General features: G+C 40.5%; 1 protein-coding gene across 1 annotated transcript; it reads left to right on the forward strand.

Annotated features, from left to right (window-relative positions):
• Positions 1–2,877: 2,877 nt before the first annotated feature.
• COL1A2 (collagen type I alpha 2 chain) lies at positions 2,878–38,726 on the forward strand. Its single transcript, XM_044246046.1, has 52 exons — positions 2,878–3,278; positions 5,790–5,800; positions 6,599–6,613; positions 7,239–7,274; positions 8,418–8,510; positions 9,789–9,845; positions 12,845–12,889; positions 12,976–13,029; positions 13,125–13,178; positions 13,495–13,548; positions 13,961–14,014; positions 14,515–14,568; positions 16,334–16,378; positions 16,671–16,724; positions 16,823–16,867; positions 17,228–17,281; positions 17,801–17,899; positions 18,019–18,063; positions 18,171–18,269; positions 18,687–18,740; positions 18,899–19,006; positions 19,366–19,419; positions 19,521–19,619; positions 20,595–20,648; positions 21,114–21,212; positions 21,582–21,635; positions 22,097–22,150; positions 22,302–22,355; positions 22,638–22,691; positions 23,685–23,729; positions 24,999–25,097; positions 26,269–26,376; positions 27,074–27,127; positions 28,054–28,107; positions 28,794–28,847; positions 28,947–29,000; positions 29,097–29,204; positions 29,595–29,648; positions 30,517–30,570; positions 31,548–31,709; positions 32,305–32,412; positions 33,063–33,170; positions 33,529–33,582; positions 33,670–33,777; positions 33,936–33,989; positions 34,373–34,480; positions 34,938–34,991; positions 35,115–35,222; positions 35,533–35,791; positions 36,407–36,591; positions 37,279–37,521; positions 38,251–38,726. Exons 1-52 carry the CDS (start codon positions 3,209–3,211, stop codon positions 38,395–38,397), a joined length of 4,104 nt encoding a protein of 1,367 aa, XP_044101981.1. The 5' UTR covers positions 2,878–3,208; the 3' UTR covers positions 38,398–38,726.
• Positions 38,727–72,089: the final 33,363 nt, after the last annotated feature.

Genomic DNA, 72,089 nt, shown 5'->3' on the forward strand with positions numbered 1-72,089 from the left:
CGTCTTAATTATGAGCTCATCCCTTCGTGGCAATTCTTTGACAGCAACTCAACTCAAACTCAAACTAGAATGAGAGAGGATGGTATTGGGCTTTCCACAGGGTGGAGCCTCAAAAATGTTCAAAAGCAGACATCATTCCAATGCTTGCTTTGATCCAAGAAAAGAAAGGAATAAAAGTGTAAGACAACAAGGCATTATCAGACTGTTCGCATCCCTTTAGCAGGCAGACTCTCATGTCCTCCTTTAAGGTGTGGCCCCTTTTGAAATCTGTGGGGTGTAGGGAGCTGAAGAGACCATCTGTTTTCAACAGAGAATACTTTAGGAATAGGAGTGCAGGTGTTAACTGTCAGGCAGCTGAAGACTGATCTCTGCCTCCCTTCCTTCACCCCTCCACTCCTCAGCCCTCAGTGGCTCCCCCTTCTACTCCTTCACTCCTTTCTCCTCCTGCTCAACAGCCAACCACCACACCAGGCCCCCTACACTCAAACACCAGACATCCATCACCAGGACCATCCTCCATGCTTTGGGATCAGCTCCCTTCCCAGTCCCTCCCCTATCCACACAAAAAGCTTCTCTCTGAGGCACAAAATATTTAACAGAGATCTAACTGTAAACACTCACTTCCCCAATGAGTGGTGAGTAAGGAGGAGTCAAAATAATGTATAAAAATGACTGGGATGGCAATCAGTCTTCTGCTTAAAAAAAAAAAAATTCCCCTTTGGTTTTCACCATCTCCATTGTTCTGTCTAGTCCCAGGGCCTCCCACCAAACGCTGATGACTGCCTGCTTCAAACCCTGCCACATCAGCAGGGAAGGAGCCTGGCAGCATTTGGTATTTGCATCAGTTTCCAGGAATGTGTTTCAAGTTATCAGTTTACTCTGCAGAGTTGTTTTTCCTTTAAGTTTATAAATGTGTGCTTGAACTGATACTTCACTAGTTTTCAAAAACTAGCTGAGCATTTTTTATACTAAAAAAGAAATGACAGTCATGCTTCCACAAAATGTTCTCCCATTTAAAAGATCAGATTTGACTGTGGATTCCTCCTTGTAAAAACCCTCCTAGAACTGACCAGATACACTTTCAAATTCCTTCCCTCCCAGTTACTTCAAAAAGTCTTTCTGAGTTATCCCCCAAGTCAGTGCCCTTAAGTAGAATAAAAGAAGGGTTTATTATAGTTCTGTTTTCTCCCTTTTATTTCCATTTACCTGTTTTTAAGTTTAGAGAAAGCAACCACTTTAAGAATATTCAATCCCTTTGGTTTATAGCAGCTGCTGATGGAGTTAACTTAGGCAGAAATTTTTCCTTAAAGCACAGCCAAAAAAAAAAAAAAAAAAAAAGGAAGAAAGGAAAAAAAAAAAGAAAAGAAAGGGGAAAAAAAACAAGGAAGGGAGAGATGGGGAAAAAAGAAAAGGGGGTTGGGGAAAGGAGGAATTGCAGCCCACTCACTTCTGTTTGGCACAGAGGGAATTGACCTAAAGATGTCCCTTTTACGTTGACTTCTGGGAGCCCTTGGCATTCTGAGTAGCACATGACTGCCTCACTGGGGGTGCAGAGCAGGCAGAAGTGCAGCCCCAGCCTTATGGGCCTGGAATGACATCTCAAGAGAGTTGGAAAAAGGGCCGTCCACTGAAGTTGACTGCACCCAGTATTTCACAATTCTCAGGAGCTCTTACTGAGGGCTTTCACCCTCAGTCCTGAGCTCAGGGTGAAGATCTCAGTTTCTCCTCTGCGTGGTGGGGAGCTAAGAATGGGATGGGTCTGAAAGGGGAGAAGGAAGTTGGGTGTTCGGGAGGGAGTTAATATCCACACTGATGAGGACACTGCTTGGGGTGTGACCAGAGAAGATTGCCCCATCTCAGAATCGAATTGGAAGCCCCTCCAGGTGGGCTAGGTGTTTTCCCCAAGGTGCAGAGGGGAGCCATGAAGAAGCCAAGAACTTGCTTGGGCGTTACCTGTAAGAGTGGGTTCAGTGAATACACGGGGAGCTCGGGGCACTGGGGGTCTTGTTGGAGAGTTATCTGAGTCCAGGCTCCTCATGAAGCTGATGAATCTGGACAAGGCATCAGTGGAGAAGAGAGGGTGGAGGGTGGAAACCTGAAGGGGGAGAGGATGGATTCTCCACTGCAATCTCAGAAAGGAGAGACCCCGTAAGAGAGGCGTCCAGGTGGTCACTTGCAGTCTTTTTGCAGGGCCCGATAATCTCCAAAGCCGAAGCCGAGAGTGGCCTCAGTATAGGTCGAATGAAGGACTTCCCGAATGGCTGGGGCCAGTCTGGTGTGCGCAAAGCATATCCTCCCCAGTGCTCAGTGCCACGCTACCCTTCACGTGTTCCCCCCTCCTCCCCAATGGCAGGCGTCCTCGGACTCCAACCCAACCCTGCACAGACAGAACTCCCCTCTCACCCTCTCCTGGAGCCAGGAGAGAGCGTTACAGCTGAAAAAGTGGGGGCACACACGCCCCAAAGCTGGAAAAAGCTGGGCGCGGGTGGGGAGGGGTCGGGGGCGGGGGGGGGGGCGGCCTCCGGCTGCGCCACGCTGTCGAGCCCCCACTCCTCCTCCCTTGCTTGCTCTGCGCCCGCCGCGCGCCCTCCACCCTGTGGGTGGCCTGCAGGGCACAAGGTGAGACAGGGCTGGACAGCTCCTGCTTTGATCTCCGGGGTCCCGTCCTTTCTACAGCTGCCTGGCAGCCCAGAGATCTGCAAAGTGTGCCCACGTTGGTGTCTGCAGAGCGCTCCGACGTGTCCAAAAGTGTTTCCAAACTTGGAAAGGGCGGGGAAGGGCGGGGGGATGGGGAGGGCGGAGGTATGCAGACAGCGAGTCAGAGTTTCCCCTTGAAAGCCTCAAAAGTGTCCACGTCCTCAAAAAGAATGGAACCAATTTAAGAAGCCGGCCCCGTGGCCACGTCCCTCCCCCCTTCACTCCCTCCTCTGCGCCCCCGCAGTCTCCTCCCAGCTGTGGCTGCCCGGGCCCCCAGCCCCAGCCTTCCGATTGGTGGAGGCGCTTTTGGAGGCACCCTCCGGCCAGAGAAACTTTGGCCGTATAAATAGGGCAGATCCGGGCTTTATTATTTTAGCACCAAGGCGGCAGGAGGTTTCGGCTAAGTTGGAGGTACCGGCCACGACTGCATGCCTGCGCCCGCCAGGTGATACCTCCGCCGGTGACCCAGGGGCTCTGCGACACAAGGAGTCTGCATGTCTAAGTGGTAGACATGCTCAGCTTTGTGGATACGCGGACTTTGTTGCTGCTTGCAGTAACGTCGTGCCTAGCAACATGCCAATGTAAGTGCCTTGAGCTTGTTTGGGGCTGCCCGAGGCGGGGAGAAAGTTTAGATGGGTGGGCACCCTGGTCTGAAAGATGAAATCCTACAGTCACGTCTAGGTCTAGCTTGGAGGGAAGGCTCCCTGGCATGTGGAGAAAGGCAGGCATGTATGAGAAACGTGGAAATTATTTTAGAAATGAAAACAGAAAAGACTTAACCCTCCCCCAAAGTTAGGGAACTTTTCTCTCAACTCGAAGTGAGTCTTAATTTTATCTGGATCCTCTGATCCCTGGGGCTCAAAAGAGAACAGGAAGTCTTTTTCCTAAGGGTGAGATATTGACAACTATCGGGTCCATGGCCGCACTGATGCCCACCTTGGAAAACTTGAGGCCTGCTTTAGAAAGCCCTTGAATTTAGTCATGTAGAACTCACCCCCTAAGGGCTTTGCTCCTCTGGGCGGTTTGGGCTTGCCTGGATGATGATGATAACTACGAGGCGCCCTCTGGAGGGAGGACAGTGAAAGCACAGGGGACCGGGCCTTATGCGGATGGACTCCCCATGAGAGAGACCCCTACAGGTTTACAAAGGGAGTTGACCTGCGTTTCTGATGAAAGCCATTCCTGGTGGCTAGTGAGTGTGTCCTGGGAAGGAAAATGATGTTACTTGGAATGGATACAATCTGAAGAGTAGAATTAGCTTCTCCATTTATTATCTGGTCATGGACATGATGACATTATTTAATTAAAATCTGTTTTGCCTTTTGTTGAGCCTGCAAGTTACCTCTTTAACATGTTCTTAATGACAATCAGACCTTCTGAACACAGCAAGTTGGAAAATATCAACACGGATCTGAAACTCAAGAGACCTGGGGTTTTCCAATGACTTGGCCACTAATTTACCATGTGACCTCGGGCAAGTCCTACTGAGCCTTTTCTAAAATGCAGAATGCAGATTAGATGGACTCAGAGGCTACTTTCAGACAAAGGTTTCATGACCAGGCTTCTGTGTCAAGATAGAAAGAAGAAAATTGGTCCTTCTTGAAAATGGCTGCCTAATTACCAAAGATACTGACTTGATAGGGTCAGAGGGGTGTCTGGCCACACCCAGCACTCCGAAAAGTTTGCTCCACCCACATGCCACGGTGTCTACCATTGCATCATTGTCGATGCATTTATGTGTGTGTGTGTGTGTGTGTTTCTCCCTTTGTCCACTTTCAGTATTCACACTGTGGATACTAATGAGTGATTGTACGGAACAAATTCACATTACCAATTTTGTTTTTATGAGATCTGAGGATGGGGGGAAAAAGTTGGCTCCTAAAGGAAAGATGAAAACAGACCTAGGGAAGTCTGAAGGTACAAAAAGGCAACTCACCTTCTGACCAACAGCCAACGTCAGTCTGGAATAAAAGTTACCAAACACACGTTTCTTCAAAATGGCTCAGTCTGAGTAATGAAAAGGCAAATTTCCAAAATCATAAGGAGTTCCGTTAATCAGGACTGGGCATAATTATTCTTCCTACTGATGGACACAATGAAGTAAACATATCATTTTCCTTATTTAAAAGTAATTCTCATAAATTGCCCTTAAATATCAGTGCTGGATGTGGTCCACCCTCCTGAATTGTGACTCTTGCAACAGATGTTCTCACTCCAAATGACACACTTCTTGGCCACCTAATTAAAGCAATTTTTAGGGGTGATTCATCTCGTTGCCAGCTTGGCCACCCTCATATCCTGTGTTAACCTATAATTTTTCTACCGTAGGAGAGGAATTCAGTCTTTAAGGTCTTAGAGCAATTATGGCAAAGGGGGGGATATTACTTCAGTGTGTTTTTCCCATTACTTCTCAAGATCCTTCGTTTTTCCATTTATACAGAGCAATTCTTTCTCAGGGACAAAAGAGATATATATTGGTAAAATGACCTTACCTAATTTAAGTGAACCAATGTAAAGCAAAATTTCGGATGTCTAAATGGCTCCATTTTCATAGTGACTAATTCGCAAATTAGACCTTTTGAAAAAGGACTTTAAGAATGGTATAAACTCAATGAAGCACTAGGTAACTTTTATGAAAAATGAAATATTTAGGTAACAAAGTTCCCGAAGTTTTCCCTTTTTTAAATTTTTAGGTATCAAAAACTATCTACACCATAAATTATTTCCTCATCAGCGTACTGGTCTTACATTCAGCGACCCACCCATTCAGTTTATCAGCTTAATTACTATGCATTGGAAATATCCTTTGGACACATTAATATTTCACAGCATTTATAAAATAGTAAATAATTAACAATTTAATTCCAAATATATTTACATATTAATATTGCAAACAAATCAGCCTGCTGATCCCTGCCATACTTTTGACCTGCATAATTTCAAGTCATTAGAATATTCTTAATAAAAAATACACTTGATCCTTTAATTAGGTAAGTCAATTTTATAGGCTAATATGTCTATTTGTTAATTGCTGCTACGAATCAATGAAATGATGCTAATGATTATTTACCTCTTTTCCCTTTCCTCTACAGCTTTACAAGAGGTGAGTAAAATTACTTTTAGAATTTGTTTTTTTATACTGGGAATGTTTTTGGCTGCACTTATGCCTTCTCTGGGCAAGGAAGAGAAGGTTACAGTGGTGTGGAACAATTTGGATTTCCAAGAAAATCCTCAAGAGTTATGGTAGTCAGGGGCACCCGGGTGGCTCAGTGGGTTAAAGCCTCTGCCTTCGGCTCGGGTCATGATCCCAGGGTCCTGGGATCGAGCCCCGCATCGGGCTCTCTGCTCTGCGGGGAGCCTGCTTCCTCCTCTCTCTCTGCCTGCCTCTCTGCCTACTTATGATCTCTGTGTAATAAATAAATAAAATCTTAAAAAAAAAAAAGTTATGGTAGTCAAACTTTGCTGGCTGCCTAGAAAGTACCCACCCCAATTTCCAAAATGGGCGGTGCTATTGAATGAGACCACCCTTACAAGAATGCTCATAAGAAACAGAATAAATAATCCAGTGGAAGTTTGGGTTTTAAGGATCCACTACCACGAAGCAGAAGACTTCACAGAGCTAGAGAATCTTGTTACTCCCTTCGAATCATTTGCAAGAGTATTAGGAACAAATTCTTAGCTCATGAATTGAATTTGAGGCATAATTAGAGATAAGTATGCATTTTGGTTCTGAACATGTTATTTAATTTGTGGGTAAAATTTAAAATCATACTTTGACATTTTAAAATAATGGTATGCATGATGTATGTACTCTGTAGATCTATTTGTACACTATACAGAAATGGGAGCCATTTAAAAAAATATACAATTTTTCTCATAATTATTTCTGATTCTTTTCTAGGAAACTGCAAGAAAGGTAAGAGTCTAATACTTTTCCATAATATCTGAAATGATCAGAAATATCTTCTAATTTAACTAAATTTATAGTAAACTACAGAAGGAAAATACTTTGTCAAGATTTTGCTCACATGGATATGCATTAAGTAAACCATAAAATAAAGCAGCTTTGATTTTTAAGATAACCAAGTTTCATTATCTTCCAGAATTATGTATAATTATATTATACAAACTGGTGATTTACATACTAAAGAAAAAAAGACTTAATTCTGGAGATGGAAGGAGTATTATGTTAATTATAGGTAGTAAATGAACGTTTATTTTGAAGGCCTTTTTAAATATACTGTTAACATTGTAACAAAATGATAACTTTATCCACAGAAATCATATTTCTAAAAATAGTAGTTATATATTGGCCTAATGACTGGAGACTGCAGCCTCTAGTCTCCCAGGTTAAAAACATTACATGTAATTATAATAAAAACAATGTATTTTTTCTATTGTATTATGTCACTTTTACAGCTACTTTCTAATAATACAGTGTTTAGATCAGTCTTACCAACTAATTATTGTCAAGACTGCTTTCTCATTCACTGGAAATCGCTTAGACATTTATTATTCTGCTGTTTGTATCTTCCTCACAGGGCCCAGCTGGAGATAGAGGACCACGTGGAGAAAGGGTGCGTGATTTTTGAACTGTTAAAAAGCTTTGGACCATATTTGAATAACTACTGGTTAGACGGTTCATAGGATTATTATGTATTGAGATATTTGCACCAACTTTTAAGCAGATAATACCCTGCAGAAGAGGAGAATGAGAATTATCATATATAATCACTATTTTTCTAGATCAAGATTATCTTTTTAGAAAGCCAAGATGTTAAAACCAGCCATGTTCTTTGCATTGGTTTGTCTTCGTTTTCAGTAGACTTGTCCAACTTATGCATACCATTATGCATAAGTAGGTAGATGGACATGCATCTACCTACCCCCACAGTCCTCTCTTTGCACATGTTTTGTTTGCTTTTCAAGCAAGATCTCTTACAAAGCCCAGGAACAGTAGTAAAACAGCAGTCAACAACATGCTTCTGCCTAAATTCATAAATGTGCAAGTTAGGTTTGCGATTTATTCATGGTATTCTTCGATCTCTCTGCTCTGCTTATTTGGCATGTACAGCTACATTTTATGACACTTTTGCCAATATATAAATACCTATATCTAATATCTATTGGGAAGCACAGTCTAAAATGTATTCCACTCCCATCAGTCTAGTAGAGGTCACATTATGTCAGTAAATTACTGTAACGGCATGAATAGTGTTAACGATAGGAAGTCTGCAGGATTTTCTACCTTGTGATAAAGTGACTTTATTATCCTATCAATTAATCTACCATTCATACATAGTATACCAAAACAGTTGAGTAAGTTCATCAGTCTGAAACTGACAATCAATATACAGAGAACACCACTGTGTACTGATCTCCATGTGAAATTTATAGAATTATAAATGGTAGCTATAATTCTATCTTTATTTGAATCCTGGAGCTGCAGTTTGAATTAATATTCAAAGGCTGAGCTATCCCTCTTCCAGCGGAACTAGTCTGCCCGGTGTCGTCTTTGTGTATCAGTCACTAAACCTCCTTCTAAGAAAGACCCATGTCATAAGTGAAGTTCAATTGATGACAAATTAAATTTCCTTACCCCTTGCACATTGAAAGGTCTGAACCACTGATCTTACCACATGTATTAGGTCTCCTTTTATATGTATAGGTTTCTATGGGGGTCTGTCTAACCATGACCGAATTTGCTTTTTACAAAACAGGGTCCACCAGGCCCACCAGGCAGAGATGGTGACAATGGTATTCCAGGCCCTCCTGGTCCACCTGGACCTCCTGGCCCCCCTGGTCTTGGCGGGGTAAGGCGTCTTAAGTACTGCTAACTTTTAGCTCACTTCAGTGTCTGCTACCTCTATTGAAAGAAGGCTCATTGTGGAGCTTATTTTTAACAGTTAAGGGAGAATCTGCTATTTGGGTATTAGTACATTTTATTTCATTTCTTTGGTTTCTTCATTCAAGATTTTGCTTTGCCTGGTTTCTTTGTGAGCCCTTGTCAGTTACAGAACTGGTCTTTGTGTTCACTGAAGGTAGCTGCAGCCCTCACGACTATTATTTAATTTGGGGATTTAATATCTTTCATCAGTAGGGCACAAATAAGAGGTGTTGCATTATTAAAGAGTTTGATTAGATTGAATTATAAGTGAAATCCCTGGTCTTCAGCAATTTCACAAACATCCTACTCTTTTTATTCTCCTTGGCTTGAAGTCTGCTGAACCAACATTCAAAGTAGTTTTAGGTTTAATTTGCTTGAAACTAATTTGAGAAAAGTACATTTCCCTTTTTCATTAATATCTTCTTTTAGCTTTATGTCTTTAACAATGGTATGAGTGCCAAATGGCCTCACTGCAGGAAGGAAAACATATTTGCTTAATTGGTTAGCACTATGAATCAGGAGCCTGATTCTAATATCCAACTGTATGCCAGTAAAATAAGACCTTTCTCCCCCAGAAGATCTTATTATGATTGCTTATCTACTGAGTGCATTAAAAAGCACCTCCTTTAATAGATCTACTACTATAAGAGAGATCTTTAACAGTAAAGTTATTACTGTGAACTATTTTTTAAAAGTTTAATCTTCCAAGGGGCATTTTAATTTAATTTTCCTCCAAACTTAAAAACTCTTTATATCCTTTTTTGAAACTCCAGCAAGAAAAAGGCTTCTCAGTCACTTTTGTGTAGTTCTGGAGGAGCAGGACAACAGGTGGAAATGCAAAGGTGACCTCTCGTTCTCTGCTCAATTTCTCAGGAGTCTCCAAGGACTTAAAGTTTAGAAAGCTCCCCTTTCTCAGTGTAGAACTAGAGGGTGCAAGAGGGGAGAGGTGATTGGCAGAGCGGAAAGGGTTTGAAAAAATGAGGTAAGGAAGCTTCCCACTTCAAACCAGGTGGGGACTCCATTTTAAACTTACATTCTCTTCCTGACTTTTTAGGAACTTAGCTCAATATGGAATTATAAACTAATAAGTTTATAAAAATATCACTCCCTTTTTAAAATAACAACATAAAAATCTGTACAAGTAAGATGAGAAAATGAACTACAGAGCTGGTAATTTTTATATAATGTGTTTTTTCCTCTCTAGAACTTTGCGGCTCAGTATGATCCTGGAAAAGGAGTTGGCCTTGGCCCTGGACCAATGGTATGCTTCCCTCTTTTTAATCTCAGCTAAAAAGATTACTGAATAGAGAATTTGTTTCTTTGTAAAAAATTTCACATTGCCATTTCCTTAACTACCCTGGGTTAACACTCAATACTTAGATCAGATAAAGGCAACAAGTCCTTTTGTATTCAGATCTACAAGACTCTAGATCTAGGGGTTGAATTTTCTCTACAAATATGTGACCAGTGTGTAAATAATCTCTGGACATAGTAACTATAACTTAGATAAGTCAATTTAATTTGAAAGAGTGATCACTCTGATTAATTTTTTTATATCCTTTAACATTGCTCAGAATTTTAAGCAACCTGTAGAGAGGCAGAGCTATTAAGTTCTATAAACTTGCTGGAAAGGAATAGCAAGTTCTAGTCCAGCCCATTTTTTTAAAAAAATTGATTTCTTTCTTTATATATGTATTTGAGTGGGTAACGGAAGAGCAGAGGGAGAAGGACAAGCAGATTCTGTGCTGAGTAAGGAGCCCAATGCGGGGCTCAGTCCCAGGACCTTGAGGTCTTGACCTGAACTGAAACCAAGAGTCGGATGCTTAACCGACTGAATCAGCCAGATGCCCCCACCCATTTGTCCTATATGAGAGAGTTTAAACTTTTCTAGGGCCATGGAAGTGGTTAATGACAAAACTGGGACTTGCCTTCAGGCAGGATATCTGATAATCAATGACATCATGTTTCACGTATCTAGTACTTGAATAAAACATCAATTTATTCAGCAACTATTTATCAGACGCCTTCAGTGAGCTCTTCAGAATAGCACTGGTACTAGGGTGTTGGGATGTAGCCATGAATATGGCAGAATATGGCAGAATCTCACCCTCCCTCAAGGAGTTAACAGTACTGGAAATGTTTCTTCTAATACCTTTTGATTAATACCTTTTTAGTCTATTATAAATCCATACAGAAGAGAATAAGAGTATAATTTAGCATTCATATCACTCAGCACAAATAGTCAGCAACATATCCTATAATTTGAGTAATAGCTAGAAAAGCTCCCTGCATGATTACGATGATGATGGTGTATCTTTAATAAGCATTAATAAGATGTGTTAGAAAAAAAAATAATATGAGCATGCACAATATATACTAGTATGTATAAAATAAAGGCAAAAATGGCTGGAACTAAAAATATTAAGTTAATTAAACACTGCAATGTAATGTTAACATGGTCTATAAAGTATAAATTTCACCTGGACAGTGCATTCAGTGCTCTGTCTTCAAAAGAAGATGTTCGGCTGGACCTAATGGTCCACAGTAAGCTAATCCACTGTAAGGGCAAGATAATATTTTGTGTAAATTAAAACTCTCACTTGAGAAGTAATGTGCCTTTAATTGATGATTTCCAATTTCCTGATTTTTCTGGTAATTTTCAAACATCCATATCTAAAATGAAGAAGTAGAGATTTTCTTTGACTTTGTTTGTATTGGGTATTTGAAATTAGCCATTTCAGCTAATGCTGAACATTAGTCAGCTTTAAAGCAGTACCTATGTCTCAGGAAGAAGCTAAAGGGGAAAAAAAAGTAAAACGCTAATAAAATAGCCTACATAAGCCCAGAAAATTAATATGGATTTCAGATTCCCCTGACTTTGGAACATTTTCTGGGGGGCACAAAACAGAGTGTTTTACTTTTAAATATCAGTGAAATATAATTTAAGCTTGCACCATCCCCACACAGTCACAGATATATGTAATCAACAGATATGTGGTTCACAAATAAGAAAGATAGGCAGCAATAAAGTATTAAAATAATTTTCCATGTTGGAAAATCAATAACTCTAAAACCCCACAGGGTTCTTCTCTGAATTAATGAGTAATCATCGTCCGTCTCACAGCCTCCACAAAATAAACTACCTTTTATGTAAATGAAATTGTTGCAAATATGCGGAAAAATGAATAAATATAATTAAAAATTCATGGTGTCAAAGAAAATTATTTTTAATGTATACCTAAAAAATTATTTTGATTGAAAAGTGACAGTTTCTTTTAATGTGGAAGCAATTTCTAAAACCAAACAAATAATTCTTATAATTAAGATGAGCTGCTTTTTAATAAAATCCATATTATTTCACTCTAGGCATTAATACCGTGGGGCAGACTTGCCTGCAGGGTCCCCATGGTTGATGTGTCATGAACAAATTACCCTAGACTTGCCTATGCAATATTTTCAGCATGAAGGAGCTGGCCCCTACAAGAGATCTTGCACAGACCTGCTTACTGCAAAGGGGAGTCAAGAATGTGGATTTAACTCACAAACTAGTAACACTGTCTCGCTCTACTTGCCTGGGACAGAAGGAGAAACAAAAGGAAGAAGCATCTGCTGTGGGTGTGGGCCACATTTTCAGGAATAACATTAGAAACTTCTAGGAGGATATTTCAATAATGTTTCATTTTTCCTTCACCCCTCACTACCTCAGCTTTGGTCTGACATTTTCATCAGTCCCCAACAGCCCTAAAAGGAGCTATAAGGTTACATAACAAACCTCCCTCTAATCATTAAGAAGGACTGTTGATCCTTTTCAATTGATGCCCCTTGCGGCAAGAAAAATATCAATTTCTTCGCTAAATATGACAGGGGGAGATGACCTATGATCGAGGCACTCCGAATGGAAATGCTTCACCCACGGCCCAGAAGGCGGTTGTATATTCCATACTGTGCACACGGCTCCAATTCATTGCTTTAGAACAATCTCGATCAGCCCAGTTGTGTGCAAATTTAAGGAACCTGTGTCCACCCACCCAATTGGGTTCTGCTGATTTGGGTAGGAGAAAAGGCAGAAGCAAAGACAGAGAAATAGTAGAGGAAATGTTGGTCTGTAAGAGTCTCCCTGGCAGAAGCAAAAACTGAAATAAAACCAGGACAGTCCTGTTTGTCTATCACAAAACGTCGGTGGCGCTACTCTGCCTGTGCTCTCCAACTCAAACCAAAGCCTCGATAACTTCTCAGTGCTAAGACTTGTCCTCTTTCCAGGGCTTGATGGGACCGCGAGGGCCACCTGGTGCGTCTGGCGCTCCTGTGAGTACCCACAGCTGGTAACCCTTCTTATGGAAAAAGCCAGAATTAAAGAGATGTGTGGAGTATGACATACTGGTTTCTTTTAGGGACCCCAAGGTTTCCAAGGACCTGCTGGTGAGCCCGGTGAACCTGGTCAGACTGTGAGTACATTTTCGCCCATTGTGGTAGATTATGTTTCTTCAAGATGTTTATTAATACAACCTCAACGAAATGATTGGTCTCCTGTTTTCTTCAGGGTCCTGCGGGTGCTCGAGGTCCACCTGGGCCTCCTGGCAAGGCTGGGGAGGATGTGAGTATATTCACTCATAAGCATTTCCAAAATGCCATTTAAACACTCCCTCCTCGACAAGACTTTCTGGATTCAAATGAAGTATTCTGCCAAAAGCTGGATATGCCCAACATAACTCACCCCCATGTGGAAGATGTTATTTTAATGAAATCTTAGTTTGTTTGTATTTTGGGAAATTCATTGTCCATTAAGTATGTATTCGGACCCACATCTTTGTAGAATGCCTTTTCCCCTCATCTTTAAAACCAAGATGTTCCAACTTTGATCTGGCGGCTTAGCAAGAAAAGGCTGACCCTACAATGTTTTCATGTTTTAGGGTCACCCTGGAAAACCTGGACGACCTGGTGAGAGAGGAGTTGTTGGACCACAGGTAAGCTTTTTATCCCAGGGGCTCCAGCCCAGATGTCAGAGGCATCTCCAGTGCCAGGTGGATGGTAAAACCGGTATCCGTCTAAACGGTCACCTAGATGTTGGATTGCTTGTACCACTCACTGAAAGCATCTGACCAAGCAGGGAGCCCAGTCAAGAATGCATACAGTGTTTGTTAGTGCGAGGGATGTCGTTTTAATGACGGCAAGCTTGCCCTAAGCTAAAAACCCTGTTTTGTTCAAACAGCCTAGCGTGACTCGAGTGAGAGCAAGTGGATGGGCTTAAAATATCTTAGTCTTGAACCTAGTCCAAGTTTGAACTTCAATGGGAAGAAATACTTTGGAGGGAAGAAATCATTGTTTGCTAATTTAGAATGAAAACATGACTTGTCCTCTTCTGTGTTTCCTTTTAAGGGTGCTCGTGGTTTCCCTGGGACCCCTGGACTTCCTGGCTTCAAGGGCATTCGGGTGAGCACATTCTTTACCCAGAGAGTACATGCTTTTAGGAAAAGCCTCGACTATATTTAAACTCCTGGGTGACACATACTTGCTTCCAAATTCCTGGAATTCGCCAGAGAAAAGAGACTTAGAGAAGAGTTCCGATGGCTGAAAAGTGTGGTGGGATGCACTTTTCTCAGTGTGCCCCCAGCTTCCAAGAAATGAGGGTCCCTACAGAGAAAATTGTATAAAAGGCGTACGACTTGAAGAGGTACTTAAAACCATCTGAAAATGGTAAAAATTATTTAAGAGGGAGAGGCTGTGAGAGAGCATCTAATTCTATTTCCTTCCCATCCAAGTGCAGAGAGGAAGCTTACCTGGGGCAATGGAGCAAGTCTGCCCCTTGCAGCCGCCTGGCCTGGCCGGCTGGACCCTCCCTTGCATAGAAGGGGTCATCCCCGGGTGAGGGCAGGATTTGACCAAGCACTGTGATGGAATGGCATTCTAATAATAAGAGATTTGCATTTCAGGGACACAATGGTCTGGATGGATTGAAGGGACAGCCCGGCGCTCCAGGTGTGAAGGTAAATACTAAGCCAGAACATTGTTGTTGTGGTTGTTTTAAATTGACTGTAATTCCCCATGACCATCAGAAGGGATATTTTTAGTGAAGACTACTCATATTCCAAAGAATATCTTATTTCCTCTTCAGTACTTCAGAGCCTCAGTGGTGAGGCTATGGGATTCTGTGACAAAAGTCCAATTATTAATGCCATTTCTTTAATTCAATAGCTGTTAAACAGTTGAGATAAAAATAATGTCAATAGTTTCTTCCTTCATTTCCTATCCTCCAATTTCAGCTGATCTCTGTAGCCAAAATAAAAGTAAATAAACATATAATCAGATACTGGAACGCTATGTTATTTTAAACTGTAAATTCTCCTTTGCCATGCACTAATTAGATAGGTACATTCATGTCACAATACACTTTTCAACCTCTTTCCTGTGATTTATCTGTGCACACTCAAAAAATTTTTAATTAGGTAATTAAAGTCTCAGAAGTGTGTTATCTCTTGGCTAGGCTCTTCTCTGACAGCGTTTTCAACTATAAAATGTTCTCTCTCCTATTAAGGAGATAATGTGATATTAAAGTGAATACCAACGTAATTACAAATTAATGAGTAACGAATACTAGCGGGACTAGAAATGAACATGAATATGGAGAATCTGTTCTAACTTTCCAGCTGCCACACAAATGGATAAGGTCAAACTCATTCTCCCTAGAGCCTAATGTAATAGCTCAGCCTACTAGTCCCAGCATCATAAAATGTTAACATCGAAAGGAGCTCATTTTGCAAATGAGGGAAACTGAGGCACAGAGAGAATGAGTGACTTGTCCAGAGTCACACATCTAGCAGTTAGGAGGACAGAGGCTAGAAGTTCTGACTCTCAAAGAACAACTTTGTGCTTATTCCCAAAGAATACACTTGACATAGAAGCCTAGAAATGAATGGTTCCTAAAGGGTCTGTGAAATCTGTTTCTTCCAGATCCTAATCAGATTCCTTAGTAGCAAAGTTCCTTCACATGTGCCATTTTATTAAATGACTGCTCCCCCTCCCCTGCCGGTACCATGGTTTTCACTCAAGATAAGAATATGGGTTGGGAATAAATAAGACAGCTTTGAAAAATATTACAAAGCTTTAAATTTCCATGCATATTTTATAAAAATGAAAATACTGAGTGTTAAGAATAACTTTAAAGAGGGTAAATACGGTTCTTTTGAAAGCAATTTATTCTCTGCCATCTCTTTTTATGATATCATTCCTGATACATAAGCCTAGTCAAAATGATACCCAAAATCTAAGGGGAAATATTAGAGCTGGGTTACATAATCCTCAAATGACCACATCTCCCTAGTACTCTGGTATCTACTATTATCTATATTAAAAATGGATATTTTAGAAATTAAAAATTTTATGGATTGGCGTAATTGAGAAAGTCTATCTGTGTAAGAAATGTTACAAAATATATAAATGGTTCAAATTAAAATAATAGGGTAGGTGTGCCTGGGTGGCTCAGTGGGTTAAGTCTCTGCCTTCGGCTCAGGTCATGATCTCAGAGTCCTGGGATTGAGCCCTGCATCGGGCTCTCTGCTTAGCGGGGAGCCTGCTTCCACCTCTCTCTCTGCCTGCCTCCCTGCCTACTTGTGATCTCTGTCAAATAAATTAAAAATTTAAAAAATAATAATAAAAAAATAATACGGTAAAAATGACCCAATCAGAAAAAAAAAAAAAAAAAAAACTGATACCCCGAAATGAACAAAACCTCAATCCTTCTTTTCCACATAGGGTGAACCCGGTGCCCCTGGTGAAAATGGAACACCAGGTCAAACAGTAAGTATCGATGACTTGATTGTAGATCTAAATGTATATCCTCTGTGCAAGCTGGAACTTCTTTCATGTTTTTGCTAATTACCATTTCCCTCAGCATTGTACTCTTTGATATGTTTCTAATAACCTTCTGCATACTTAATTGAAATCCATTACCTTTTAGTTGGAATTAGAACAAGACCTATTTATTTCTAGTGGATTCTTGCGCATGTTGGAAATTGGACAAAGCAAATGATGCCTGTGACATTTTTTAAATTAGCATTGTGGATTTCATTGAAAATATTTCTGCTTCTAGGGAGCCCGTGGGCTTCCTGGTGAGAGAGGACGTGTCGGTGCCCCTGGTCCTGCTGTGAGTGCTTCCGTTTCTGTCCCTTATCCTTTTAAAAATTGTTCTAATAATGGCCACTGAACTTTCCTCTGACTTTGTCTTTCTTATTTTCTTCATAGGGTGCCCGTGGAAGTGATGGAAGTGTGGGTCCTGTGGGTCCTGCTGTAAGTTTTGACACTGAAGAATTTGGGAAGGGTTGAGAATTTGGGATGGAAACTATCTTTATTAATTTGTAAAAATAATACCATTTTAGACACCTTACCAAATGTTCTATGTGGTTTCTCAAAGGTTCTAATTTATAAGTACTATGGTCTCCAGGGCTCTTCATTGCTTCATGAAGTAAAATCTACCTCCCCTTGGATACCTTGAATATATCCCCTTTGGTATTAATGGCAACAGACTGTCCATTTTCTCTTTGCCAGTATTAAATAAGATCAAGCCACTCTAAGCCACTTTAATTTTCTGGTCTTGTGTTGTTAACTTGCTGGGAAGCAGTTTCTTACCATATTCTACTTCGGTTTCAGGGTCCTATTGGGTCTGCTGGCCCTCCAGGCTTCCCTGGTGCTCCTGGCCCCAAGGTAAAAACACTGCCAACCATTGTCATTACCTTGATCCATTTCTTACTGTGATGTAAAAGACAGGCCCTATGTTTGCAGATAGGAAGTTACACTACAGAGAGCTTAATGAGCGCCCCTTTCAGAATGGATGTAGAATGACCCGTTTTCTCACTTAAAGCTTGATGTGGATCATGTCTCTGTGCTTGAGCTCAGGAACATAGATACAGAAGCCAACAAAGAACCTTATTTGATGGGACCCCTCTGGGATATACTCCCAAACTAGTGAGGACTGACTAGCTGAGAACCAGAGTGTCTATCACAGAGAGACAGAGGTAGGTGAAGATGGTAGATAACCAAGATGGCAGAACAAGGCCAGGAAAATGGGAACCCCAGTCCAAATCTGTGGTACCAAATGAGATGAGGGAAATGATTGCAGTTCTGAAGAAAGTTCATGGAATTGGGGGCTTAAAAACGGAGATATGCTGTTTAATTAATTTAATTATCTGCAGACCAATGCCTTGGTGTCATTCCCTCTTTTAGGGTGAACTCGGACCAGTTGGTAACCCTGGTCCTGCTGGTCCTGCGGGTCCCCGTGGTGAAGTGGGTCTTCCAGGTGTCTCCGGCCCCGTTGGACCTCCTGTAAGTAGCCACCATCATCAGCCTCATGGAGTGGAAGCAGGCGAAAGGAGTGAAGGTGGGGTCAAAGAACAGAAACACTCCCATTGACTGATGACCTCCTCTTCTCTTCTTCCTCACAGGGCAACCCTGGAGCCAATGGCCTGACTGGTGCTAAAGGAGCTGCTGTGAGTATCTGGCCACCCAGGGCCACTCTGCTTTTAGGCACACTTGGGCGCACGCCCCCTCGTCCGCCCAGCGCCTCAGGACCCACCATGCCACATTGTCTCCACAGGGCCTGCCCGGTGTTGCTGGCGCTCCCGGTCTCCCTGGACCCCGTGGAATTCCCGGCCCTGTTGGCGCTGCTGGTGCTACTGGAGCCAGAGGACTAGTGGTAAGTGGTCATGACTGCAGCTCCCATCATCTTGAAAGGCCGACTCGGCTGTCATTTTGTCACCATCTCAACTTCTTGCGGTCTTCACATTTTTGTTTTTTTCTTTCCTGAGCATTTTTAGTGTGTATTACTTCTGTGAGAGTGCCTGTACATGTCTGGTCCATCTATGTGTCTGTGTGTCTCTCTCTCCCACACACACCCCTCCTGCTATCCTCGAACACTCCCCAGAGGTCAGTGAGGTAGATTTCTGTATTGCTCTTGTCTGGTCAGTGAAGCCAGTCCCCTGTCAGCTATTTGAATGTGAACCTGGACACACATTTCTCTTTATCTTGATCCATAAATATTCCAAGATGTTTGTCTGTGAGAGAGCTGTGACACCTGTTTTTCCTTTGACCGCCATTTTGTATTGAACCCTAGGGCGAGCCTGGTCCAGCTGGTTCCAAAGGAGAGAGTGGCAACAAGGGTGAACCTGTAAGTAGTTCTATGATCGAATTTTGTGGATTTATTACTTGTTTGATCTAAAAAGTCCTACTTTTACTTTAAAAAAAATGATTACTTTTTCTCTGGCTAGATATGACATAAAAATGATTTTTCCTATTCTCTCCTCTTTTGCTTTTCTCATGAAACAGGGCTCTGCTGGGCCCCAAGGTCCTCCTGGTCCCAGTGGTGAAGAAGGAAAGAGAGGCCCCAATGGTGAAGCTGGATCCGCTGGCCCCTCTGGACCCCCTGGGCTGAGAGTAGGTTCCAGATGCTCTTGACACCCTGACATACCGGAGGGATCTGAGGGAATCATTGGGAATTGGTCAGAACCACTGAGTGCATTTTCTGGACAAGGGGAGCATCTGCTTTCCATCTCCTTTATTAAATCAGTGACTCTCAGTTTGGTCTGGAAACAATGCTGACCTACTTTTGTAGAATGCCTCCTCTTCGCATTCCTTTGAGGTTTGGGTGAAGTTTTCTGGCTTGGTTTTTTTGTTTGTGTCTCTCCCTTCAAGGCATCAAGATTTCTTGCATGCATGCCATGTCTCAGTAAAAGCTGCCCTATGGGATTCAGGGGTTTTTCCCAATCCTTCCTGTTTCATGTACTTTCTTACAGGGAAGTCCTGGTTCCCGTGGTCTTCCTGGAGCTGATGGCAGAGCTGGTGTCATGGTAAGCTGTCCATTACTCACTCCCGGGGAAGGAATCCGATGCTTCTTTTGGTGGGGCTGTCATTCGATTTAGCATCCTCCCCTCTCCCTTCTGTTGAATAGGGTCCTCCCGGCCCTCGTGGTGCAACTGGCCCTGCTGGTGTCCGAGGTCCCAATGGAGATTCTGGTCGCCCTGGAGAGCCTGGCCTCATGGGACCCCGAGTAAGTTTCAGATTGATTTGCAGCAAGTCATACCTGGCACTGTTTCCTTTCTGAAAGGAATGATTAATATTAGAAGACAAAAAAAAAAAAAAAAAGAATCATCCAAAGTAAATCTGTTAGTAGATTTGCTGATGGTTGCCTTTTTAATTTAACTTTATCAAAGCCCAGAGATATTTTTACGAATTTGGTTAGTTCATCAATTTCTTATTTATTACTTGATCCAATGGTTGTGAGGTTTTTAGAAGAATAGATTTATTTTAATATACCCAAATTAGGTTGGTTCTCCTATCAGCATGAATCTTTTATCTCAATTTGTGAGTTTTATATAAGGTGTCCATGAAACGTATTAGGACTATACATTATCAGTGTATTAGATTCATAAGTGAAATCATTTTTCCAGCAATCACAAAATGCTTTAATGTATTCAGCATCACACTAGCCATGGAGAAATGACCTTTAGATTCGTAGACACTCTAATCCATAGCAATAGAGTGATTTTTTTTTTTTGCCTCCATTATCTCTTATGGATGAATATCATCTGTAATTGTACCATAAACAAGTAATAAAGACACCAAATGTAGCAATAAAAAAATCCACTTTGAAAATTGCTTGCTGAAAGTATTTGTTTTTCTACTATGGGGTATAGAACATGATACATTTTGCCTATATAGTATGTTGCTTCCCAGTTTCTTGAGATCTCCATAAATGAATCCGATCTCCATAAATGAATCCGTTGCACTAAACTCCAATGAAAGGAAAGGTATTAAAAAAAAAAAAACAGAGAGAAGAAAGATTTCAGAGCTCTTTTCATACCTCCCAGCTAGTGGCTAATACCCCTAATGGTTTACCCTAGGCAACAAACGAAAAAGTCGGGGGTGGGGTGAGGGGAAGCGCTTTTGTGAGGTTTTCATAAATTGGAGCCTCGAGTATGTAAGTTGAAGTGCCGACATGAAAGCATCCTCATTTACTTTATAGGGTTTTCCTGGTGCCCCTGGAAATATTGGCCCAGCTGGTAAAGAAGGTCCCATGGTAAGAACTGCTCATTTTCCATTATATTTTCAAGGACACTTCTTGCACTCTTATCAAGTCTATTCTGCGGCTTATTTATACATGAACACACTGAAAATAAATATCAGCCACATACATCATCTGGGAACGCAAAGTAATAGATTGTAATTATGGAGTCCAGATGAACGCCGGACGGGAAGGAGGGAAGGGAAAAAAAAACATGGCAGGGAAAATTGAAGAGGGTGACGAGGGTCTGGAAAGGGAGGGGAAGGAGGGAATTGGGTACATCTGAGATTGACTTGGCTGTGTGTGTACTGACATCCTATTTAGAAAAGGAAAATGGATTCATAATTCATTGACACTTGATACCAGGAAGCTCTTTGTGTTCCGAGGATGATTCTGTTTCTTCCTATGGGAGCATCCCCGGCTTGAGGTCAGGAGACCCCGGTCGATACTGAGTGAACTTTAAATAAACTCTGCTTTCAGGGCCTCCCTGGTATTGATGGCAGGCCGGGACCGATCGGCCCAGCTGGAGCAAGAGGAGAACCTGGCAACATCGGATTCCCTGGACCCAAAGGCCCCACCGTAAGCACACCACACCCTCTTCCCTCCGAACGTTCACCAAATCCCGGGTTCCCGGCTGCAGTCCGTCCACTCCACCTCAAGGGCGGGGCATCCCTTTCAGCACAAGAACCCTGCAAGCCCCTTAGTGCAGTGGCAGCCGCTCTCCAGGCTATCACTGCACACCTGATGGGGCTCCGCCTCCAGAGCTTGCGCCCCTGCGGACGTAGGTGGGCCTCATTGCACTTGGAATTGCGAGATGGTGGGATGTGCCCTAGCAGACAGAATTCAAAGACTAGGACCTTAAGAAAAGTAAAGCAAGCAAGAAATTGACCTTTCAGAATTGTCCTGGTGAATTTGACGTTGTGTCCTTTTTTGAAATGTTTATTCTAGGGCGATCCTGGCAAACCCGGTGAGAAAGGTCACGCTGGCCTTGCTGGTGCACGGGTAGGTGCTGACTTTGCATATCTGCCCACACGTAGCTTTCCCTCTGGAAACACCTGTCCTCGGAGGCCATCTGATAGAATTCTGTCCTTGTCTTTGCAAAATGGCATCCCCAAAGACCCTTTTACAGTTCCAGAATATCTTTTTTCTTTTTCGACCACACTTATAAGGCAGTGGAACGCCAACAGATCAGAATGTGTAGTAGATCAAAATTATTTATGGACGCATTTGATTTTTATTTAATCTATGATTAAAAAGCTATGCAGATGCTAGTAGCATTCTCAGGCCTTCATAAATTGCCCTCCCTCCGTGGACTTCCCACAAGCCATACCAAAAGTTGGCATTTGGGCAGGGGACCCACAGTGAGTCATGCTAAGATGGGACGTGTTGAGAAAGTAATGCATGAGGTTTCAAGTCTTCTTAAACTCACAGGTAATGCTGTACCTCTCTGTGATCTGTTGTAGGGGGCTCCAGGTCCTGATGGAAACAATGGTGCTCAGGGGCCTCCTGGGCCACAAGTGAGTATTTCTCCCATTCTCGTCCTTTGCTGCCCCAAACGAAGCTTGTCCTCCCAAATGACCGTCTCCTTTTTCCTGTGCAAAAGTTGTCTGGGCAGACAGCAATGGTGGCGTACATCTCTACTTAGACCCTCTTTACTATTACTTTCAGGGTGTCCAAGGTGGAAAAGGTGAACAAGGTCCCGCTGGTCCTCCAGGCTTCCAGGTAAGTCAACAGAGACAAACAGAATATTGCCTTTGCTCATACTAGCTGGTTGTAAATCCCCAGAGCACTCCCCCGCACCCCCCACCCCCAGCACGGAGCACGATTTCAGAACTGAAGTAAAGAAGGGTCCACCTTTTCAAGGCCAACTTTTGTGTAACTCCTTAATAACCTAGAATAGTTCGTGATCATGTCGATATCAGATAGCGTCCAGAAAAAAAACAATTATTCGCAAATCCTCTGAATAGAGCCACAAGATTGAGATTTGTGGTCTTTTTCATCTAGGGTCTGCCTGGCCCCGCAGGTACAGCTGGTGAAGTTGGCAAACCAGGAGAAAGGGTGAGTAGAACAAGGGATAGCAGGCTCACGGAAATTTGGGACTTCTCCCCCCCCCACCCCCACCCCAGGGAACCTAGGACTGCACTGCAATTATAATATGCAAAAAGAAACTTTGTATTTCATATGTTAATGATAGTGTTCTACTTACATTGGTACTTTGGAGAGAATAAACCCAGTTACTTGCACTGTCTTGGAATAACAACTCCTTTGTTTTAAAGACTGAATGAAACACTGCATTATGAAAGGAAAATATATCAATGAATATTCCGTTTAATAGCCTTACTTTTTGTCTTGTTCTTGGTAATGTTAACATGCAAATTATTTCCTTTCTCATAGTGAAAAAGTAAATGCACTGCTTTTCCACCAAACTAGACCCTGAAAAATTGCATTTAATGTTTTTCTTGGCATTCAGACATGACACTGCTAGCCACAATCAGGGCAGGAGTTCTGAGTCATTTTCTCTGGTAATTGTGATGAATGTGCCTCAATTCAGTTACATTCTGTGGCCTGGTCTCCTTTGTCAACAGTGGGGCACATTAAGGAGACAGCTGGTCAGTAATAAAGGAGATACACTTGGGTATACGATTAACTAGGTAATGTGCAGAATATGATCATTTCTATTAAGAAAGCAGTCTGTTATACAACTAAAAATAGGCAATGTCTGATATTGTTCATCATTATTTATCATATTATAAAATGAGATAAATTGTTTTAAAGTAATAAACTAAGTAATGGAAACTTAAATTTTCTGATACCAGGTTCTTGCATAGAAATATCCTTGATATTAGTGGCATTCTCACTTTTTGAATCTGTCCGTATACGACTGAAAATTCTCTTGTTCCTAATAGCGCTGTACTTTTACATACTCAGGGAGCTAGAGCCGAGCTGGCTTTGTTTGGCTATTTCAAAAGCTATCTAAATATCTTAATCATAAGTGGATTTCAAGAACATAGATACATTTCATGATTTATTTCTATATCATATTCTGCCTAGGGTCTCCCTGGTGAATTTGGTCTCCCTGGTCCTGCTGGCCCAAGAGTAAGTATTATTTAATTGACTTTCATAAACTTCAGTCAAAGTATTTTTAAAATAAGTAGTGCTTTCTCTTAAAAGCTACTGACCTTACAACAAGTTCCTGACACTCTTCTGTACTCAAACATAATCTGTAGAGAACATTTGACTTCTAAATTGAAAGTAGACTTTTTAATTACTCCTATTTTGCACCCCAAACCACACAGTTCTAAGAAACATAAATGAGCTAATAGATGTATTCTATTCAGTAATTTATATAGACAAGTTATATTTATGAAAGTGGCTCAAACTGAGCCAAGGAAAAGTAATATCTTACTAAGATTTTAAGTCACTTTTGCAATGTGCATTGATGTTCAAAGTCTAAAACGGAAATCATGAATCAGCTCTTATTTTTAAAAAAATAGATTTAATTTGTGTGTGGTCATTAGAATAACTGGAATGATGAGTTTGCCCCAACCATAAGTATAACAAGGGCCTTTGAAACAGTTGCAATGTGGACTACATACATGTTAAATATTCTGGCCTGTGGAGTACCCTGTCATGGTGAGGCTGACATGCAATTGAGACAAATGCAGATTGACAGGTAGAGAGATTGATATACACATGCACACACACATACACATGTATATCCTGTTAAATATTTTAACTGTTACACTGCTAATGCATAAGATTACAAAAGGGAGGGTGGGTATGAGTATATCTAATCCTATCTACACCTAGCATTGCTCTTCTAAAATGACAGTCTTTCCCTATGACTACCATGCATAACTGGCATTTATTTTTACCTATGGATCTATTACAAACAAACAAACAAACAAAAAAAAACGAGTTCCAAGTTTGAATATTCTAGAAGAAAAACATTTAGGAGTTGTAGCCCCCGAATATTAAAGCCGAATGAAACTTTAGAGATTATCTCATCCCCTCCATTCTTTTTTTTTTTAATTTATTTTTTATTTTCAGCCTAACAGTATTCATTATTTTTGCACCACACCCAGTGCTCCATGTAATCCGTGCCCTCTCTAATACCCACCACCTGGTACCCCGACCTCCCACCCCACCCCCGCCCCTTCAAAACCCTCAGATCCATTCATTTTGCTAGTAGAGAAATTAAGGAAAAGTAGTTATAATTTTATAATGGCAGAAACAGGATTCAACGGCTTAAAAAGTAAGAACTCTGATGTGTAAAATGGAATCTCTGAAAGCGATGAAGAGCGCAACAGTTTCATCTCAATCAATCTCTCTCTCTCTCTCTCTCTCTCTCTCTCTCTCTCGCAGGGGGAGCGTGGGCCCCCTGGGGAAAGTGGTGCTGCTGGTCCTTCTGGTCCTATTGGAAGCCGAGGTCCTTCTGGACCTCCTGGGCCCGATGGAAATAAGGTAAAGTTTTCTGTTCTCTATTGCTGCTTTGGCCCAGTATGCTCTAGAGTAACGAGGTTATTTACAACAGGAAATGAATTGTTTTTCAGGTTTTTTTTTTTTTTATTTCCTACTCTGTAATGATTTCCATCTCAGTAAATGACAATCTGATTCCAGTGGACCTGAATTAGTGTAGAGGAAGGGAAGTCCCAGTATTCTACAGCCGTGAATGAGTTAGTATGGTTCTTAGTCTCCCGTCATCGTGCTCCTGACACTTGGATTTTAATCTAAAACATCGCAAACAACTGGACACTATTTTTAGGAACAAAGTTTCACCTTCTCCTACTTCAGAGAGAAAAATTTCCAGAAGTAGTTTAAGTTTTCATGATGAGAGGTAAAAATTGGACAATACGTTCATCTCCCAGACAGAAGCCTGACAAGCTGGGTTTCAAACCGGAATCTGGTTTGCATTTTAAAATAGGTGGAATGACACGTTTCTAAAAAATGGATTACTTTGACCACAATAAAGAGAAGGCAATTCCTGTGATGCCTGCTGGAGTGACACCTGTGGGGCGGGGGGTGGGCAAAGATTATTGCAAAAAGCTATTTGGGGAGGTGGAAGGATATTAGAAAAAAAGCTAAGGGGGAGAGAGGAAATAGGAAAGGAAACACGGTCTGGAGGACAGTACTCTCGGTTTTCTCTTAGAAGTTAGTCAATAGGTCTGAAGTACATGGAATTGTAGGGTTTTTATATAAAGTGGGAGCTTGTACTCCCCGCTCTTAAGGAGATTCAAATGTAAACATCTCCCCAGCTGACGAGGTTTCTCTCCATTTCGCCTGCGTGGGCTGAGCGACTTATCCTTGAGAAAGGTTTGTGGGCCAACATTTTTCCCTCTGCGCGTCCCATTGTCCGGGCCTCCTCTTTTCCATGGCTGCCTGCCTGCCTGAAGAGGACCGGGAGCAGGTTACAGAAAGCTCACGGCCACCCACTCCCACTTCTCTTCAGCCACCCCGTCATTAAGAGCGTCTCCCGCGGTTACAGCCTCCCTGCTTTTCAATGGCCCTCCTTTGTGTCTCTAAGCAGGCAAGAATGCAACCTATTAAATGTTGAAATTGGAATCCTTCAAGAGTTCGAGTTTCATTTTCTTCTCTTGACGCTGACATAATTGATTTCACGTGTGTTTGATTCCAGGGCGAGCCTGGTGTGCTGGGTGCTCCGGGCACGGCGGGTCCGTCTGGTCCCGGGGGGCTCCCAGGAGAGAGGGGCGCTGCCGGTGTCCCCGGAGGCAAGGGAGAAAAGGTACCCTTCGCTGTTGCACCTTAACACGTGCTGTGGAGGAACTCGAGCCAAGCAGGCCGCCCAGGGCTGCCTGGTTTGTTGTTGTTTTTTTTTTTTTTTTAAAACAGTTCCTGGGAGGTGGTCTGCTGCAGTTTTGAGACCTATCTCTACACATTTCCCTCTGCCACCTAGCACCTACGCATTTCTAAACTCACTAATCTGGCAAAATTCCTTGCTACCATGGAATTTCACGCAAACAGATGGTGTTGAGTAATACATGAGGCTCATTTTAATGCCACTAACAATAATGCCTCATCCTGCCCTAATTAATGGGAAGACGCTATATTGAACAGCTGTCAGCCGTGCTGCTGCATTAGTTACGCCGTAAGAGCGATCGGGCACCGAGGCCCATTGTGATGTCGCCTTAGAATTCTGTCCACGTGAATCTGTACCTTGCTTGATTATGCTGCAGGGGAGTGTATGGAAATTAGAAAAGAATATATTTCACGATAATCTGGAGAGGGCCCTGAATTATTTTCCCCTTACATTTTTTTTTTTTCCCCTCATTCAACAACCTAGAGAAGGGTAGGGTCTCAAGACGTGACTAAATGTTACAGGACTAGAGGTGTGTGGGATTTTCTGTAAAAGCATTGTGGATTCGTTTTGATCCGAAAATTGGGCCGGAAAACCAAAAGTTGCTCTTGCTTTATACTTTCAGGGTGAAACTGGTCTCAGAGGTGAAGTTGGCAACCCAGGCCGAGATGGTGCCCGTGTGAGTAGTGTTGTTGTTTGTACTCAGACTGTTGTTGTGTTTCCATTTCGTTTGGTTTGAGTTGAGCAGCTTTCCAAGACAGAACTGACAAAAGGAGGATCCGGGTTTAGTTAGAATCTTCCTTTCCTTCCCGGGTCTATGTACAGTAGGATCATTTAACATATTCCAAAAGAAAGATTGAACAGAACTTATCCCTTTGAAAAGCATAATCTGAATAACTTTCTACCTTCCTCAGTGTTAACTCCTCTGAGTACAAACTATAAACCAAAAGCTCTAGGTTTAATAGAACGTTAAGTGATTATTATAGGACTTTGGAAAAAGACCAGTAACACCTGCATTTTAAGAAGCCAGAACCTCACACAAGGTGCCGTTTATTCAAATATGTGTCCTAAGAATTTATCCCTCCAAGAGCAGCCTCCGTGATTAGCTGTTAATGCTATGGAGAGGCCAAAGATCGTGCCATGAAGGGATAATAACCCTCCCAGGAGAGTTGGCAACGTGGCTCTTCCAGGCCACTGGCTGTGGTTCTTCTCCTCACTCCCTCAGAGCTGACACCTCCCTCTGGCACACTGAAAGTCATCCTTTCTCTGAATCCCCTAGCCCTGGCGGTTTCAAACAAGGCTGCTCATTGGCTGCTCTCCAGGAAGCCTGACAAGAGCAGCGAGTTCAGATCTCTCCAATTCCTAACGTGCCCTTGACTTCCACATTCCTGTCACCTTGATCACTGGGGTACTTTCCTCCCGAGAGCTGCTTCTAATGGTTTTGATAATTAGAACTGAAGTGCATCAAAAGCTTTCTCCATGTCCACCCCGAGTGTGCAGTGACAGCATTCGGTCACGGTCTGAGCACAGCGAGGGGAAATGGCAGGGGTCACCTTTGATGGCCTAGGGGTGTAATTAATAAGATTTGTTTCTTTTCGGTGCTAGGGTGCTCCTGGTGCTGTAGGTGCCCCTGGTCCCGCGGGAGCCACTGGTGACCGGGTAAGCATGCATTCTCATGGAGTCACGGCTCTGGGAGCCACTAGCAGCATTGACAGGTTTGCTGCCTGCCCCCGCCCTAGAGAGCCCCCGCAACTCATTCTTATGGCTTGGTATAGAGCCTACTTATTTAAAAACCTATCTGCTGTGATGGGGCCGCAGGAAACAAATGCTGTGTGTTTAAAGTTCTCCTTCCCTTCCTCTACATGTGCCAGCTATCTGATCTATACTTTAATCCCTATCATTTGTTTTAAAGACTTTCCCCATTGCCCATTAACAATATCCTAATGCGCTGAGCCTCCTCAAAGACTTCAATTGTAAAAAATCAATAAAATACATAGTGTGCCCATTTCACATCGAACGGTCCACTTAAAATAGACCTTATTTATTGTACTGCACAGATTGCAGCAAATAGATCAGCTCTGTGTCCATCTAAAAATTAAAATGTCCTCCTCCTCATCTTGTGGGCACTGATTTATAGTGTTTTTGCAAGTGTATGACCAGTATCACTTCCCCCCAAAATGAATACAATATGAAGCGCAGTAAGAATCCATTTTATTTTACTCCCTGAGATGCGCACTGGTTTTCTCTTTGGACACAACTGCAAGTTGTGCTCTCCACCACGGGTCCCTCTCCTTACCGCCTCTGGGAGCATGGATGTGACAGACTCCTCTTTGGTCCCATTATAGGGTGAAGCCGGTCCTGCTGGTCCTGCTGGTCCTGCTGGTCCCCGAGGCAGCCCTGTAAGTGGAAACCTGGGTCATCTGGGACACTCATAACTTTTAGACCTTAATGAACCTAAGACCGCCGCGCCATTCTTAATATCCCTTCCCCCCACCCAGGGTGAACGTGGTGAGGTCGGTCCCGCTGGCCCCAATGGATTTGCCGGTCCTGCTGTGAGTATCCTAGGACGCAACTTAATCTGAAAACATCCTCAAGCTGGCGAGTAGAGTGAGCTGGGACACCTGGACACAACTCTTCCTCTCTCACAGGGTGCTGCTGGTCAACCTGGGGCTAAAGGAGAGCGAGGAACCAAAGGGCCCAAGGGTGAAAACGGTCCTGTTGGTCCCACAGGCCCTGTCGGATCCGCTGGCCCCTCTGTAAGTTGAATTCACTGTCGTCAACATGGCCTGTGTCATTACCTGTGAACTCTTACAATTCAGCATAGGTCACTCAAGTCCCTGCTATGTACCAGGAACATACTGGATAGAAGATGATTCAAAAAAAAAAAAAAGAACTAACATTTGCATTCCACTTTATACTTTGTAAAGTTTCATAAACATCATCTCCTCTTACTTCTTTAGTATAACCCATGAGGGTGGTCGAACTGAAGCAAGGACATTTATTTCATGACACAGATGATCATCCTTCTTAATTTCTGAATTGGTCTCTAATAGACATGGGAATGATTACCTTTGAAGAAAAAAGAAACATTTATAGGAAATGTCTTGTGACTAGACCCCATGTCTTTCTGGTTTGTTTCCATTTAGGGTCCAAATGGTCCCCCTGGTCCTGCTGGAAGTCGTGGTGATGGTGGTCCCCCTGTGAGTATTTCAAGGGACTCTGATAACATGTCTTTCTTTAGAATCTATTAAAAACAACTTGAAAGTTTGGAGATTTTTGGTTCATTCTGAACTATACTCAGGAGACTCTTGAGATCCAGGTTCACTTTTTTCAGAGGAATTCTGATACTGAAGTTAGATCGTGGGTTACTAATCCCAACTGGAACTCATGCAGTGCATGTTGCTACCGCCTCACCTGAGGTAATAACCAAAGTTAACCCCAGGTTGTTGAATTGTGAAATGGGTAAAAATAATTTCTCTGGTACCCCCTGTCCTTTTGCTGATGCCCCCCCTTCTCCTGCCTGACCATGCCCTTTCTCTGACCTACCCAGTGCTGTTACACTGACTCCTTCAGGACCCGAACATCCCTAGGAATGAGCCGCACTCACTCTTTCCTGCTCTCACTGGACCACAGTTAATACTCTTGGTCTGTTCTTGTACCTTCCTCTGGAAACAAAAGTACTTCTCCAGTGTTCATTTCTTTCGTACCCAGCCAGGTGGTTAAGATAGCATGGTATAAGACATTACACACCAATGTGTAATAATGGCATGGTGTCTTGTCTTCTTGTTCTTAGAAGCGTCAGGTTATATGGTAACATTTCAAAAAGGACCATCAGAGCCTTAATGCAAAATACGGGTGTTGCGACAGGGGCGTGCTGCAGGAGGGAGGTGCAGACATGGATGTCTTCGGAGTCCTTGTTAAATAATACCCTGTATGAAGCTGTCCTACATGCTCCTTGGTCCGTCCTCGGTCACGTGTATTAAGGATTGGCCAGAGGAGAAATTTCCGTCTTACCCAAATCCCTAGAGTTGGTGTTGACTGTAGAACTTGAATGTGCTTGCTTCTTAGGGCGCTACTGGCTTCCCTGGTGCTGCTGGACGGACTGGTCCTCCTGGGCCCTCTGTAAGTAAATCACTTCAAACTATGTCATATACTCTAGCCAAAAGGCCTTGTTTCTAGTAAGAAACGGACAAGAAACTCTCTGGAAACCTGCTACTAATATTTTGCTATTACTTTTCTGGTCTGAAATCAGTTTTCCTGAAACATTAAGGCAAAACCATCACAGATTATATTTTATAAGATCAGCTTAAGAGGCTTTTATTCATGTGAACACAAGTCCCCTTTTAGGGGCATGGTCTCTTCGTTAAAAATAAAAAAAACAGAACAGTTTTAGTCACATATCAGATATTTCTATATCTAATTACCCTTTATGGCCAACATTCTGCCTCCGTTGTTAAGGTATAATTGTTCCTGAATTTAAAGGTGGTTTGGCCTCTAATTTAATTCTGATTCAGACTCTCCTGTCAGGACTCAAGAGAATTTAATTAATTACCAAGGATTAAGTCTTCCGGTTAAGGTTTCAGGGGAAAAAAAATAGCAAAGATGTTGATTTCTTGGAATCCTTTTACAGGTTCATAACAGAAAAATCTTCATTCCCTGTAGGCATTTAATTAAGCCTAGTTGAGAGCATATCTGACTCCTCAATTATGAACAAAATGCCAGTATTGGTTTTCTTCAAAAAGAAATGAGCAGAGTCCTCCCAAACCCAAAGTCCCATTCATTTAGGACCCACTCATCTCACTCTCCAGAGTTCTCATTCCAAGATGCCAGGGGCCCGGTAGCACAGCATTTCTTCTCACAGACATATGCCACAGCCTCGAACGCAATTAGTCACCTTCTCACAGCCTTGGGAGGAGGAGGACAGGGAGTTGCCTCTCTCCATTAGAGGGAATGTGACGGAGCCTCAGCAGGGCCCCGGAATGGCCAGGATATCATTTTGTTGCTTTCAGCTATTTGCATCTTCCTCTCTAGAACCTCAGCAGCTCTCTCCTGGGTTGGCAACCATTAACAGAATAAACGACTCAGTCATTTTCTCACAGGGTATCACTGGCCCTCCTGGTCCCCCTGGTGCTGCTGGTAAAGAAGGACTCCGTGGGCCTCGGGGTGACCAAGGTCCAGTTGGCCGAACGGGAGAAACCGGTGCACACGGTCCCCCCGGCTTTGCCGGCGAGAAGGGTCCCTCTGGAGAGCCTGGAACCGCTGTAAGTGATTTCAAGCTCTTCTCTGGTAATACCTCGTACTGAATTACGGTAAAGCCTTTACGCAGATCTTCAGGTGGCGTATATCTGTTGATGAGTACGGCAGGCTTTCATGGAGAGCTCAGTCGAGCCAGGAAATCTGTCCAGCACATACTGAGCTGTCAGAGCTCTGGCAGTTGCTTAGAAGGCCCTAGACGGGGATGACGATAAGGAACTCACTGTTTGGTCAGAATGGCACCTCACTGGTCCTGGGATTAGAACAGAATCCCACTGCCACGGCCATCCTATCATAAACGAATCAATCTCCGTAAGCTACTGATGTCTTAAACACGCCACGTCTGGTATTATCGTTACTCAGAAATGTGCCTTTACGAGACTGGCCTTCAGTGAGAGGCCAAGGTCAAAACTTGCTTCTTGGCATAGATTCTGTAAAAAGTCCATTGCTCCACCCCGGGTGGCTTCGTTAATCTCCGTCACATTTTTCACTCTTGTCCCATTGGTCTCAGGGAGGAACCAGGTACAAAGAAATATACTTGCCAAACCAACCTGTATTACCACCTCGTGGTTCCCCAGTGATAGTATCTTTCCTCTTTTTCAGGGCCCTCCTGGCACCCCAGGTCCTCAAGGGCTCCTTGGTGCTCCTGGCATTCTGGGTCTCCCAGGCTCTCGAGGTGAACGTGGTCTACCAGGTGTTTCTGGATCTGTGGTGAGTGTTTGACACCATTCTTCTTCTCATTAACATAATAAAAGATTTTAAAAGCTGCCACTTCAGATGTGACAGATTGATCACTGAATAACTCCACTTAAGATTTTTTTATTCATGGCATTTTCTTTATACAGATCACATGTCACTTATCTGAGAAGCTTTAATACCACCTTCCTTAGACACACGCTATAAAGATACAGCTTAACATTATGCAGAATGATTTTTCTTCTTTTTACATGCTTAAGAACTATATAAGCTCTAATTGCATTTACTCCCCTGCAGCATGAAATGCTGGCATCATTTATCCTGTAGGAAGACTGAAACTCTGAAGTTCTGAATCATTCCATTAAATCTGATACATGACAGCAACTAGGAATCCTCCCATCTTCGTAAACTCTCTCAACTTTGTGAATTCATTTCATTGGCGATATCAGATGCAACCAGGCTCACCTAGTATGGGGCAACATTCCAAAATTACACGAAGCGGGCCATCTGAGTGTGGAGGGCGAGGAGAACACGAATGATGCTTCTTGCCATTCTGCACTGCACTTTCTCTTTTCCAGCCTGTATCTGCTAGCCGGGATTGTGCTGGGAGGGTGAGATTTGCACTCAGTCCAACAAGAGGAATGTTTCGTCTTCTTTGCCTCTAGGGTGAACCTGGACCTCTCGGCATCGCTGGTCCACCTGGGGCGCGTGGTCCCCCTGGGGCTGTGGGTGCACCTGGAGTCAACGGCGCTCCTGGTGAAGCTGGTCGTGATGTGAGTCTAACACCTGGTCTGGACAATCAAACCCAGCTGTGTTCCGCTGTGCACAGCTTCATGTCCTCAGCTGAGTTCCTCTTGTTCCAAGTCTCTGAACAAGACGGTCTGTTTCTCCATCATATCTATGTGTCCTGACCATTCCTGCTATTGAAAATATGAAAAATTACTTGGGCTGGGGGGTGGGGGGATGGCTCTTTAAAACACGTCTCAGAAAACAAGCCTGGCAAGTTCGAACTGGCAGTCCCAACTGTCGGTCTGACTGGCTGGGAGGGATGAAGACAGGGGAGCTGAACTCTAGGGGCTGGTGAGGTAAAGAGCCTCCCTGAGCACCTTAACTGGTGTGGTATCTTCACAGGGCAACCCTGGGAACGATGGTCCCCCAGGCCGCGACGGTCAACCTGGACACAAGGTGAGCACATCTCTTTGTCTTTCTCCAATTTAAAAGTGACTAGAATCCAGGCCAGCTGGATACTAAACTTCACTTTGCCTCTGGTAGGGAGAGCGCGGTTACCCTGGCAACATCGGTCCCGTTGGCGCTGTGGGCGCACCTGGTCCTCATGGCCCTGTGGGTCCCACTGGCAAACATGGAAACCGCGGTGAACCTGTAAGTTCGTAAATACCAGTCCCTTGGTGCTGTCCTCCTTGGAGGCTTCACTCTGACCTCCCCACACTCGGGAACTGTGGGGCTTTAGCCGGGGAAGGAGGGTGGTGGGCGGGATTGGGCTTGGCTGACCAGTTCGGTTTTGCTTCTCCAATTTGCAGGGTCCTGCTGGTTCTGTGGGTCCTGTCGGTGCTGCTGGTCCAAGAGGTCCCAGTGTAAGTACATGGTGAAGATTTCTTCACAGATTAACATTTAAGGAAACTCAGTCCAGACTGTCCATGAAAAAAATAATGTATAGGCCAGACTTCATATTTTTCAAAAAATTCAGTCCATGTAGAGAATTGCTACAACTAGCTCCTAAGTCTCTTCTATTCCAGACCTCCTCTGCCTGTTTGTATTAAATAATCACAAAAATCCAGGCACTTAAGGGAGGGCTCAACTAAAGCAGATCAGGGGAATGGATGGCTGTAAACACCCATGTGGTTCTCAATCCTCTGCATGTCTTGAGTTCGCTCTGTAAACAGATTAAGCAATGTTTGTGGGAAAGTGTCATTTTCAAAGGAAGGTAAATTGTCTCTGTGTGCCTTTTTCTTTGCAGGGCCCACAAGGTGTTCGAGGTGATAAGGGAGAGCCTGGTGACAAGGGGCCCAGAGGTCTTCCTGGCTTAAAGGGACACAATGGACTGCAAGGTCTTCCTGGTCTTGCTGTAAGTAAAGTGCGCCCTTCCTGCATGTATACGTGTCTTAGATGATCTTCCTCAAATTTTCACTGCTCTTGCTCTAAAATGAACTCATATTCACTTCCCATTCTCTGGCTGACTTCATCTCACAGAGATAATGCTATTTCATCCCAACACAGAAAGGTGCGGGTTAAGGGAGATTGAAATATACATATATTAAAATCTCCTGGCAACAATGTCCTTCAACCCCACTTAAAATAAATATAATTAGAGGAATGACTAATATGGCACAGCTGAAATAGCTTGTAGAAAAAAATATAATTGAATATAATAGACATAATGGGAGAAAAGAGCCCCATTTTACATTTTCAATTTTCTCAATCCAGAGTCCATTGAAACTAGTTTTCCATTCAATTAAAAAAAAAAAAATCTGTTTGTCGGCAAGTGTTCTGAAAGTGTGATTTTTCCTGTCCTCTCTTTCAAGGGTCAACATGGCGATCAAGGTGCACCTGGTTCTGTGGGTCCTGCCGGTCCTAGGGTAGGTCAACCTAAAAGACCTTGTTCTCTGAAAACGAGCTTATAGCAAGGAGGGAGCCCCAGGCTTCTCCTTCCTTGTGGGGTTTTTACTGACTCACTCAGACTTGGTGTCCTTCTTCCCTAGGGCCCTGCTGGTCCTTCCGGCCCCGCTGGCAAAGACGGCCGCACTGGACATCCTGGTACAGTCGGACCTGCTGGCATCCGTGGCTCTCAGGGGAGCCAAGGTCCTGCTGTAAGTACTGTTCCATGAAATAATAAAGAGCATCACGGGCTTGAGAAATATTCTCTTCAGACTAGCCCAAGACGGCTGTGACCACACATTGAAGTAATTCCCCCCCGCTTCCATATGTTTAGTTCTAAACTGTGTAAAGATCATACAGAAGGAGCTGTACGGTCCCTGCAAGTATGCCTGGGATCAAATTACTCTTTTTTACTTATTAGAATGTGCTTGTGTGTAACACTCAGCTGAAAATTTGCTGTCACTGATATCTCTCATTGTGACCAAATATGAAACCTCCTATTTCTTGCTCTTACCTTTGCAGGGCCCTCCTGGTCCCCCCGGTCCTCCTGGCCCTCCTGGCCCAAGTGGTGGTGGCTATGACTTTGGTTACGACGGGGACTTCTACAGGGCTGACCAGCCTCGCTCACCACCTTCTCTCAGACCCAAGGATTATGAAGTTGATGCTACTCTGAAATCCCTCAATAACCAGATCGAGACCCTGCTTACCCCTGAAGGCTCAAAGAAGAACCCAGCTCGCACATGCCGTGACTTGAGACTCAGCCACCCAGAGTGGAGCAGCGGTAAGTCAGGATGTCCAAGCCGGACCAGCCCTTCTCACAAGCTGGGCTTTGCAAAGTCCATTCCCATGGACATTTACAGTGAAAAATTTTGGGGTAAAAATTGCATTATCTGGAATCATACCTAATTAATAAAGCCTTTTCCTCTCCCAGCCAGCATCTAGTCCCAGGCTCCTCTTCATATATATTTTTGCCTTTTTCGTGATAATACACTCTGATTTGATTTTTCATGGAGGAGAGGAGAGGAGGAACTGTCTAATCCTAAAAATAGTCATCCTCTTCCTCTTAAATGTGGGGTATACAGTGTTACTTATGGGAATTAAAATCTTTCTCTACTAATCATTAGAACCTATGCTCTAGTCAAGGAGAGGCTTTCTGAGCTGGGTTTTTGTTTTGTTTTGTTTTTTTAAGATTTTATTTATTTATTTGACAGAGAGAGAGATCACAAGTAGGCAGAGAGACAGACAGAGAGAAATGGGGAGAAACAGGCTCCCCACTGAGCAGAGAGCCCGAATGTGGGACTCGATCCCAGGACCCTGGGATCATGACCTGAGCCGAAGGCAGAGGCTTAAACCACTGAGCCACCCAGGCACCCGGTTTTTGGTTTTTTTTTTAAAGGTTACTACTGGATTGACCCTAACCAAGGATGCACTATGGATGCTATCAAAGTATACTGTGATTTCTCTACTGGTGAAACCTGCATCCAGGCTCAACCTGAAAACATCCCAGTCAAGAAATGGTACAGAAATTCCAAGGTCAGGAAGCATACCTGGTTAGGAGAAACTATCAATGGTGGTACCCAGGTGAGGAATCTTACAAACACTCCTTCTCTCCTAACTAAATAATATTAAAGTTGTTCATTGTTTAATGATCTGCACTTTAATCCTTTACCAAAATGGGGTTATTAAAAATAACCTGCTCTCTTCTTGGGTTTTGGTTCTGTGCTGGACTGCACACTAAAGATGGAGTGACTGGACATATCCAGACAATCTAAAGTTGTTATTCAAATTGGACTTACCTGATAATCACTGGAGAAACTAATGCCATTCAGCACGAGGAAGTGCCAGCCCGCACACTACATATGCCCATGCCTGTGTAGTCTCAGGACATGTGCTCTTCTGAATTTTTAATCAAATGTCTTCACCAACTTTATTGAATGCCTACTGGTGGGAATCAGAAAAATAAAGAGGTCTGACTCTGTCTCCTTGCTCTCTTATTCTAAAGAAGAAACATACACATAAAGGCTTATCTAAAACAGGTGCCTTTTTGAGATCATCTTGCCTCAGCCTGGTAGTTGCTATGTGCCTTCTAGGGAACTAATATTGCACAGACAAGGGAAGTGAGTTTCCTTTGTAGAAGCATCCTTTCCCCAAGGTTCAGACCTGAGTCCATCATTTCTCCCAATAGCAGCCTTTTTCTCCCCCATCTCTTTTTTGACTCTTAGTGCCTGAGTCCCTCTCCACTTAACTAGCATTTCTTATTCTCTGTAGTTTGAGTATAACCCTGAAGGAGTAACCACCAAGGAAATGGCCACTCAACTTGCCTTCATGCGCCTCCTGGCCAACCATGCCTCTCAGAACATCACCTACCACTGCAAGAACAGCATTGCCTACATGGATGAGGAGACTGGCGACCTGAAACAGGCTGTCGTTCTGCAAGGCTCCAATGACGTTGAACTGGTTGCCGAGGGCAACAGCAGGTTCACCTACACTGTGCTTGCGGACGGCTGCTCTGTAAGTCATAGCAACATCTGGGGAAAGGGGGGGTGGGCTGCAGTTCTAGCTCAGACCACTACATGAACAGGTGAATGAGAGACCTACCTTATTCAATCCATTTTCATAAGTGTATTTATTTAAATTCAGATGGCAAGTCCAGGGGAACTCTTACCGGATCTTGCCTTCGGAAATTCTCTGAAAAGTTGAACTACATACCATGGCTGTGCATTAGCAGTTTTTCTTTAAACATGAGTTGGTTAAATGATGAGGGCTTCCTGGAACTTAAAATTACTTGAGGTTAAAAGGTCCCAAGGTGTAATTTATACTGATATGCACGTTATTTGACTTAATAGTATTGTCTGCATATAATTTGTCTCTATACTATGCTATACATTGAAGAAAAATTAAAATTTACTCACAACATACCCACCCAGCTCTCCCTACCAAGACACACACCCCTCAAAAATGATACTGTAGCAATAAACCTACTTGGAATATATAAAGACACCCCTGATGCTTCTGTTTCAAAGACGAACATGGTGATCTGGGACACACTTCATAATGAACATGCCCAAAAGTGGTTCTTAACTATCTCTATAGTGCTACATTATTTATATAAATACACACACACACACACACAGTTTATATATATAAAAATATATGTTACCTAAACACATATATACATATATACATATATATACATATTTTTTATATATTCATACACATTTTTTTTTCCTTTTCAAACAGAAAAAGACGAATGAATGGAGAAAGACAATCTTTGAATACAAAACAAATAAGCCATCCCGTCTGCCTATTCTTGATATTGCACCTTTGGACATCGGTGGTGCCGACCAAGAATTCAGGGTGGACGTTGGCCCAGTCTGTTTCAAATAAATGAACTCAACCTAAATTAAAAAAAAGAAAAGAAATCTGAAAAAACTTTCTCTCTTTGCCATTTCTTTTTCTTCTTTTCTTAACTGAGAGCTGAGTCCTTCCATTTCCTCTGCACATCTACTTGCTTAAATTGTGGGCAAAAGAGAAGGAGGAGGATCGATCAGAGCATAGTGCAATATGATTTCATTCATTCCCTCCCCCACCCCACCCCCCAAAAAAAAAGATTTGGAATTTTTTTTTCAACACTCTTACAACCTGTTGTGGAAAATGTCAACCTTTGTAAGAAAACCAAAATAAAAACTGAAAAATAAAAACCATGAACATTTGCACCACTTGTGGCTTTTGAATATCTTCCACAGAGGGAAGTTAAAAACCCAAACTTCCAAAGGTTTGAAACTACCTCAAAACACTGTCCTGTGAGTGTGATCCACATCATTAGGTGCTGACCTAGACGGAGATGAGCTGAGGTACTTGTTTTGTTTTGTTCAGAATACAAAGGTGCTAATAGTATTTCAGATACTTGAAGACCGTTGATGGTGCTAGAAGAATTTGAGAAGAAATAATCCTCTGTAATGAGTTGTATTGTGTATTCTTTTTTCATCTGATTTAGCATCAGTATTTTACATCTTGCTCCCAAATAAAAGTATGCAGATTACTTGCCCAACCTTGTCCTCTTCTTTAAATTCAGCATTTGTTCTTTGCCAGTCTCATTTTCATCCTCTCCCGTGGTACCAAAAAGAAGCCTTGTTTCTCAGACAAGCAGAAAAATTAAATTGTACACACTATTTTGTATATGTGAGATGTTTAAATAAATTGTGAAAAAAATGAAATAAAGCATGTTTGGTTTTCCAAAAGAAAATACCGAGTAGAATTCCTTGCTTCGATGCTCTTTGTAATATAAATAATGTATTATAGCATCTCTACCAGCCATTAGACTGAGTGTTTCTCATTAGGTAGAAACTATGCAAAACAGGCAATTTGGTACAGTAGAAAGAGCAGAGAAGAAGGACCCAGGAGATCTGAACTTCCAGTTGTGACTACAATTGTGGCTGAGTGACCTCAACCACTTCACCTTTCTGTGTCTCAGTTCCCTACCTATAAAATGGGGGGAGATTCCCTCTCTGAACTATAAAACATTTGCCTTATTCAAAATACTAAGACTAAAGCAAATGGTATTGCAGACCTAAGTTTATTTCATGTGGAGATCCACAGAACCTTCTGGTTTGTTATCTATTAAGCACTTTGAAACAGTGGCTGAAAGTTGGTCTATGTACAATTAATACTATTAACTAAAACAGTTTCAAATATTCAGTAACAATGCCATACACTTAAATCTGATGCAAGTGAGTACAATGCCTGTGAGGAGGTAATGTGTGTGCCGTCAATCAGCAGAGACAGCTGTGGATAATAGTACCATGAACACCTACCTGCCAAATCAAGTTCATTTTCCTCCCCTGCACCTTTCAATGACATCTTTAATACACTTAAACATAGTAATGTGTCAAGTAAAATGTTAAGATTCATTTAGAGCTTATTTCCTGTTGCAGAACATAATTGTGATTATAATATTTGCCTCCTGAAGTAAGTCATCTCAAGATTCAATTAATTTCAAAAGCAAAAGACTGAACATAGTGAAAACCTAACATCAGCTCTAAAAAGCCAGCAAGGTCTACTGACCAAATGGTAACTTCAGATTATGGTCTGTGAATCGGAACAGAGGGATACTTTTAAAAATGCAGATTCCCAGTTCTCAACCAACAAATTACGATTTAGTAAGGAATCCATATTCTTATGCACCTTGCAAAATTGTGTTGTACATCCATCCACTGGGAAACTACTAGACACAATGATTTCCACAGCCCTTCAAAGTTCTAACAGTTTGTATCTGGCAAGAATTAAGCAATATTCCTGACCAAAGGACACAAAGAAAACAAAACCCCTGTAATCAGAATATGAGTGCTCCCGACAAATGAACTGAAATGGCCAGAGCAAACTTACATGATAACCAGTTAGAAATCTCTGGGTTTCTTCAGTCTGTTATGCTCTCAGGTCCACAGTCCAAGAAAGCTAGCTTAAAGAAGGCTAAAGTGAAGAAGGAAGAAATAATTTCCTGAGTACAAGCTGAGAGCCAAACACTACGCTAGATGTTAATAATGCTTTGCCAACTGAATCCAAACAGGCAGACTTCTTAAGCCAACATGCATTAATAATCACTTAATCCTGAGTGTGGGATTACAGGAAAATAGTTCAAAAAACAATATATATTTTATATCTGATAAGTACATACCTGCATATCTGATAAATAACAATGAGGAAATAAATGATGGTATATCCAATCACTATTAAAAAGGAATAAATAATGGTATGTCTAATAGACAGCAATAGGAAAAGAGTGAAATCTATCTTGATATCCCAATAAAATTTATGAGGATGACTAAACAAAAAACATGCTTAGAATGGAATGTTATAATCTTTAAAATATCACACTCAAGTACACTGTCATTAGAAATCTATCAAACATGCAGATCAAAATGCTGAGTAGGTGCATTCATGGAGGAATGATAGGAATGACTTTTATGCCCAAATTTTCCAAATTTGCTCTAATGCTCTAATATCACCATCATTTACAACAAATTAACCCTTAAGATATAATGAAAAGAAATAAGCAGCAAATAAGTGAAAACAACCGTGGCTGAGGAGTGGCCATCCCCAGGGCAAGTGTGGTCCAACTCCCACCCACTTCTCTTCTGTAAGAGAAGGAAAAACCCAGCCCCTGAGTCATCACTTACTGTGACCCGGCCACATGTGGAGCCCCAGGGAGGGGTGCACAAAGCTATACATTCCAGGCGGCAGTACCCTTAGGGGGTTCCATAGTACGGCTGCAGAGAGAGAATAAAATAATGTGTGAACACAGTATTAAACAAAGTGTCCGCTGAGGATAGCAGAGGGACACAATTAATGAGAAGGAATCACAGAAAATGAACCTTAGCTTCATACAGCAACAGTGACATTTGGGTTTAGCTGGGTAGCTTTTGCCAGAGAGCTCATTTTACTTTCAAAGCCTCTATCTGGCCAGAGGCTTCTTCTCTGGAAGCCACATATTAGAACCATCTGGTACTTACCAAGCCAGGAGGTCCACTGTGAGTATTCCCAGGGCCTGGGCTGAGCACTGAAGGCTTGACCCTTGCACGACCAGCCCCCTATCTTTAGAGGCTAATCACCAGGCCCGAGGGACCCTGCTCACGACATTTCCTGACCCCTGGTCCCAGGAAGGTCGGCCACCTCTAACTTGTGCCAGTCTGAGAGGGAAGAAGCTTGCGTATGAGAGAAGGAAGGAGCAGGTAGCCAAGACTGGAGGATGAGACATTAATCAAGTCTGGTAAAAAGGGTCATTTAAAATTCTAAAATCAATACAGCTAATGCACTGGCAAAGAGCAAGGACACCTGACCAATGCAGAACCCATTTACTATCTTTAATGCCAAAATACTGTTTTCTGCTATTCCACTTAATATCACTGAAAAAGAAGTTCAGAAATTGGATTATATATAAGAAAAGTTGGAAATGTCACTCTGGGTCAGAACAACAGTTCATCTGGATGAGTACTTCGCCTTTGACAGTGGCACCAAGGGAAATTTGGGAGAAAGAGTGGTTGGCACTTCCTGAGAAACCAGCCTCAAAACTCCCATTTAATAACCCATTGTAAATCTTTTTTGTACATAGATGTATCTAAACCCTTCCAGAACCCTCTATCTGTTTTGAAATATGTTGGTATTACAGTACCAACAGGAGAGAGCTAATGCTGAATTGTTAGCTCCGCTTCCTGGCCCTCTGATCAAGTAGCTAAAATGTGCTTTCTGTCCCCGTGCCTGGATCAGCCAGGGACACAACAACTCGGTGTCCACAGGGAGCAGTGGTAACAGCAGCTTTGAGGCCATCGACAGCCCATAATGATTGACTTATCCGTACTGTTGGGCCAAATAAGCACATAATTTGTGGTCAGCAGCCGAGTTTATGTGCACCACCTCTACCACCGACTGGCCAAGGGCACGTGGGAAAGTCTCTTAAGTTCTGTAAGAATTTGGTGAACATGCCTGCTCTCGGAGATTTCCATTAGCGTGTCTGCTCTACCTCTAGCCCACGGAACCACCGGGAGGACTGAACAGGGCAGATGCGATTGTGCTTCATGAAGTGGGAGCAAATGTTACGTACCATCATTAGGTCCAAAATTTCCAGTCACCTCTTGAGTTAATCTGCTATCCTTGGCCCTCCAATGTATGGAGAGCAGAGTCGAAAATTTAAATTCAATTAGCACCACTCTTCAAATTGGTAATCAATCAATTTTGATCATGCCTCCCCATCAGTAAAAAATGTGAGCCCTTATAATTAATTTTGTTACTCTATATATAAATGTTATGCACATACTAGGTACTACAGTGCTAATATATGATGTGCAGTGTAAAACCTACATGGGGGAAAAAAGCCTTTAAAAGAGAGAAAATAAATACAGGAAATTCCATACTCTAATAGATCATTTTACACACCACCGGCATGCCCATACCTACCCTCTATTAGAGAGACTAGTGCCCTAAACAAGGATTCACGATGGGATTCGGGGGAAGCAGAACATCAGTGAAGTCCTGAAATAGGGTGTTAAATTTTGTGTGTATGTGTATTTTTCTTGGGGATGGATCCTCAACTTTTTTCAGATGCCTCAAAAGGGTTCATGACCAAAAATCATGTTATGAACTACCACACAAAGGCAGATTACTTATCTAATAAACCCTGGGCTTTCCTGAACTATGACTTTCATATCTCATTTTGGGTCTCACACCTGGAAAATGCTGCTTCTCCTGTTCTAAGGCCTGGGAGAACCAACCAGCACTGACCCACATTAAAATCGAGGTTTGGGTGCCTGGGTGGGTCAGTTGTTAAGCATCTGCCTTCAGCTCATGATCCCAGAGTCCTGGGGTTGAGCCCCACATTGGGCTCCCTACTGGGCGATGGGAAGCCTGCTTCTACCTCTCCCACTCCCCGTGCTTGTGTTCCCTCTCTCTCTGTGTCTCTCTGTCAAATAAATAAATAATCTTTGAAAAAAATTTTAAAAACTAAAATTGAGGTTTGTCTTTCATTCTTCCACTTCCCTGCCATGGGCCCTCTCTCCCGCGTTTTAACAGGGAGATGCTTTACGACCCAGAGTTGGACTTTCCAATATCAAAGTGCACCTGTCCACAAACAAATAAGAACAAACAAATTCAATAATGGAGACTGATTAATGAGTTATTCTTTTTAGGTAAAATATGCATATGTTAATTTTTTTTAAACGAAGTTTAACCACAAAGAAATTGTAATTCCTGGTACAATAAAAGACTATAAGGACAACTGGAACATGTTCTTCAGGGACCTTCAAATCCCCCCAGAACCAAATGTCTCCTCATCTGGCTCTTTCTAAACAGAGCTATTATTTCCCCAAGCTATAAGAATTTTGGCCAGAATTAACAATCCTCATGGACTCTAGAAGGCATCCTTAAAATTGCAATTCATTACATATTTAAAGAAATTCACAAACACAAAATGCCACTAAAATAAAATTTTTCTAGTGTAGCACTGCTCTTGGTGCCCAATGACTTAATTAACCATCAACAGCATGGGGGGTGGGGGGAAGCAGAAACAATTTTTTTCATGGACTCTATTAATGCTAGGCAGAATAAGAACACCTACTCTTACACCACCGTCCTGAGCAGATGGCCTTTCTCTCCCTACAGGATGTCACTTTGACTTCACTGCTCCCCCTGCTGACTGGATAATAGAACACCCCAGTCTTCGACTGCAGCCACATGCACACCATCCAAGAAAGAAAACTCAGATTTCAGAGTTGAAAATAGAATGGCCTCCTGTGCTTATTTCCTGTCTGCCCAGACACACAGCCTTCCCTCTAGCTTCTGTGGCAGCCTACCTTCATGTCCTCAATGCTCCCGCCTTTTTTTACCCTTTTAAATCTATCCTTAATCTCTCTCCCATGGAGCTGGTAAAATGGAAGTCACAAGTAGGCAAATGTAAGCTCAAGGGGAGAATGGGAGAATAGCCTTCTGGGTGAGTAGAGCTGTCCAGTGCTACTAACGCTGCACTAAAATCTACTAAAAATAGATTTACACAAGGCAGCGAGTAACTCCAGGAGTGAAGCAAGGAGTCTTGGGGATTACACAGAACGGACACAACAGGATGTGACAGAAAGAACAGGGGCTTGGGTGGCAGGGCTCTCTGCCTATGAGCCCTGTCTCCACCATCTCCTCCTCTGTAAGATGGGGATAACGATGAACTAACTGCCCACCGGATGGCTGGGATTGGAAACGGGAAGGCACAGCGGCATGGGGGGTGGGTGGGCAGTGAGCAGGCAGCACTGCTGTGGCCTCGGCCCAGTCCCCGCAAGACTGCATCTTCCCTGCAGCCTGGAGCACCACACTCACCCTTCCAGCAGCGCTCGCTTCTCTGAGGACAGTGGCCTAAACAGCGAGCACATCTACAGTTCGGTGACACTTCCATTTCTCCCACGACAAATGGATTCCAGCAAACTTCCAAATCCTCACAGTTCTGGTGAATCCACCTCCACAATCCAATAAAAAGGCAAACAATGAATCATGAAACACTACATCAAAAACTAATGATGTACTGTATTGTGACTAACATAACATAATAAAAAAAAAAGTACTGAGCTTTTATTAGAAGCCTGAAAATCTTCTCAATTTTTTATGAAGAAAAAAACAATCCCACCTCAACAGTAAAAACGCAAAGTAAAACTTCTGGAAAAAAATTTTTTTTTCTAATTCAACTAGGCTCTGCCGTATGCTAATAGGTTCATCTGATTTGGGAGACAAAGCTTTCTGAGCAGAGACAACGGCACTTTGCTTGCTTGGAAGCCTGTTCTTGTACACAAATGACTACAACTCATACATACATATGGACTACAACTCATACATACATGTTGAATTAGCCAAACTCCTGACACTTAATTTTCACAATTCGAGTTTCTAAAACTTTGTCTCTGGCAGCAGAAATTCTTTTTTTTTTTTTTTTTAAGATTTTATTTATTTGACAGAGAGAGAGAAATCACAAGTAGGCAGAGAGGAAGGGGAGGAAGCAGGATCCCTGCGGAGCAGAGAGCCTGATGCGGGGCTCGATCCCAGGACCTGAGATCATGACCTGAGCGGAAGGCAGAGGCTTTTACCCACTGAGCCACCCAGGTGCCCCTGGCAGCAGAAATTCTAACTCAAGTTATCAGCACAAGCAATGATCGTAATTACTAAATCCATGCCCTCGGGGAAATTTCTTGGCCTATATGAATTTACTCAAGGGCTTTAAACATCATTAAATCACCTATTATAGCCAGTGCTTTGAATGTGTATATGAGTATTATTGTAAGTGGATCCTTCAAAGAAGTTGGATTATAGTCATTTCCAACATGGTTTTTCTATCCCTGATTATAGGTCTCCTCTTCCTTATAACACAAAAGTCTAAAAAAATTTAAGCCTTATCAATGTCACTAAATTAAAGTTTCCATCAACTACTTTGCTCATCATAAGATATGTTCCTAATCAAAAGAGTAAAAAAAGACTTTACTCAGATAACATCTAGAAAATTGTCTATATAACCCTTTCTCTGGGTTTATTCATAATGAATATTTATTTCTCATTAAATATTACAATATAGTATATTCACATTGGCTAATGTGAAGCTCCGCATGTATTCTTAGATTATCTTCAACTAAAATGTCACAATAAACGCTCACCTTGTCACCATAAATTATAAAAAGAGTCTTGCTTTTCTTCTCCTAAGCTTGGGAGGGCTATCTATCAAACAGAGTACAAAGTCCACTAAATCCTTTGAACCTTTGAAGAGAGAAAGACAAATCAATGCCAAAAATGATGGGCCTTCTCACCAATACACAACTTAAACTGTGTATTTTGTAAGATTTACAGGGTAGGTGGGTTTCTTTTTATTATCACTTTTGCTAGGTAACTGTCAAGTGAGTCTAATTCAGTAAAATAGATTGACCCAATGGGGAAAACCTCTAATCTCCATTCTGGGTTGGGGGAGAAAGCCATGCAGACAGTTTAGTCACTCTACACCACTCATATTATAATTTAATTGGTCTGAAATATTGTTTTAAAACTCCCTTTGTGATTGTAATATGCAGCCAGCACGGTAAGGAAAACTGTACTCAACTAATGCCACAGGGTTCTGAAATGCTCCCTTAAGATCACTGGTGAAGTTGGAAGTGGGTGCAAATGTGCCTCTTTCTAGGAAGATGGTGTGCAATTTAAAGGTTTTCCAGAGCCCATACAGTATCTGCCTAACTGGAATTGCTGGGGGGAATCAAGGTATCTTCATTTTTAATGACTATCACTGAGGTGATTCCCATGTATTCTCAAAGTTTGGGAACCACTGGTTTAGTTGTGTCACTGTATTACTGACATATTCTAAGATGATTCTGTGACCCTCTCCCCGAAATGTTTAGGGCCACAGCTCTAAAATCATGGGCTCTAAGCTGCTTTAAATGAGAACATGTAATGGCTCATTGAACTCGTGAGCAATTAATTTGGGAACAGTTGCAGTATTATAAATGTGATTACTTATTGCAAACCCAATTAATCCAGTCAGGAGGAATGTTAATTACAAAGGAGTATGGAAATTAGCATGAGTGCATGACTAAATGCCTAAATTCTGACCTATTATATTGTGGTCTGGTAACTTACTTTAAAAAAATACTTCACAGGACAACTCATGTATGTATGTGTATGTGGGCATAAGGTAACATTAGTCCACACTCCAGGGCTGATGAGTGAACTTGGAGATACCCTACTTGGGAAAACCCAAGCTTTAGAGGCGGCTGCTATGCCATTTCAAATGGGCATTGCTGAAAGCTACATCAGGGGATATATTAATTAGCATAAAAGATGTGAAAAGTAAATTTTTACTGTTTAAATAATGGTTAAGATAAATGACTACTTAATATTTAATATTAACAAAATTTGAGCTAAGCCTTGCTCTACTAGCAGCCTGCCACTTAATAATAAGATTGACAAGAAAAGACAGATAGTCCAATTGGTCTCCAACCACTAGAAGCTACCTATATTTATCTAAAACTCCTGAATCACTAAACTGGTTTAGCTCAGATTAGAAAATGACTCAAAAAAAATTTTTTTTTTGAGAAATGGCAGGAGATGGCCAAGAAAATAATAGGCAAAGCAAAACTGTATTTAATTGATTTAAAAAAAAGAAATTGCATACAATAACCGTATTTCTCTTACAAGCAATGGAATAACAATCAAAACAAATCCAGACAGAGTAGAAAGCAATTGGGAAGGCTTCCAAAGCTCCCAGAAAAATGATCTCTCCTAATTTGGGAACAGCTAAGATTTAGTAGGCCTATGATTTTATGGCCCTTTCCCCTTCCATAACTGAAAAAATAGAAGAGGCAGATACTTAGCCACCTAGGCCATTTGACTCCTTTTCCTGAGAATGTAAAACTTGGAGTGGAGAATGACAGAGATTGGGAGCCCCTGAAGTTGAGGCATGCTAATGACAGCACTCTAGGGGTGGCCATAAACTTCTGCTGATGAGATTGTAGAACCATAGCAGGTTTGGGGTTGTACTTTGAATTATGAAATAACCCAGTATCCTTTCACTATCTATTTCACTTAAGTTATAGGAAAATTGATTTCTATTACATAAAACAAAAACCTTTCACTCATGCACCTAGTAAACAGATATAGAGTGAACAGCAAAAACAGAGGACTGTAAGGCTATCTTAGAGTAAAGAGATACTTAGAGTTAGTAGAAACAAGAACCAGAAATTTAAATGGCCTGAAAACATTCACCAGAGAAAAAATATTGTAGGGAGACAATTCCACAAAATATCTTGCAGACAAAGGTACTGATAACATTTGTTCTGGACTATCTTCTCAAGGATGTTCGTAGAGTGATAATGAACAGCCCTGAAAGAAGGAGACAGTGTCTCCTTCCAGAGTGGAGAACAGGTTACTGTCAATGTAATAAAGATAAGGTCTCCCTACAGGGCAAATGTCTGGCAGGTTTGCTTGCAGTCCACTGTAAAACATTCGGGTTCCCTATGCTTTGTGTTCCTCTGTTGAAGCGGGTCCAGCTGGGTTGCTCTGCACTGCCCCCACAGGCCCTGGGGGCAAGGGAACCGGAAGCAAACATAAAGCTTCTGTTGCTTCCCTTGCTGTAAGTAATATCTCCTTTGTCTCTGACCTAGAAGTTGCATGTCTTCTGCCAGCATTTGTTAAACTGTAGCTGGCTAACATCTCAGCTTTAAAGCAGAGAAAATTTCAGACCCTCCACAGTTCTTGACAAACATTTTGAAGAAAAATACATATCAGAAAGGAGCTGCCTCAGATCTGTATTCCTATCTTTCAAGTTGCCTAGCAACTAGTTGGTCACCATTGTTCTGACACTCTGCAGTAATGAAAGACCACACTATGTAGGTAAGTATGATGGAACCATATACTTCAAGATCACAGAGATTGTTTGATTCGTCTCCGTATCTCCTTTATCACCTAGCCCAAAACCTAATATAGACTGTATGCTCAATGATTTTATGCTGAACAAATTGTTAAATCAAAGAATTAACTAAAAAATGACTCTGCTGGGATATGTATGGAATTCTAACTGAGATAGTATTAAATCTGTAGCACAAGCACTTTGCCTCGGAATCATTCTGTTTCTTCAAGTTCACTTAATTGTGAATAATAGAGATGACTCAGGGAAGCTCATGCAGCAGGGACATAGAGTGGGAAAGGTAAACAGCTTTGCTGAAACTGGAGCTGGAAAACACCTCTTTTTTTAAGGGGGCTTTAGAGATCTCAGGAGCAGGAATTTGTGACCCTTTTCTCTGCAGCTCTCCCACTAATCTGGTTCATTCATATTCCACATGTTTGTCTTTTTAGATCTACTATTAATTAGAAGCTTTTTTTCCCCCCTTGCTATCCTAATTCCTTAGGAAGAGATTTCAGGGCAGTTCATAAATCCCCTGGCAGCCTACTAACTGATGACCTTTGAGTAGACATCCCATCAACGGTGATCATTAATGTCATGTGGTATAACACCTGGCCACCTAGGCATCAGAAGCCATGGGTGGGGTGATTTTTCAAGAGGGCAAGGGCATGAAAGACTATAAACAACATCTCTATTTGGAGGTATGCAGCCTCTCTATCCTCTCACTCTTTCCCTGTCACTTCTTCCTCCTGAAAAATATGTACCTTATTTCATGTGGTTTGAGTACTTTGTCTTTAGATAAGAATGTAAAACACAAAAGTTCTTAGACATTAAAAAAACATGTACCTATACCAAAAAAACTTGGGTGGTGGAGGCAAAGAACATGAATTCTGAAAAACAAAAACAAAAACAAAATGTCATTAAATATACAAAAAAAATGTTTAACTTGTCTAATAAAGAAACAAAAAGGGGCGCCTGGGTGGCTCAGTGGTTAAGCCACTGCCTTCGGCTCAGGTCATGATCTCAGGGTCCTGGGATCGAGTCCCGCATTGGGCTCTTTGCTCAGCAGGGAGCCTGCTTCCCTTCCTCTCTCTCTGCCTGCCTCTCTGCCTACTGTGATCTCTCTCTGCCAAATAAATAAATAAATAAATAAAATCTTTAAAAAAAAAAAAAGAAACAAAAAGTACAATCTTAACTGGTCAATGACTATCCTTCTTTTAAAAATAATAGTGCTTTAGCCAAAATATCAGTCTTATGTACAGCTGGCATGAGTATAAATCAGTACAAAATTTCTGGGGAGCAATTTATCAGTATGTACCAAAAGCCTTAAAAATATTTTTAAACTTTTGAGCAGTTATTATTCCATACGCTGGAATGTATCCTAGGAAATGAATCCTTAATTTTTCTAAAGACTTTTGAGCAAGCAGAGTTTGTATGAAGAGTGAGACTCTAGTTTTCTTCCCTTGTCCAAATCTAAGCACATAGCTGTCCTCTCATGCAGCTGCCCAGAGCAACCTAAGCTTGGAGAGGGAGCACTATACTCGTGTGAAAGACAAGCCCATGAATCACAGAAGTCTTCAGACTTTGAGAAATGCCATGGCTATTTGCAGCATGAAGCTGACAGAAGGAACCAGAACCCAGGAGCTCTCAAAGAAGCCACAGCAAATCCACTCTTTGAACTGGTTCGCATGCCTAAGTGCCAATCCAGCCATCTGAACAGAAAGTGTCCTGGTAAGGAGTCTCCAAGAAACACCAAAAGGTTGTACTCATAAATGTATGTCTGACTACCTCCTCTTCCACTGAAGTCGATCCCCAGTTGGCTATGGTGAAATCACATTCTCTGCCTCCTATATCCTATCCGCATGAACGTGATAGAAGGGCCTAAAGGAAAGACACTACAGCAGCATAAGTACTTGCACAAAAATAATGATCGACTCTCGTATCACATCTCAGGCACAACAGTTGTCATAGCCTTATTATAGCAAAAGATTGGAAATTAACCAAATGTCTAATAATAGTGGATTGGTTAGAGTAGATATGGCACATCCAAATGATGGATTGCAATACGGTTATGAAGAATGTTCTCCAGGAATACTTAGTGATATGGGGTGAATTAATAACTATATACTAAAATAAACAAGTAGATTACAGTGAAGTTGTCTCTCAGGCAGGAGATAGGTTTTTAAATCATGATGAAAAAAAAAATCTCATATAGTTAACATTAGCCTTGAAAATGTCCAGGTTGGAGAGCAAATACCATAACTGCATCATAGTTTTTCTTTTTTGCATTAGAATAGGTCATTGTGTCTGTGATTGAGCATCAAAGCAGCTGGTCTGAGTTTAGACCCTGTTATAGGAAAAAGTATGTATTTTTAACCACTGGAGTCATGGTCACTATAGCAAGATGCACATACCATAAAAGATACACAGGAATTGAGACACAGAGACTAAGGAAACAGTAAATTCCTATCACCCATCTCGTGCTTATTCTGGGGCATATACTTGTGAACAAAATGAAGGGGAAATTTTTAAAAATCTATTTAAATTGTTGTCCTCTCATATGCACACAGAGTAAAATTCACGAAAGTTAAATGTGTGTAATGGTTATTTGTATAAAATCCCTATCTACAAGTCCAAGACTGCTTTAGAATTTTCATTTTATACAGATATGCATACATGATCCAGAAAGAGTATGTGCAAAAATTGAATAACCATCATCTCTAAAGAGATGATGAGTATTGTCGAAGTTTTCTCCTCTTATTTTTCTGTATTTAAAAAAAATTTAAATGAACATTTATTGCTTTCATTATCAGAAAAAAAAATAGTGACTGTTTTTAACTGGCACTCACAAAACATAGATGCTATCTTTAAAACCAAGCCTTATTCTATTACAAATCCTTAGCAGTATATAGCATTTGATGCACAATCTCTGTATCAAAAGAACAAGCACTTTGTTAAACAAACTAATGCTAAACACGACAGAAACACGAGAACATACGTGGAGTGCAGGAAGTCTCAATCAACAGAATTCTATTAGTCTACCTCAGGAAAGCAGTGTTATTAGGGACTACTGAACAGGACACAGAAGCAGCCTCCTAAAATTGAACTGGACATTAAAATGTACTTGTCAAAAGAAAAAAGAAGGTTCTGTCTAGATATGGATTGTGTAAATATGAAGAGTCTATAGTAAATTATGTTAGGAGATGCCTTCTGAGCTTCCCTGAATTCCTATCCTTTATGCACTTGCCTAAAATTTCATTAAAATACCTATTATAGCAATACACTCTCTGCTCCATTCATAAAAAATGCATAGATGAATTCATGTAATAAAGGAAATTTCTCACTGAAACACATATATCACTCTGGTAAGTCTGTTTTAGTGACTGGAAAAAATAAATGTCTCATAGGAGAAGGATTTAAAAGACAGGTCAGTTAAAATAGTTCTTTGATTGTGTAAAATTACTGGTCATTGATCCATTGTGTCAGATGTGAAATGAGATTAAACTGTAAGAGTCGGTTTTAAATTCTCAGCATTAAACTGAATTAATAAATTGAGCAAAGACATGGTTCAAGTAGGATTGAAAGGTTCTGCTAAAACCAGACTGTTTAGATCCATTAGCAACACAGCTATAAAGAAAGAATATCTTATCAGAAAGGAGTGTAGGCTGTGGAAAATTAATAGAGAGTGCTAGACCCAATCTTGGTGTAGAATTACATGGAAGGGATTAGGAAGTGAGGGGAAGGTAATTAAGTAGAAAGAACAGCCGGAAAGAACTGAAAAGCGAACGATCAGATGGTCTGAGGTTGAGCCCCTCACCATCTGTTGGCAATCATCAAAATTTATTTGATCTTATTGTGTATTTACTTTGTCAAAGCGGGGGAAAAAACTCATTCTAATGAATGAATAGGTGGGATACAAGGTGAATGCCCATTATAACAGTCCTCATTATTGCTGGAGTAAAATCATTGCCGTTGCAACATAACAAATACAATTAATGCAACCTGATTGTTCCATCTTTGTTCATGTCTCTGACATCAGCTTCATAAAAAGGTTCTTATGCTTTCCTGGCCTTTTGTGATTTAGTTGGAGGGTTTTGTCTGTAATTTTACTGTCATTGTTTATTGTATGTCTGTCTATACAATTTGCTTTTGTAAAATTTCTGAGTGACTGCATGTCTCCATTAGGAAAGTAGGTCAACCAGCTACTTATGTTTCCCCCTTCTAATCACCATCAGCACCTGTGATTTCAATATCAGATAAGGGAGTTAACCATCACCCAGATATAGAGAGAAGAAAATTCAATTCTTTCCTCGACTTTACCTCTGGCCCCCATATTCACTCAACTACCAAATCCTTCTGAATGTTTTTCTGACATGCTTTCCTTTTCAAATATTTTGGTGCTACCTCTCATTTTTTTCCCCCATATTGCAACTTGAGGCTTTCATGGTCTTTCACCTTAAGTGCTACCTGCCTCTCTTTCTGTCTCCCTCAAATCCATCTGCTATCACACAGAGAAAACACAAATCTGACCTTTCAATCTCCTGTTAAGAGATTTCTGTTTCCACATCACTTACAGGATAAAGTCAAAAGGCATCTGTGTGGTATATGAAACCCTTCACTGCGGTGTCCCCTGACAATTTCACCTCTCTAGTTCTGCTCTCCCATCTCACAGTTTATACCCTTCAGCAAAACCAGAGTGATTTATAAAGCAACTACTAATAAATAATTAAGGAATTTTTATTATAATCAACCCATGACATGCCTCAGGGATGAGTATTTTCATTCATTCTTTATGCCTGTGCCATGCATTACTATTTTAAAATTAGCTGCTTGGGTTTTCAAGTGCAAGCCTTACAAGTAAGGCGGAATGGACGACAACACTGCCAGCTGTCACACAAGAGCGTCAGGACAAGAGGTCTCAGCAGAGCTCGGCAAGACTAGCAGATACATCATCGTATCTCCGGACACATATTAGTATTGCCCACCAGTCGAGCAGTGTGCAGCTACACAGGAGAGTTATATATTTTCCTTTATTAAAAAATGATTGAAACAGTGTCGTTCTTTGTCTAGTATCATCTTTCACGTACCTAGCAACACGCTTTTAACATGCCGGATATTTGAAAGCTTTATCAGAAAAGGCTGGCTGCCTCAAATCAAGGGTTTTATTTAATTTAGCTCTGAAGTTGCTGGAGGAAAATAAATTGATGTCAGGTTTTTAATTTTAAAGTTACATTTGCATTGCAGATGGACTATTTAACAGGTCACATAATCAATAAAATTACTGCTGAGGCACAGGATGTGTTAATGAGACTCTAATATCTGAGTAAGTTGTTTCCTTCTGAAAAGTCAAATCATGTTTGTTTGCTTGTGCAAGTTTGTTAATTATAAGAAATCACCTTCTTTCAATGGAAAAACAGCTGTTTCCACAAGGTACTTGGCTCCTTGCACATGATAGGGATTAACATTATCTTGATAAGTAGAGATATTCCACCCCACACCCCCTACCCTAGAAAAGAATCTGCAGATCCAAATTTGTGTACACTGGTTTTTAAAATGCCGATTCATTACTGTGCCAAATGCCAGCAAAGAAATAGTTTTAAATGTCTTGAGTATTCCAAATATCTACAAATGGGATGAAATAAACATTGGGCTAGTTAAAAGTAACGCTACATTTTTTAAACATTTAATTTTCTTTTCAGAAAGAAAAGATGAGAGCTGTTTCTGTTCTGTTACTGAGCAGTTTAAACTACATGTTTTAATAACTTTACTGAAGTATCATCAACACAATAAATTGAACATACTTAAAGTATAAAATTCAATGTATATATTTGATATATATGGAGAGACTTTATTATTTCTAGTTAAGAAGTCAGAAACATAAGAAAACTATCGACTATATTCATAGTAATACAATCACCATTAAACCTTTAAAACACTGCCCTTCCAAGTTTAAAAAATCTATTCATATATATGTTTGAATAAAATAGATATATGCCTCTACTCCTATCAAACCACTATACTGCATATACGTTCCCTCGTTTAACTGTTAAGTTTTCATGAATATTTTCCATGTCTTTCCTGATCGTCCTAAAGATGATCTTCAGTAATACAATGTACATTTTTATCAGTAGTAAAATAATTACAAAATGAATGATGAAGGGAATAATCACCTATAACCATAGAAATATAAACAAATAACCATACAAATAATCACTATTAAACTCTAAAACAATTTTAATCTACATAGATGAATTACAAATATAGATATGTGTGTATATATATACATATGCTCTTATTTCTATTAATTAGCAATCAAACTATCTGTATTATTTTGTACTCAAGTGAATTTTAATGAGCATATTGTATATTTGTAATTTGTGCTGCCAAAAGTCAAAAAATACAGAAACGCACGAAGAAAGATACTATCACCAATAACTCAAGTATTACAAAAAATTACTTAAATTAAAACTTTGGAATAGTGTTTTTCTGGAGAGCTGTAAACTGCATTATTATTTAATTATTACTTATAAACTATATTTGATATGGGCATTTTTTCATGTCATTAAATACCTTTTTAAGGAATAATTTTAAATAGAAAATAGCTCTATAGTTGACATCATTGGTATTTTTTAAATCTTGGCCAATTTATAGCTAAATTTTTCATCTCAAAAAAATGTACAATCCTTTGATTAGTAATGAAGTTTAAATTTTTTTTCAAATGCTCATATGCCTTTAAAAATATATTTATTTTGTCAGTTCTATATGCTATAAATATTTTTTCCCAGCTTCTCCTTTGTTTTTATGGTAATATTCTTATACAGAAGTTTTCAATATTTTCCTTTATAATTTTTCCTTTGGATTTTTGCTTAGTTTAAATATTCATTTCTATATTTTAAAATTTATTTCATGTTTTAATTTTCACATGTGGAATATATTTAGTAAATGATGTGAGGTAACCAAGCATCCTTGCACATGAAGTTGAAATGGCATCTTTATCACATAATAAATTCTTATGTATGCATTTGAATTTAAAATTTGTGCTAGTGGAGTGATGAAAGCCGCAGTTCAATCTCAGAGCTTTTGTTCCTTTTGTATCTGTTTAGTTAAATGTGGCATTGATTTAGGGTGGTGCTTTTTTTTTTTAACACTCTATGAAGTGCTGTTATTGAAGACTTACATTTCGATTTATATACACACATAAAGTTATTTTTCCTCTTCAGATTTATATTTTCTGTTAAATCAATACAAGCTTTCTGCAGAAAAAAAAACTAAACAAAAGTATAAAGAAGCAACAAAAAATTAGTTTAATCCCTCTTAATCTTAGTATTCAACAGCAACCACGGATAACACTTTGACATAATTAATTCTAAGCTTTTTTTTTTTTACCCACTTCACCACTTTGTAGAGGCTATGAGAGATGTAAATAAAGGTTTCTAAATGGTTTTATAACAATGGCTTTTTTGTTCTTTCCATAAGGCTTTAAATTGTTTCATAATAATGAAATTCTTTATTCTTTTAATGGAGTATGAAATACATTTTTTAAAGAACCTATATGTATAAGCCCATACTCTTAAAAACAGAAAACAAGTATGTTTTATTTGGTGAAAATGGAAATTCTCTGTTTCACCAGCGGGTGGCAATCTCAACATATACCCGCTTTGGTGATGGTAATGGAACCTGTTCATGCAAAGGGGAAAACTAACCTAAAATGTCTGACAAACATAACTCCAGCAGCTGTTGTTGCCCTTCAATTGTTGTGATTCAGAAAAGAAAACAAGAAACCTGCAGAAATAATCACAAGTGAGAACATTACACAACATGGAACAAAATTACCTTGGCTTAAGGAGGGCTCGGTGAAAATAAAAGCTATGTGTTAAAATATTATTCCTTAGGCGCTTCCAAAGAACACAGTGTTTTAAATATTCCCAGATAGGACTAAGAGTTTACATCGAGCAAACATCCTACAATTACACGAATTACAAATCTTGCTGAAAAAAAACAGAACAAAACAAAAAGTAATGGAGAATATTAGCGTGATGGGAAAACAGCAAATCTGAGTTATTGGCGAAACATCCAAAAACACAGTTGAGCCACCATGAGAGGTACTCAGGAAGGTAGAAGGCTTATAAGGGCGGAAGAATCCACATGGGGATGGACTTGGAAGTAATAGCCAGAAACCACACTTACCTCTGATTTCAGAAACAAAGATGAGCAGAAAATCAAAGTACTTGGTTTTTCAGGTGCAAGATTCAATGATCCCAAACATCAGATCACCAAAGAAAGCAGTTCTTGGTACTTTCATTGATAGTTTTGACCAACACATTTAGATACTTAGTCTCCAAGCCAAATACAGCATAAATATGGCAATTTTTTTTATTTCATAGAAAAACCATACTCTTTTTTGCATTAATGATTAAAAAAATAAAACAGCAAACAGACCTATATAGCACAATCACTTGAGGTGGGGTGGGGGTGGGGGGGATCTTCAAGGTGCTGGGCAGTCTGAGATTGAGGACAGGGCTCTGTGGCAAAGCCGAAGTGTGTGTCTCCAAACTCAAAAAGACAGAGCTCTGAATCCACTCTGTCCAACCCAGTTCTGGCTTCCTGACCAGGAATCCAGGCCCGTTGGCTATCTACAGTCTGTTAGTTCCAATTTCCCTCTAGTTTCGACTCCAGTGCTTTAGAACCTACTGAGCTGGGGGGAAAGCAGGGCACGGCGGGAGTCTGACTCAGGATTCAGCAATGCTGAGGGCCCCTCTGGCAAACTGTTAGGTGCTCCCTGGGCAAAGACTGAAGAGCCTCTAGGGAGCACTCTGGGGGGCGGGGAAGGGAAGGACAATGAAGCTGACCTAGACCTAGAAATAAAGCCATAGTGGCTGCAAGAGTAAGGATTTCTTTTTCTTTTTCTTCTTTTTTTTTTTTTTTTTAAGATTTTTATTTATTTATGAGAGAGAGAGAGAGCGCGCGCGCAGAGGGAGAGTGAGAAAGGGAGAAGCAAACTCTTGCCTAAGCAGGGAGCCCGATGCAGCACTGGATCCCAGGAACCCGGGATCATGACCTGAGCAGAAGGCAGATGCTTAACTGACTGAACCACCCAGGTGCCCCAAAAGTAAGGGCTTCTAAAGTGTGGTGACATTTTTTTCTTTTTTTAAGATTTTATTTATTTATTTGACAGACAGAGATCACAAGTAGGCAGAGAGGCAGGCAGAGAAAGAAGGGGGAAGCAGGCTCCCTGCTGAGCAGAGAGCCCGATGAGGGGCTCGATCCCAGGATCCTGGGACCATGACCTGAGCCAAAGTCAGAGGCTTTAGCCCACTGAGCCACCCAGACACCCCTAAAGTGTGGTGACTTCTTGATGGTAACTACCCCAACCCAGCCTCAGGGATTTCTATTAAAAAGTGACTATAAATAGAAATCTAAAAACTGCAAACCTCTCCACTAGTATCAAACAGCAAAAAAGAGACATTTTTATTCCCTGCCTTATCCAGTCTTTTCCACCACTTCACATACAATGTAAGGTTGCCAGATGCCTCCCCGCACCACCCCCCCAACTTGCTTCTGATTTACCAATGTCACTCTCAGCGTATAGCTTACCATAATCAAACCCAATATCCTACCAATGAGGAATAAAGCATGGCTTCTATAAACTGGACCCTTTTTCTGCATTAATAAAACACAATATTCCTTTAGCTTTTTTCGTATTGACTTAGAGCTCTGAATAAATATTTATCAGAGGTCAGTTTGATGTGAACAGCGCTAAAATAGGCAATCTGCTAACTTAAACACTATGTGAAGCATATTCAGCACTCCGGCGGGGATTCAGGTCACCTCAATAGATGGTGATAGATGAATTAATGCAAGATCAAGTGCCACAAGGAGCATGGCAGATTCCAAGAGCTTTAGTAGTTCAGAGTCCAGAAGCAGTTACAACAGACAGGACTTAACAGCTAACATTCACTGAGCGTCTACTCGGTGCCAGGCTCTGTCCCGTGTTCTCTCAGTAGCATGATCTCATTTAATCCTCACATCAACCCTGTGAGTTAGACACTATTATTATCTCCATTTCACAAGCAAGGAAACTGAGCCTTAGAGATGTTAAATAATTGATCCAAGAGTACACATTCATAATTGGGAAGAGCTGGTTCTTGAACCTAGACAGCCTGACTCCTTTCTGCTGCGCCTTCTCCCTCCACAGCTGTGGCGCCGTCGGTTTCTCAGTCATGCCCGAAAAATCAGAGGTGTCTCATTTAGCTTAGTTCATGGTGGCTGCTTTCTGATCTTCAGGGACTGACACTTCTAGGCTCCCTTTTTTATGTGAAACCAGGCACACTGGACATAATGAAACAGTCTGAAGCTTTGTCACATCTGAGTCCACCGCATTCATGAAGATCCGGCCCACGCTGGCAGGTTAGCGCTCCGTGAAAATGAGCAGCATAAACATCAAAATAACCCACAACGGAAGATGTATGAGAAGAGCTAATATTATGATCTATTTTTGATTTGGGGATAGTAACGTAGATAATTCAAAACTATTTACATCTTTTTCACTCAAATAACAAGCATGACAGGCTTCATCATGTGTGCCAGGTGTTGCAAGAGATACTATGGGTATTCACCGCGGGGCTCTGGGAGATGTTTATGGATCTCTGGAAGCTGATACACTTCTTAAGGTTTTTTCCCTTGGGACTTAAGTTTCTAATCCTAAGCATGCAAGGCTACCACGACAGATGTGAATATGAAAAATACTACATAACACCAAAGAGAAATATACCAAAAAGTAAAAAGCCTTTCCCCAACATTAACTGAGAATATTTGTATTAGTCGAATGCCAACAACTCCAGGCCTATTATGATTGTATTCTCAGCCTCAGGAGGACAGTGCTGTGAATAATGATAAAGTAGAAAGAATTCCTTCCACAGTAATAAAATGTTTGGACTTTTTATACTGTTCCGAGGGCAGGGAGCAAAACAAAACAAAACAAATTTGTCAACAAACATATGAATAGGGGCGCCTGGGTGGCTCAGTGGGTTAAGCCGCTGCCTTTGGCTCAGGTCATGATCTCAGGGTCCTGGGATCGAGTCCCGCATCGGGCTCTCTGCTCAGCAGGGAGCCTGCTTCCCTCTCTCTCTCTCTGCCTGCCTCTCCATCTACTTGTGATTTCTCTCTGTCAAATAAATACATAAAATCTTAAAAAAAAAATGAATAATCCTTATTAGAGTAATGAAAATGAAAAGCGATCTTATGTTCTTTAACAACTTAAACATTTACCTAGACAAGTACTATATTTAAGGAGCCAAATTCTGCCGCACAGGGAACCAGCTGGCCATGAAATATAATCTCTAGCTGGATGGAGGGTAAACAAAGTTTACTTCTTCATGCACAACATGCAATGAAGATGGAAATCACACTGCCCTGGGATTTGTCCGGAGCAGGTGTCAGCAGCCTCTGTGAATGGCTGCCAAGTCTTTATTTATTCACTCTCTCACAAACTGGAAGAGGGAAGGACTCTAGTATCTTTAGGTCATTCATACACACAGGCCCAGAAGTGGATGCACTTTGAGGCAGTGAGGTTAAATCTATAGGCAGAAACTCTATGAAAAACACCTGGCCTATGTTTGCTGCTCCACTGAAAATGTGGGGCTGGGGCATCTCCCCCAAAGAACCTCTCCTTCCACAATTCCAGTTACTGCTCCTACGGCTTCTTTAGAGTCCTTGAGAATTTCCTTTTATAATGCAAATACTCTTAAGAGAGAAAACACCTTCTACCTATCAGCACAAAGCCTTAGGACATTGAAAGATACCACTCCAGCACACTTGCGATCTTATGATAGGAGAAGAGAACATTTCAGTTTCACGTGTTTATCTGGTCCCACTGGTGTGGGGCAGGAGAGGCAGAGTGACAAGGAAAGGCCAAGAGTGTTGTTGGTTATGAAAGGGAGTAGCTGCTTATTTTCTGGCTGTTCTGCTTGTCTGCATTAAGATCTCAAGAGAAAGGTGCAGTAGATCAGCTTTGAGGCTGGAATACCACATTACAATCATATTTTACATATATTTATGCTACTGAGAGGGTCAGTAAACAACAATAATCGCGTTCTGACCAGAAGCAGCATACTGTATTTGGGATTTATGAGAAAAACAAAAAATATAGTGTGGTTTACCTCTAGATGGCTAGCCAACAGATTTTTTGCTACGATTTCCCTACTCACCAGAGACAACTGGAGCAATACAGTTAGTCCTCCAGATCATCGTGTTAAATAATGAGTCATAAGTGCTCCTGGATCAATTAAGGAAACATTCACTTTTTTCTGTTTTACCCCTATATATTTTTTTTTCTTTTTTTTAAGATTTTATTTTAAAATAAAATAATAATCTCTTATTCCCTGTGGGAAGTAATCTCTTCCCACAGGGTGGGGATTAAACCAACAACCCTGAGATCAAGAGTGGCAATGCTCTACCCCCCTGCCCTTTTTTTTGTTTGATCCTAAATAAACTGTCTTTAGTGTACATATGAGAAGAGGGATGTTACGTAAGATTGATAATAGAGAAATAATGAGGGATCTTTAAAATTTTTCATAACTTGATAAATTCAGTTATCAAATAGAAACTGAGAGCAACCTTCAGACTCTACAATTGGGAGCTTTTAGCCTATTCTCTCTGTCTTCATATCCACCCATGTCTCTAAGATATTTTGTTGTTGGTCTTTACTACCCAATATTCATATCCTACTTCCTCAAGTAAACTGCACAGTTTTCCGTGGCAAACTATTTACCTACCTCTCAACAATCAGTCTGTATATTTGGGGTAGCATACCTGGTCCCTGTCCAATCAGGGCAACAGATCCCCCAGGAAATTGTGTGGGGATCCCATGACCCAAGTTGTTCCCATTACAATGGTTCCAGGGATTTGTGAGGAAACTGCCAGAGAAGAGACACTCTCGCTTCTCCTCTGGACTTGAATGCTGGAGAAGTTAGGTCTAGAGCTACCCTGAAAAAAAGCAAGCCCAGGAGACAGCAGATTTCAGAGAAATGGCAAAACTAGGCCCTGATGATATCATTTGAGTCCTTTATCAAACCCCAAGATTCTCCGTTCCATGAGCAAATACATTCTTCTTCTTAAGCTATTTGGAGTTAACCTTCCTTTCCCACACAATCAGAGGACACCTATCTGATAGACAAATTTACTTGCTTCTTCTTCCTTGTGACTACTGTGTCTTTTTCCCTTCTCTAATTCAGTATATTAGATATTTAACAAAAATACCAAATTTCCTGGACTAAATATTTTTTTTCATACTTTACAACCAAAGAAACTTTGATAAGTAATGATGTAGCTGGCATTGCCTGCACATTGACAAAACTTATCTAAGTAAAAGAAGAGCCTTGTATCGAGTTGGGATCTTTTTTTGCACTGGTGTCACACATTATACAGCTGCATATGACAAATTCAGACTCCAAATTTTCATTTAAAATACTTTCAAAATGACTGCATTATGAAATAGCACTGAAATGAAACATTGCAATAGCAGAAGATAAAGATTACCTGGCAGAAGTCAGGCAATGCAATTAAAGGCGACAGAAATTGCCAAATCTTTTTAATAAATCATCAAATTTTCAAAGCTAGGAGAGATTGGGGCAAACGATACATGCTTATAAAGAATCATAGCTGGGCCTCCAATAGTTGTCTGTCAGAAATATTGGCTGACTTTCAAGAGAGGTTAACTTCTAGAAATGCTTAATTACAGATAAAAAGAATGTATGAGTTTAATCAAATAGGCAAAGCTTACAAAATCCTAGTGCTCTCCCATGTTATAGTGCCCGCGCATCAATCCTAAACATGTTAAAGAAGTTAGTCTCCTAGGAAGTGTTTTCCATATGACTGTCCATAGATGAGAATGATTCAGAAGAGTCTTCAGACTCCAAATATATAGATCCAATCTCTATGAAGCCAAAAACATAAAATATCACTGTTTACATAAACTAACATACAGGTACTAAATTTTATTGACAGATTCTGGTTCTATGATATGGACTAACACATCCTGATATCTCTTCTTCACACATAAAACCAGAGAATAACAGAAAGAAGGAGGGAGGGATGGAGGGAAACCTTAATAAGAAAAGAAACTCTTGGTGGGTGTAAGCCTGTGAGGTATCACTGAAAGAGATTGGCAGCTATAGCAATGAGCCAAAGTTATAGCCATAAGTTTAGGAGGCATCCAGGTTATTGTCGGAAGTCATCATAATTGGAGGTCATTATAGGCCAAAAAATCTTTGGGCCCTCTACATCTGGAGCATGTCACAGTTGCTGTGCCATGGCATTAAGACAGTCATCCTGAAAGGATATACTGCCCTTGTTATAGCCACATCGTGTTCTATCAGGAGAACTACATCAACCAAACTGAGAGTCAATTCGGATACCATTAGGAGAGTGCCACAGCCTAACATATACGCAGGAGAATTCTATCATGGAAGATAAATGTCTAAGTGAGATTTATTAATCCCATAGCAACACCATGAAAGACAGCTAACAAGCTTAGCCCCTCAACTCACAAGAAAGAACTTACACCTGAGGAAGTGAGTTAATAGAAAGTTAATAGAATATTTAATCCTATAGGAGAAATAAAGCAGGAAATCTAATCAAATGCCTTACAAGCAAGAACAAATAGTTATGAAACAAGAATAAACAGCAATAAAAATAATCAGTTAAAGATTTTTAAAATGAAAAATTCCCTCATTAAAATATACAACTTAAAAAACAGACTGAATAACACTGGATTTATTGCAGAGTAAATTGCTGAGCTATCATATATTGCTGAGGATTTCTTCTAGAACATAAAACAGAGGCAATGATGTAAACTCTGGAGGAAATTTTAGGAGACATAGCAGATAGATTCAGAAGTTCTAATAACTGACTTAAAAATTTTTCAGAAGAGGAGATGGAAGACAAAAAGGAAGAGCAATGCTTGGAGAAACAGAAGCAAAGAATTTCCAAGAACTAAGTGATGAGTTTTCCTTGTTAAAAATGCTCACCAAGTGCTACCAGAAAAATAATTCAACAAGAAAAAAATTCAAGTTTAGAAACTTGAGAGTAAAACTTCAGACCATGAAAGATAAGAAGTAAACCTTTCTGTTTCTCTTCTTTTCAAGTTACCTAATTAGTTTCCTTTCTTCCACTTCTCTTTCTTTGGAGGTGATAGCATGGCTGAAGGCACAGGAGGCAGTAGTGGGCCTGGAGCTGAAGAGGTGATTGGAGCATGGGGCCAGCAATGTATTTAAGGAGGTCCAGTGAAGACAGGGACCACGTATGCATGAGGACAGGGAAAGGGGAGTAAAGAGGGGATAATGGTGAGGCTAAAGGCGAAAGATATGGCTCCTGTGGTCAGGAGATTAGTTGCATATAGGAGAGTTGAGGGAAAAGAGTAACATTATTAAGGATAACAGGATCTAGATCTAACAGTGTTAGAGAGGTGAATTATAAATATGAAAAGGAGGAAGGCTAGAAAGAGGCCTGGACTGTGAAATTGGAATTGGAGTTACCAATGTGAACTTCTGTTTGTTTGATATATTTATGTGGGTAGATACACAGATATAGAGATGGATCATAGTATTGTGTATGCGTGTTTATATATGCATATATATTTCTACTTTCTTCTGAGAGACTCTAGGAGCAATGGCACTCTAGTAGCTAACAATGAACATAAGGGAGTGCCCAGATCCAGCAGATTCAAATAAGTATCAACAATGTCTGAATAACACAATTTAACATTTGCTAATATATATAAATATATGCATGTATATCTATGTATACACTTACATGTATATATAATCTAAATATGATATATACATATATATCAGAGCATGAGTGTAAATATATATGTATACATACAAACACACACATAACACACAGAAAATTAACTTCTTTTTCTAATATAAATAAGTTTACAACAACAAATAACCATGTGCTACCCACAAAGGTTCAACAAAATACAAAAAGAAAAAAATTTTTGATATTATGTTATTGATATTATGATATTATGCACACCATGTTCACTGCCCACATGCAATGAAATTAGATATAGAAACTAAGGCAAAAAACAAAATAAGAACACATAAAATAATAGTAAATGAAACATTTATTTTCTGGTTCTCACAACTATCAGTAAATGGATAGGGCATAATTGGTGGCATCTTATAATTGAGGAAATATAAGCCCAAATCTCTTATTCAAAATTGTATAATCCAGAAACCTCTGAAAATCTAAAGCAATTTTATATTTATTTGGTATCAAATAGAATCTGATCTGAAATCATTTAGTAGCAAAAGCAGATCTAAATTGACAAGAGGCCATTTAAAGACTTTATTCTACTAAGAGTATGGATATTCCTATGTTAGTGGCAAAAAAAAAATCATATTTTTAAGTAAGCTGACCCAAGTCCCTCTGGGAGTAGTTACATCATAAATTCACATGTGGTATTGTAAGGACCTATTTAGCCAGAGCAATTCCATCTGGTTAAACAGTGATTTTGTTGTTTATGCAGTAAAACTTAAACTGATCCTGTCCCCGCCCCCCCCCCAGGGGACTTACTTAAAAGCATATCCAGGAAACCAGTCCCAGGTAACAGAGCCCAAATACAAGGGTGGATCAGGCCAGGTGGGGACATCCCATCAGTGGGGTATGCATACTATCTCCCTGGCTACCAATAAGTATGGGCCCTGCCTTTTGGGTGCCAATTCTGACCAAGGTGATAGGCTAGTTCAAATATCTACTATAGGGTAAACTGTGATTCAATTGGTCACTTGGTGTGACCTAGCATGACTATGCAGCTTTCTCTGTGTGTTACAATCTCATTGGTCACCTGTGTGTGGCCAGGTTCAACCACATAGCCTTTGCCTTTAAAAGTTAGTTGGCAAGGCAGGGAGGGGTCGCCCTCTCTGTAAGAGGCGGCCCCAACCAGTCTGTTTGATTCTCGATGCTTGGCACAAAATAAAGCTTTGCTTGACCCTTGCTTTGTATCAGTCTCGCTCCTTTGATTATGGACCCATCAGTATATGGATTTATGGTACCATTTTAAAATCTAAAAATTTTTGAATTCTGAAATACACATCAGACCTCAAGTGGTTTTTACAGGAAATATAGATCAGTACAGTATTTCTTCTGCATTCTTAACCTAAGAAAAGGGATAAAGAGGGGAGCTGCTTAGTTTCAAGATCTATTTTTCCACCTCCTAAAGCTTCCCAATCAAGCACTTTTCTGTGGCAAGACTACAATTTTATGGCCATTGTAATATGCAAACTCAAACTGTTTAATTTTTTCTTTCTTTTCTTTTATGTGAAGAATGATGGAATACAAACATTTCCCCTCAGAGACACGGCTTTGATATCAAGAAAAAGAAATATTTTGGTTGTTAATGATTCAACCTCCAAGGGTAATGAGTCATCAAAGTTTATGGAGTGGGGGGAGGGAAACAGGAGAACTACATTTAAGGAAAGGGAAGATGCCTGCGAGGGAAGTCTGAATAGAGAGGAGTGGGTTTTCCACCACCTTCCCCCATACCTGGCTAAAAGGAAGATGGAAAGAAGTGAGTAAATGAAAGGAAGTACCAGAAGGAGTCCCAGGAGCCTACAGCCCAAGAAAGAGCTTGCCACATGGGAAAAAACAAGTGAGTAGATCTAATTAAGGACTATTGCCAAGAGAACTATTCTAGTGCCCAGAAAAGAATGGAAGGTGAGAAGCAAGCAAAACTCTGTAGTGAGAATGTTACAACTCCAGCTGATCCTCTCTTTAGCAAAGATAAAGGACTTAATTAGAATCCAGTATTTCACCAACTGATTTTAAGCAGGGATGCTGCCTTCTGGGTTATAGACTTCTACTAATCTCATACTGAATAACCCATTGAGGAAATCTCCCTACTGAGTATGATACTCTAGGACTTCTCTAAAACCAAGATGGGAGAGAGAAAATCCTGGACAACTAGTATAGTAGTAATGATGGGGAAATTACTCCCTGCATTTCTGCTGTAGGGGAGAGGGTAAAGAAATGATTTAAACTTCATTTTGTAAATAGCCCGAAAGACTGTCCTACAGCTGAAGGATTTGGAAACATAATAGCTTATGCCCCTAGCTATCTCAACATCTCTTTATTGATAGCTGTTATCAGAAGTGTGGGCAGTTTTAGCTACTGAACCAATTTACAGATTTTGGGAAAAAAAAAAAGAAGTACAAGAAATCATATCAAAAATAATTGCAGTGAGGCGCCTGGGTGGCTCAGTGGGTTAAAGCCTCTGCCTTCAGCTCAGGTCATGATCCTGGGGTCCTGGGATTGAGCCCCGCATCAGGCTCTCTGCTCAGTGGGGAGTCTCCTTCTTCTCTCTCTCTCTGCCTCCCTCTCTGACTACTTATGATGGCTGTCTGTCAAATAAATAAATAAAATCTTAAATAAAATAAAATAAAATAAAATAATTGCAGTGTAACAGGTTAAATGCAAAAACAGATTTTGTATAGGCACTACTAAAACAAAGAAACAAACTCCAACAACAATAACAAAACCCCAGGCAACCTTTATAATCTTACAGACCTATTTCCCTTTTTTAAAAAAGATTTTATTTATTTATTTGACAGAGAGAGAGTGAGAGAGCACAAGCAGACAGAGCAGCAGAGAGGGAGAAGCAGGCTCCCCACTGAGCTGGGAGCCCAATGCAGGGCTCAATCCTAGAATCCTAGGATCATGACCTGAGCCAAAGGCAATCGCTTAACCAACTGAGCCACCCAGTCGCCCCTCGGACCTATTTCCTATAGGTCTATATTTTAAATTTCACCAGAGGCAAGCTCTTATCTTTCACAACTTCATAGACCATCATTCTACCCATTCAAATATGCCTAACTTCCATTAACACCTGAATGCCCTAGGAGTTTCCATAAATGAAAACATAAATCAAAACTATAATGAGCTATCACCTTGCACCTGCCAGAACAGCTATAATCAAAACCACAAGTACCAAGTGTTGGCGAGGGGGTGGAAAAAAAGGAACCCTCCTGCACTGCTGGTGGGAATGCAAATTGGTATAGCCACTGTGCAAAACAGTACGGTGGTTCCTCAAAAAGTTAAAAATAGAACTACTTGAGGATCCAGTAATTGCACTACTGGGTTATTTATCCATAAAATAGAAAAACACTAATTCAAAGGGATACATGCATCCCTATGTTTATAGAAGAATTATTTACAATAGCCAAATAATGGAAGCAGCCCAAGTGTCATCAACAGATGACTAGATAAAGAAGAGGTGGAATTTATTTAGCCATAATAAAAGAATGAGATCTCACCATTTGGAATGAAATGATCAGAGCTAGAGTATTACACTAACTGAAGTCAGTCAGTCAGAGAAAAGCAAATACCATATGACTTTACTCATGAGCAATTTACTAAACAAAATAAACAAGCAAAGAGAAAGAGAGAGAGAAAGAGACAAACCAAGAAACAGACTCTTAACTATAGAGAACAAACATGGTTATCAGGGGGGAGGTGGGAGGGAGAAGGAGTGAAATAGGTGATGGGGATTAAGGAGCACAATTGTCATAATGAGCATAGGGTGATATATGGAATTGCTGAATCACTGTATTACACACCTGAAACTAATAGGACACTGTATCCCATATTACTACTCTGGAATTAAAATAAAATACAATAAAAATAAATAAGAGTTTCCATAAATGAGCAAGCCCAAGGAGGAATTATGGTAGATGATGATTTTCAAAAGAAGATAAAACCACAACTCTCATACAAATACAAAATTAACATATGCCAAAGGTGTTATTTAATTCATTAATTAAATGAGAGACCCATTACAATAGGTTCAAAAGGAGACCTCAAAGAATTCATGAATCATGAATAATATTGACATGAATTTGCAAAACTGGCTTTTCCATAGGAGGAAAAATGTTTTCCTTCTATATACAAAATTTCTGTGCCTGTCTTCAGACAAGAATTATTTGCAATGTTAGCCATTTTTCTACAACTTAACTTTACTCTGTACAGAGTTGTAAAATAACTTAGAGTTGTAAAATAACTTATTATTCCTACAGGTTCAGATAATCACCAAAGGCTCTGTATTGTGTTGAATATATAGACAGAAGTCTTCTTTGCTTATTCCAAAGTCTTACATTTCCCCTTATAAGTATTACTTGAATACAATTTTCGAACTGTCACAGCTATTTCTGCAATTCTATAAGTCAAGCTGAGGATTCTGTTTTAAAAGAAATGTGCATCATTCATATGTATAATAAATGTCAAGGCTTTTTGATAATTGTCAAAGTATCAATGACAGTGAGTAGGCAGAAATGATTAGTTCCTCTTCTGATACTTACTAGATATACTTACGGGTTGCAAAAACTTAGGCAAGGATAAAGGGAGAGAAAAATATTTTGTCAATCATTACTTTAAAAATAATGTTCAGTAGAAGAAACATCTTGATAGTCATCAACAGCAATGCCAATAAATATTTTTATATGTGCTATAATATTTCTGGGTAGAATAGAGATCAATAAAAGGATTCTGTTAATCTTCGAAAATGGTCACTGAGAGGAAAATATAGCAAGTAGTTCAAACTTTATTGGAAACATTATAAAGAGACCTAGTTTATCCAAATTATAATTCCTGAAATACTTTCTGCATTCTAAGACAAACCTATAATGAACTAAATGCTAGTGGTAATCACCATATTTTAACTGTGGATCAACATATTGATATAATAAGGTTTTTCTTGAATATATTACATATCACACACATATGCTAAAGTCCCTTACATGTAGCAGAAAGAAACCCAGAGCTGTTTTTACAATTTTAAATTATCACATCTGTGTAAATGTTACAGCATTCATTTTGGGGGGGGGTTCTCTTTAGGATTTACTTGGTGCCAAGTCTTTTGGTCACAAAACCCCAAATTAAAACACCAGGAAAGTATCTGATTTTCTTAAAAACATTACTTACTGATATGACAGAATTATACTGCAGCAAAATATAGGGATTTCCTTATATATTTTTCCAAAGAAAGATAGGGAAACTCTGCTTCCAGCTATTATAGAAAAGCATACATCAGAATACTCTTCTTGCCAAAATCAACTACCAAATGCATGAAACAAGAGTTTGACAACAGCAGAGAGTCCTGATGGCAGGCAGGACTTGCTTCCAGGAAAGATAAGCACACTGAAGTGAGCCATTTCCCCTCCAGGCATCTGCAGGTTTGTAGCAGAAACTGATGCTAAACAGAAAGACAAACCCGAATTGCAGCACGCTTACTGGGTGGAAGAGACAGAACTATGTAGTTGAGGGCAGCCAATGGGGTTAAGGCTTGAGAAAGAAGAGGAAATACATAAAAGTGAGCTTGAAATCCTGTACGCAATTTCCCTAAAAAGAGTTCACCATCTCGAAAAATGCACAAACACAGGGGAAGACTCCCAGGAACCTAGCTGACATAGCAGTATGGTAAAGAGCTAGGCAAAAATTTTAGTAGTATGGTGTTACTGAGGACATACAGATTATAATTCAGGGATCACAAAAGCAGAAGGGATGTAGGACATAACTCCATGATACATTTGAGAGCATACAAAGGCTATGCCTTAGAAATAAGGCTATCTATGTCCTAGGAATGAAGGCAAATTAGAAGTAGACCAGTCCCATCAGAGTAGAAAATCCACTCTCAACCAGTTTAAGGGGATCTTCCATGTATCTATCTTCCTGTCAAAATGAAAAGGGAAAGACATCATCATGTAAGACTGCTAAGAATTTTTATTCAGGATGCCCAATACTCATCACATATTAATACAGAAAATAAGAAGTTGGAATGTATAACAAAAATTTTAGGAAACATTTGAGAATAGAAGTAGAACTAAAGATGACCCAGATATTGGAATCATCACTGGAGACTTTAAAATAACAATGTTAAACAGCTACATGCTAAGAAATGAAACTGGACCACTTTTTGACACCATACACAAAAATAAACTCAAAATGAATTAAAGACCTAAATGTGAGACCTGAAACCATAAAACTCCTAAAATAAAACATAGGCAATAATTTCTTTGACATTGGTTATAGAAACATATTTCTAGATATGTCTCCTCAGGCAACACAAACAAAAGCAAAATTAAATTATTGGGACTATACCAAAATAAAAAAAGGGTTTGCACAGTGAAGCAAAACATCAACATCAACAAAACAACAAGGCAATCTACCAAATAGAAGAAGACATTTGCAAATTATATACCTGAAAAGGGGTTAATAGCCAAAATATATAAAGAATTGTACAATTCAATACCAAAAAATTTCAATTACAATGGGCAGACAACTTGAGTAGACATTCTTCCAAAGAAAACATACAGATGACCAACAGACACATGAAAAGACTAATCATCAGGGAAATGCAAATCAAAACCACAATCAAATACTACCGCATATATGTCAGAAGGGCTAAAATCAAAAATATAAAAAAATAACAAGTGTTGGAGAGGATGTGAAGAAAAAGGAACCCTCATGCACTTTTGTGGGAATGCAAATCAGTGCAGCCACCTAGGAAAACAGCATGAAGATTCCTCAAAAAATTAAAAATAGAATTATAATGTGATCCAATAATTCTATTACTGGGTATTTTGTAAAAAAAAAAAAAACAATAAAAAACAAACAAATAAAAAAATGACTAATTCGAAAAGATACATGTACTCCTATATTTATTAAATTATTTATAATAGCTAAGGTATGGAAGCAACCCAAGTGTCCATCCATAGATGAATGGATAAAGAAGGTATGATACAGCTACAATGGAATATTACTCAGCCATAAGGAATATATGATATGGATACAAGGGAATATTACTCGGCCACAAATAAAGAATGAGATCTTGTGCAACAATACATATTGACATGGGGGTATTATGCTAAGTGAAATTAGTCAGTCAGAGAAAGACAAATAACATGACTCCACTCACATGTGGAATTTAGGAAACAAAACAAAGTAAAAAGAAACAAACAAAAAAAATCCCAGACTCTTAAATACAGAAAATAAACTGGAGGTTGAGAGAAGGGAGGTGAATGTGGATGAGTGAAATAGATAAGGTGATTAAGAGTACAGTGATCATGCTAGGCACAAAGTAATGCACAGAACTGTTGAATCATTATATTGTACCCCTGAAACT

Source organism: Neovison vison, chromosome 4, assembly GCF_020171115.1.
Source record: "Neovison vison isolate M4711 chromosome 4, ASM_NN_V1, whole genome shotgun sequence".
Classification (NCBI taxonomy): Eukaryota; Metazoa; Chordata; class Mammalia; order Carnivora; family Mustelidae; genus Neogale; species Neogale vison.

What these genes read in the sequence shown, in the direction of transcription:
- COL1A2 (XM_044246046.1), top strand. Translation starts at nt 3,209, where the DNA reads ATGCTCAGCTTTGTGGATACGCGGACTTTGTTGCTGCTTGCAGTAACG. An exon ending in CTGGTGCTAAAGGAGCTGCT is followed by an intron (nt 18,064 to 18,170) that starts GTGAGTATCTGG and finishes TTGTCTCCACAG; the next exon opens with GGCCTGCCCGGTGTTGCTGG. An exon ending in ACGGTCAACCTGGACACAAG is followed by an intron (nt 33,583 to 33,669) that starts GTGAGCACATCT and finishes TGCCTCTGGTAG; the next exon opens with GGAGAGCGCGGTTACCCTGG.